Source organism: Vigna radiata, unplaced genomic scaffold (genome assembly GCF_000741045.1).
Source record: "Vigna radiata var. radiata cultivar VC1973A unplaced genomic scaffold, Vradiata_ver6 scaffold_149, whole genome shotgun sequence".
NCBI lineage: Eukaryota > Viridiplantae > Streptophyta > Magnoliopsida > Fabales > Fabaceae > Vigna > Vigna radiata.
In genome coordinates this window covers 246,420-318,508 of record NW_014542731.1, presented here as the reverse complement: position 1 = coordinate 318,508, position 72,089 = coordinate 246,420, and the positions used below count along the sequence as shown (strand labels likewise).

The 72,089-nt window shown below is 32.8% G+C and overlaps 7 protein-coding genes across 7 annotated transcripts in view; 2 read left to right on the top strand and 5 right to left on the bottom strand.

The window, feature by feature from the left end:
• Nucleotides 1–4,053, bottom strand: part of LOC106780645 — a 5,362-nt gene extending 1,309 nt beyond the window's left edge. Inside the window, exons 1-5 of the mRNA XM_014668942.2 lie at nucleotides 3,709–4,053; nucleotides 2,483–2,595; nucleotides 2,325–2,374; nucleotides 1,325–1,558; nucleotides 1,036–1,188 (exon numbers count right to left, since the gene is read on the bottom strand). Coding sequence (XP_014524428.1) covers nucleotides 1,036–1,188; nucleotides 1,325–1,558; nucleotides 2,325–2,374; nucleotides 2,483–2,595; nucleotides 3,709–3,998 — 840 coding nt within the window. The 5' untranslated portion in view covers nucleotides 3,999–4,053. The remainder of the gene's footprint in view (nucleotides 1–1,035; nucleotides 1,189–1,324; nucleotides 1,559–2,324; nucleotides 2,375–2,482; nucleotides 2,596–3,708) is intronic.
• Nucleotides 4,054–4,910: 857 nt separating this feature from the next.
• LOC106780621 (transcription factor bHLH30) lies at nucleotides 4,911–6,674 on the bottom strand. Its single transcript, XM_014668915.2, has 2 exons — nucleotides 5,997–6,674; nucleotides 4,911–5,554 (listed from the first exon to the last, which is right to left on the bottom strand). Exons 1-2 carry the CDS (start codon nucleotides 6,297–6,299, stop codon nucleotides 5,081–5,083), a joined length of 777 nt encoding a protein of 258 aa, XP_014524401.1. The 5' UTR covers nucleotides 6,300–6,674; the 3' UTR covers nucleotides 4,911–5,080.
• A 26,638-nt stretch (nucleotides 6,675–33,312) lies between these two features.
• Nucleotides 33,313–37,834, top strand: LOC106780638 (ketol-acid reductoisomerase, chloroplastic). The gene is made up of 10 exons (XM_014668934.2): nucleotides 33,313–33,728; nucleotides 33,855–33,947; nucleotides 34,724–34,789; nucleotides 34,873–35,013; nucleotides 35,217–35,444; nucleotides 35,555–35,672; nucleotides 35,749–35,888; nucleotides 36,190–36,357; nucleotides 36,429–36,584; nucleotides 37,287–37,834. Exons 1-10 carry the CDS (start codon nucleotides 33,474–33,476, stop codon nucleotides 37,653–37,655), a joined length of 1,734 nt encoding a protein of 577 aa, XP_014524420.1. The 5' UTR covers nucleotides 33,313–33,473; the 3' UTR covers nucleotides 37,656–37,834.
• Nucleotides 37,835–38,767: 933 nt separating this feature from the next.
• Nucleotides 38,768–40,053, bottom strand: LOC106780639 (senescence-specific cysteine protease SAG39). Its single transcript, XM_014668935.2, has 2 exons — nucleotides 39,511–40,053; nucleotides 38,768–39,427 (listed from the first exon to the last, which is right to left on the bottom strand). The coding sequence occupies exons 1-2, from the start codon at nucleotides 39,947–39,949 to the stop codon at nucleotides 38,838–38,840; spliced, it is 1,029 nt and encodes a 342-aa protein (XP_014524421.1). The 5' UTR covers nucleotides 39,950–40,053; the 3' UTR covers nucleotides 38,768–38,837.
• Nucleotides 40,054–41,547: 1,494 nt separating this feature from the next.
• LOC106780616 (senescence-specific cysteine protease SAG39-like) lies at nucleotides 41,548–43,020 on the top strand. Its single transcript, XM_014668911.2, has 2 exons — nucleotides 41,548–42,027; nucleotides 42,110–43,020. The coding sequence occupies exons 1-2, from the start codon at nucleotides 41,589–41,591 to the stop codon at nucleotides 42,700–42,702; spliced, it is 1,032 nt and encodes a 343-aa protein (XP_014524397.1). The 5' UTR covers nucleotides 41,548–41,588; the 3' UTR covers nucleotides 42,703–43,020.
• Nucleotides 43,021–44,039: 1,019 nt separating this feature from the next.
• On the bottom strand, nucleotides 44,040–44,963 carry LOC106780630 (auxin-induced protein 15A-like). Its single transcript, XM_014668925.2, has one exon. It carries the CDS (start codon nucleotides 44,895–44,897, stop codon nucleotides 44,619–44,621), a length of 279 nt encoding a protein of 92 aa, XP_014524411.1. The 5' UTR covers nucleotides 44,898–44,963; the 3' UTR covers nucleotides 44,040–44,618.
• A 6,741-nt stretch (nucleotides 44,964–51,704) lies between these two features.
• On the bottom strand, nucleotides 51,705–52,979 carry LOC106780625 (senescence-specific cysteine protease SAG39). Its single transcript, XM_014668918.2, has 2 exons — nucleotides 52,381–52,979; nucleotides 51,705–52,297 (listed from the first exon to the last, which is right to left on the bottom strand). Exons 1-2 carry the CDS (start codon nucleotides 52,817–52,819, stop codon nucleotides 51,705–51,707), a joined length of 1,032 nt encoding a protein of 343 aa, XP_014524404.1. The 5' UTR covers nucleotides 52,820–52,979.
• Between the last annotated feature and the right edge of the window lie 19,110 nt (nucleotides 52,980–72,089).

Genomic DNA, 72,089 nt, shown 5'->3' with positions numbered 1-72,089 from the left:
ATTCCAGATATTAAAATCCACTAGTAATTTTTCCAAATATTATTCGAGCAACCTATCTGTTCTTCTAGTAACTGTCATGGGATATGAAACTGGAAATTCACAACTGATTTAATGCAAGAATACTGAAAAATATTAGTCTCTTGGTAGAATTCAACGATTCAATTACGTCAGTCTGAAAAAATTTATATGCTTTTCAGGCCTTTGATTGAAAAAAAATCATATCACATTTCAAGAAATCTTGTTCAACTGACCAAAGGGATTTCTGTATTCTCATTTTATGTTGACTAGATTGATTGAGATGATATATATATATATATATATATATATAGAGAGAGAGAGAGAGAGAGAGAGAGAGAGAAATAGTAAATTTCTTAAACCCTTTTTGGGTTTTTTTTACATCAATTTCATTGAGTTAAAATGAAATCATTAGGTGTAATAACGACTTTCATTTGAACGGAAGTCATTTCCAATGATGTTGACCAATGCTATCAAACTTAAGATCAGGGAACGAAAACGCATCCATCCCCATAGGATCCTTGAGTTTGATAACATTAGTAATCATGGGGATGACTTCACTTCAATTGGAAGTTGTTATTACAATTATACTTAACGATTTCATTAAGAAAATTGGAAGTTGTTATCATATATAATGACTTCAATTGAAAATGTTTTGCAAATTGTTATCATACATGACGATTTTCCCTTTTTCTGATTTCGTGACAAAATCATCTTCATTCCATACGACTTCCCTTTAGAAGTCATCCTTCTCTGCCTCGTAAATTCCCAGTCAACTGTCCATTTTTGTAATTAGGGGTAAACCTACCCAATTGATGTAAAAAGTTACCCTTTTTTGGTAGGTTTCTGTCAACTATAAATCTTGTCCAACATATGATCAGACAATAAATGGTAGTGCTTCTCCCGGTAAGGATCTGAGCAGTAGTTCACTATTTTATGAGAACAAACTAGTTAATTTCTCTAGACCCAACCTTTTTTGGTCAAACTTTAAAGGACTGAAGAGGAAAAGAAAAATCATACCACAAAGGCAAGAGAAACAAGGTCGAATGATTTAGAAGGCAAGCCCGTGTCTTCCGCATTTGCATGTATCCATCTTAGAGGAGTTTTCCTGGGCATTGCAGTCTTTTCTTTATGCTGAGCCACAGCTAGAAAATACGGTGACAAATCTAGCCCCTGGAACAAAAATATTAATCACAAAGTACATCAATACCATGTATAACACTTTTATTCTCAGTAAATCCAAGTTGGAAAAGAATGATTTTATAGTATTAAGAAAGCAAATTCGGACATCCATTAAAAACTCACTCACTGTGACATTGGCTGTGGGGAACTTGTCTGCAAGATATTTTGTGCTTACACCGACAGAGCATCCAATATCTAGAATGTCATTGATCACAGATGATTCTGAATACTGTATATGGTGTTGTTCAATTGCAAGAAGCCAATTGCCGCGCAGTATCTGACTTGCTTCCTCCAATGAGGAAGCCTTTGGAACTACTCGTCTAACCATTGACATTGTAGCAGCCTCTGCTTCTGCTGCGGCCTATAATATTGGAATCCAGATTTTATAATAATTTTTTTTTTTTCGTTTGGAAATTACTATTACATTTCCATCCATATGATTGCCTGCTTAACAAATGAGCAAGTCCAAGATACCTTAGACTTAAACAATTTCTAAATAACATAAATACATGGGAAAATCACACGATTTTAGTCAATAGAGCGCAATAATAGATACTAATGTTCACAAGAGCCAACAAAATACAGGTTATTGAGGTTCAATAGGTCCGGCCAAAAGAAAATTTGCCAACAAAATGTTGTCAAATATGGTCTTGTTTGGATATCTTCGTTAATACTTGTAGGGAAAGAAAATAAGAATATGAAATGCATTAAGCTTCTTCAATAAGATAATATTAATTTATGTATCCTAACATTTAAGAAAAGTTACATGCATAGCTTGGATGGATATGTCAGGTCAGAAGGCACAGTGGTATATTTACAACAATAAAGTGGAACTTCTGATACAACTTATCTATAATTAGAATAAAATTTTTGAGGTGTTTCTGCCATATCTACATTTCATGAATGAAAAATATTAATCATGGCTTCAATAATAATAAATTTGAACTAATGAAATAAACAAAAGTCGCACACAATGTGTACGTCATAAAAAGAAGTGCTGGGAGAAACAAGCACAGCCAACCCACCGACCAAACAAGAACTTGTTAAGTGTTGTCTGATTATCAAGAAAGAAGTGACCAAATTAAGCCATCAATGGACAAATGGGAAAATTCAGAATTATCACATACCAGCCATGTAAGATTGCCCTCCTCGTATGCATGGAATGGATTCAAATAATCTGTAATGTGATTGAAGTCATTCCATCCTTTTCAATGATATGCAAGAGTAAAGACAACGATGAATAGAAGGGTAACATAATGTAAAAACTAGATAGTCACAAACTTACAATCAGGGTACACTAAAGACTGGTTTTGAATGATGTCCATCTCCCTATACACTTCTGACTCTAAAATCTCTTTCGCCATCTTCCTCCAAGGTATGTTGTTCTTCTCAGCTGTACTGTGCATTCACATTGAAAAACTACACTCACTTCCCAACAAAACGATGCTTATCACATCTTCATTTCGTCATGTAACCAATAGCAACTGGATTCTAAAACAGTAGAATAAGCAGGCACATGCACAAAGACAGTAATTTAACAAGTTCAACAATGTGGCTACGTGCTTGGGTGCAGAATGACTCTATTTCTATTAATATCAGAATTAGGATTACATTAAGTATATGTACATTACATTATTGCCGTTGCTCCATACTGCGGGAGATGAAGTTCACAAAATGAGTCATGCAGAACATAACAATATGGAAGAGATATACATTTATGGGACAAGCTAGAAGAACCCATAAACCTAATGTATAAAGGTTTTAAAATGAATGTGGTGTCAAGTTCATTTGGGTTGCTCATGGTCCATTGAAGAAAATCTCTCAATAACCCAGACACAATTGCACATCCCTTATTGTGTAGAGATATGGCCAAGTTAGACACATGAACACAATTCCACATCCCACTCACAATTGTCGAGTCCTACAAATGTCATCCTTATCCCCATTCTCAAAGTGAGAGGGTGATGAAAATCCTAGAGATATAGTAAATTATAATGTACAAGTGAGACAACTCTAATCTTATAAGTTGATTGATTTTGCGGGATTGTGTTAGAGTCAAACCTAAATTCTAAGAGACACACCACTCAAATATTAGTTCAATAATGTAACATAACAACCAAACTCTTTTTCCTGCAAGACGGAGTTGGTAACATGCATCAAACTAGTAGCCAGACCCTTTTAAACGTCAAAAGCTGACACAATACAACAATTATACGAATGCAGACAGATGAGTGTATTTGGAGGTGTATGTGAAAGAACATGTAGCAAGAACTCCTCTTTATTCTTATTCTCAAATGTTTTAATCATCTACAATTGGCACAATGTTGATTAATACTTCGATTAATAGAATTTACTCTGCAGAAAAAAGTTCCTAAACGAGTACAAATGTATATCCAAATCTTCAAACATGATCAACCCTCGCAATACACACGTTTCGAGCATAAAAAGGTTACCAACACACTTATGCAAAATTCGAAGTTGAAGTAAAGGGTAGAAGGCGCAATGAAGAACCTTATCAAAACCCTTCTAGCACCAAGCTTGAGAACAGAGTACAAAGGCTTGAAGGAGATGATAGCTTTAACCAGCCGAGAAAGAGGGGTCTCCCCAGTCCACTTGGGTCGCTCAAGCTTCCCTTCTTCGTACCCGCCGAACTGCACCGGGACGGCGGAGCTTGTATTGGACGCCACCGAGTGAACCTCCCAGCGCCGCCCCTTCGGAGGCCGAGATGCTGCCGTTGTGGCATTGCCGGTGGCGGAGATGGCTGCGGAGAGGTTCTGAAGTGGCAAAGAGAGAGCCATCATGTCGCTTCTAAGTTATGTGTGCAACTGTCACCAACAGAAAGACTTTGCTCTGCATTACCACACAATCTCATTCGCTTATACTATCTCGCCACGTGGAGTTTGGAAGAAACGTGATATCTTCTTGCTAACAACGTGGATTTTATAGTGTTAATCTACGCATTATTTTATTGTTTTCAAAAATTTGCATTATGGTTACTTTCTAAATTTAAAAACGACATTTTAATCTCTAAAAATGTTAAAATTGAAAAGCTAGGAAAAATAATCTTGTATTAGTCTTATTAAGTCCCTCTCATAAGAAATCAAAGCAGAAAATTCCTATTAGAAATTTTAATACCATGACTTTTGCTAATAAAATTATCCATTTTTGTTCATGAAAGGTGTGGTTAAAAGTTGCCTTAATACCTTATAAAGGCATTGGTTACCCTTTTTGCCTAAACTTAATGGTATATCTTAATTGTTTTACCTCAGTATTTATATAATATAAATTTAACCATACTTCATGGAAACTCTTTTAAATGTTCTTTATACTTTATTTATTTGCATGAAAAAGATAAAAATTGATTCGAAAAAATTGACAACCTTTCATAACCACAACTCATAATTTTGGGTTTTTCAGTCAGACAGACATCTCATTCTTTTTCAGCAGTCAAAATTCAGCTTACACAGCAGCATTTCTTGATTTTTCTTTTGAAGAAAAGGTATAGGACTTAGTAGAAACCATTGCCAAACCTTGACCAAATCAACAACTTTTTCCAAAATAACATTTTATAATTGTTTGCTGTATATTGCTCATGAAGATAATTCATACCAACTGATGTTATAGACTCCAGTTTATGTGGATCAAAGGATGAAAAGATGGTACTTTGATAAGTTAACCATCAACCAATCTGTCAAAGCAACTTTAAAATTTTGTACACCCCAAAAAAGATGCCCATTATATTTTCACATGATTTGTCTTCTAAAAGTACATGTCCATACCAGAAAGCATGGAAGGACAACATTTGAGTATGTATACATGAGTCTACATGGTACATGAAGAACTTACTACTATCACTCATCACATTAAGACTTGGAAAGAGAGGTTACAAGAAATCTTCCAAAGATGAAGAGCTGAATATAGAAATCCTTCTTCTTTTCCTGGTTCCTAAAATGTCCTGTGAAACAGAAAATCTATTGAGCACAGACCTAAGAGCTTGGTGAACAGAACCAGCCAGAAACTGACGGTATGAAGCATCTTCAAAGTTGTGTTCTTTGCAGCTAATGATCACAAAAACATTCTTCATTCTGCCTTCTAAGGTTGCAATATCTGCCCTTGTTATCATAAGATGAAGAGAATCTAGTGCTTGTCTTATATCAGACAACAAGCCTGGTTTATATTCACAACACAGTGATGCTCGAATTGAATAAGGAAAACCATTCAACCCACCCTCTTGTTCTTCAACACTTATTTCATCATTGTCCTTTGGTATCATCAAACCTTCACAAGCCTGTGCTGCATTCCTTTTCAGCTCTTTCAAATGTCTGATAACCTCACCAAGTAATGATGCTTTGTCCATCTACATGTCCAAAAGTGAAGCTCAAGTTTTCAAACAATGAATGAATAGTGAAACATGTTTATTTCTACTGACATCTGAGCTTCTCAAATCAAACTAAAGGCACAAAGTTAGATAGAAAACTCAAATCGAGTCATTGACAGTCAAAAGTAACAATTCAATTCAAGCTAACAACACTTTTCATCAGTACACTCTGAGATGATAATGGAAGCAGAAGAGAAGGTTAAAAGCTCAAATGAAGATGATGCAATACTACAAACATGATATGAACCAAATTCAGATTAAGTTAACCAGATCATTATTGCACATCCCTTGACTTTCATGACCCAATTCAATTAAAAGACTACCTTTCTGACAAACATTCAAATGGTTTACATGCTTTCTGAATCATCTATAGGAAAATGAAAAGAAAAAATATGCCAGAAAAAAAAAATGTTGAACAGACCTTCATAGCACCTGGAATGACACTGCGAAGAGTATCAAGATGTGCATTAATCCTTGCCCTCCTTCTCCTCTCTGCCTCGCTATGGTTCTTCAAAGCTTCAGTGCTTCTCTCAGTGGACATCCCTTTTCTTTCCAATTTCACAGGAGCCTCCACAAGCTCCCCTCTCTCCCTATCCAAAACCAGAGAGAAAGATGAACCACACCCACTTCCAATCATTCCACTGCTTCCTTCAAAACCATCACTGTTCCCCTTAGGAACATCCCCATCAATGTCACCACCCCATAAAAATTCCTCCATTTCCATGGCTCAGTAACAACAGCAGCAGCAGCAAGAAGAATAATAACAAAAACTACTTGGTCAAAAGGGTGTGCAGTTTCAGAAATAGCAAGTGAAACATAAAGTGGGGGCTGTTTTGTTCTTTCTCATTGTGGGTTTGGAGTGTATCTTTGGAGCCAAAGATAGAGAGTGCAAGTGGTGAGTGTCAGAAACTGTGTCAGTGGCAGCATATGAAGATGGCAAAGGACGTAATGGTAAAGATCTGAAGGGTACTTACTAAGTAAGATTACAGAAAACTTACCTGTGTTGCTAAGGAAGGAAGAACACACACAAACACCTTTTATATTATATTGGAGTAGTTCTTATCCCTACAAAAATTTGAGTGTGCCTCCTGCAACATTTTATATTCAGAATCTATATTTTGTTAGATTTCAATATCTTTCCCGTACCAGAATCATGTAGAATCAATTCATTTTTTCATTTTTAAGAACAAATTAAATTCATATCTGTACTTGCTCAGTCAAATCTTCCAATAGGGTGGTTTTCAAATCTAGAAAAATTGATTTTTGAAGTAGTCCACCATTCAGGAATATATATAATTGATCAATCTGTGATGGAAATTATGCAAAAAATAAAATAAAATTGTCAATACCTAACTTCACACTGTACTCTATTTGTTGGTAGAAGAAACTGGGTTCAAATATTTTAAACAAAGTCAAGTTGAAGTTTTAGGAATATAAATAAGAAAATTTTTAAAAATTATTAAATGGGTAATTTTTTTTTTTATACAGTTAATTAGCAGTAAAAGTTGACATTACTATATAGCAGTTTCTTTGTTTAAAACAAGAAGACGCACAATTTCACCAGAAGATAGAAAAGTGGATTTTGAGTTCTGGTAATTACTGTTTTGTGGGTAGAAAAAGAAAAGAAGGAAGAAAAAGAGATTGGATAGGTGGTTTGAATCGAAGAAAAAATAGTGAAAAATGAAAGGAAATGAATGGTAAATTTGTAGTTGGTTTAATTAATTAGTGTAGTGGAAAAATTTATGTATATTAAAAAAATATAAAATTAATTTCTAAAAATGATTTTATAATATAAATTAAAATTAAAATAAACAATTATTATTAAATTTTAATGAATAAAAAATTATAATTCAAAATAAATATATATTATAATGAATTTATTTATTATTGTGAAATTTTATTTTAATTATTTATTTTATTATGATAAAAATATAATTATAATTATATTAATAAAATAATTGATTATATTGAAATATAATTAATTATGTTAATTGATTATATATTTTCCAAGCAAATACTTCTTCAGCTGCGAAAAAGAGTTTCTTATGTATAGTGGATTTTGTTTAGCGATTTACATATTTTTATTATTTTATTTTTTTAAACTTTGTTTTGATACAATATTTCTGTGTGTTTCTTCTCTCCGAAACAATACCTTCTTATGGTCAATGTTATATTATAAAAACCAGAAAAGTATTATAATAAAAAAAAACTCTTATTTACATTTTTTTATAAAAGGAAAAATGTTCAGATTTTAGTCACTTACTTAAACTTGGAAGATTTTTCAACAAAAAATTAAAAATGAGAAAAGATTTTTATTTCTCTAGTTCTTAATGTTTTCGTTGATTATAAAAAAAAAATAACATCTTTCATTTAGAAGTTTTATTTGAAAAAATTACAGTATTTATTATGTTATTTGATTATACTTTTCGCTCAAATACTTCCTTAAGAGCAAAATGAAAAATGTTTTTTTTTTCTCTACAAACCAACACACTCTAATAATGAAATTACTAAAATGGTTAATATTAAGTTCATAAGAAAAAAACTACTCTTATTACAAACTTTTATTTTCTTAAAGTTTTCTTTAACAAAACTCCTCCTTCTTTTAATATTTTCTAAAAAAAATATTATAGTATTTATTTATGCAACATCCCAATTAAATATAATTATCCTACTAATTAAAGTGTTGTAAATTAAGTATTAATCATAATCAAACTTAAAATTATATAAAATATATTCATAATTCCATAAAAAATCAAAATTTTAAACTTTCAAAATATATAAAAAAATTGATAAAATAGGAAAAATTATATATTTAAACAACTACATTTGAAAAAAGTTAACTTGAATATCATTTTTTTACATTTCTCTCATTTGTACCATCTTCTACTTATATATAATATATATAATTATAGTAGGTGGACAAATCATAACATAATCGACAACATAGTAAGCTAATAGTATTCTCTAACAATCACCTAAATATATATAAATAGAATTCAAAATATAATACCAATCCAAGCATTTTGTGCAATACATTTTCATTCAATCATTTTTATACATTCTAAGACATAACCTAATCTAGACTCAATTCAAAAATATTTATACATTGACTTGAGTATCCATATAATCCTACACTTGTCATGTAAACTTATAACATAATATCACGACCAACCCATATTCATCACCTAAAAAATCTTCCATGATAGAGTTAGTTCACTATGGCTTCGCTAGATATGGACTCCCTTGCACCAAATCTCGCCTTAGGATATCTTTTAACTCTCATTCATAAACTTCATTCTTTATATGAGTTTGTGAGTTTAGTAGAGTTAGGATAATCACACCCTTTATATTTATACTCAATACATACACTATACTATAAGATAAGATACTCCTCCTTAAGAAAACAACATATACAAACAATACATTCAAATTAATAATATTTTCCAATCACAACCTTAAAAATCTTAGTAAATCATCACCATTATCATTAGTACTTCATTCTTCATTTCTCATTCATATCACAAAATCCACATATAAGTGAAATAAGAACTCAATAGTTTTATAAAAAAAAAAAAAACTAAATCTCGATGCAACCAAACATTTATCATTATCATAAAAATCAACATTTAATCATTAATCATTATATTTCAACATTTAAACCATGATATAATCAATCAACATAATAATCAAAACTATCATTCATTCATCACATATGTACTCAACGAATTTCTTTCTCGCTCAATGAACCTTATCTTAGGACAAGGTTTGCCCAATGGTAACTAAGGGCGCCTAGCGAAAGCAAAACATAAGGACCTATTTCAATTGGTGTCCAAGGCCACTTTAATGGAAACCAACATAAAGGTTGGTGCCTACGGCCAAAGCGTATCACCCAATGCCTAGGTCATTGGAGCTTTTTGGATTTAAATTTTCAAGTAGCACCCAACGATCCATGGGTGGTGCCCAACGATAAGACCTCTCAAGCTTGCTGGAAATTGATACTAGTTGGCCCCAATGTTCTCTGTTACAAAATTTACAAGTGTAACAAATCTTATAAATAATAAAGTGAATAAGTCCATATATTATTTCCCACATAGACTTGTGTTATTTAGAAAAATTATGTTTATTTACTAATTAAGGCTTAGAACTTTAAGAGAATTGAAATTATTGATGTGTATGAAATAAATCTAAAAATGAGAAAGCAATAAAATTTATGAAATTACTATATGGTAAAAACTTCAGAGAGGTTAGATTTCATGCATCAAATCAATATGAAAAGCAATAAACAATATACTTCCAATTCCTTCGCTAGCATTCACACCACTATTTAACAAGTCCTAATGTCTTAGAAAAAACTCTAAACTTCTAAATAAGAACCCTAATGTCTTAGACCTTTTCTTATTAAAAATTTGTATTAAACATTAAATTTGAATGTTAGGAATCACCAATGATGAACTCTATGTCTAGATACTTAATCAATTAATTATTCTATTCTAGTATAGGTTTCAACATCGTGTCCAATAACCAGATACTCACATATATGCAATCAATCAATTAATGCAGTTAAGATTGATAATAGAACACATAAATATTTAGAAATCACAAATATTGAAGATACATTATGTCCAACCCAATGAATGAGGGGGTTAGTTACTCCTATACATTTTGAATACTAAAAAAGAATAACGAACAATGCCTCTAGCCTCTAATGAGCCTTTGTCATATTTCTCTTAGAGTCAATTTCCTATGCTCCAAGGGTGTGTTCTTATAACTCTATGCAAGCTTGGGCGAGTTTGTTCAAATTGGACTGGGTTTGAAATTTGTACTCAATTTTTGTAATTGAAATAACCAAAACTGTTGACAACTAATGTTGTTGATATACTCTTCAATTTTTAGTGATTCCCATTTATTTTACTTTTCTAATTGGAGTAGCTCGCTATGTTGATAATTGATTTTGTTGAGATATTTTTCAATCTTTAATTGATTTTTACTTATCTACACAATATTTTCACAAATAAGAACCAAACATTTCTATTTTCCAATTTATTAAATGAAAACCTTAATTTTCTAAAAAGTAATAATAAAAATATCAATAAAAAACAAAATGGAAACAATGATAATTCCAATTAGCACTCTATGTCACATACCACTAGAGCTCTCTGACTTATAATTTCCGCGTTGCGCCTAATGTTACCTAATCATTGTCAGATGCTATATAAGAAAACAAAGAAGGAACAATCACATCAATTTTCTCAATTAGCTCTAATTGATGATTTATCCATTTAATAAGTCCTAATTGATATCAAATCGGTCCAAAATAACCATTTGAAGCTGATTGTTCAAACTAATATGTCAAGTCTCAATTATTTCACAAACCAAACATAAATTTAGCATATACACCATGTTTTATCATGTTTCCTAATACAAAAATTCACTCAATAAGATTCTTCACATATCAACTCCAATAAAGCAAAATCACACCAAATCATTATGCAAGCTTATTAGGGTAAAGTTTCAAATTGAAGGAAAACACAACAAGCAATAATTTTACCAGCTTCCCTTACCTGAAGGAAAAACCCCTGACTTAGAGGTTACTCCTAAAGTTTTAATTCTCATAGGATGCTCTAACTACATAAAGAAAATCTTATCAAAGATCATAGCACATCTTCATGATCTTAAATAAACAAAGATTCACCTTAGACTATTTTGATTCATATGCATGAACTAGAGAGACACCTAGAACTTACTTAAAAAATTGAAAAACATGCATAATCAAACATAGATTTTGCCTTTCCTGTAAGCCAAAAATACATCCTTATTAAACTGGGGAAACAACAAAAGGGGAAAAAAAGATTAAAATATCAATGAAGGACCAATGTCCACAATAATGCCTTTCCTCAATGGCCGATGACGTAGCAAAACAGACAAGACCACTAATGAAGGACACCAACGGAGCCCTCCAACGAATCCCACCAACAATGGCCTAGAACTACGCTTAAGGTTATGAAATTAACACATGAAGAATGTCAATTTCAGGAATTAATGGAGTTTAGGGAGAAACGAAATGTCAACACAAAGAACTCACAAGTCTAGCAAATTTATCTGTTCATCGTGCTCTTTGGTGGCTTGTCATGGTGGTCTCTAATGGCTAGTAACAAAGTTAACCAGTGGCGGTGCTCTCCACATGCAATGCTCTTTATGTCACTCCAATTGTGCTTCTCAAGGTAGCTCTCGTAGTGGTCTATGGTGGTTAATCGCGACATGGTGTTCTCTGGTAGATAGTCACAACAGTCTTTAGTGACTCATCACACTCTATTGCAATGTTTTCTGTTTTCCCACTTTATGGTTCTAGGTACCAACCTTCTTATTTTTCGAATAATAATCTAGTTCAATGATAAAAATTTATATGTCTATGGATTTATCGACATACCTACACAACATCCATTAATAACATATTTATCGACAAATGTGTTGATTGATGTGTCAATCACGATATATCCATCAATAACACATTGTTCAAATTACTGATAGAAATGTTCATTGATAAAATCTTATTTATCAAAAACACTTAATTTGTCTATATATATGTATAATTTTTTTTATATATACTTTTAGAAGAGCAAAATATATATAAAAAAAAAAATCTTTCATACATAAGTTAATTTATAAAAATTTCTTAATACAATGTTTGCTTTTATTTTTAATTTTTGCATGAATTAAATTTTAAAAACATTTTTTATTAAGGATTATGAAAATCTATTCTTATAATACTCACAATCTCTTTTGAATTCTATTACATGAATACCTTAGATTGAATTAGAACAAATATATTCATATATTGATTGAGTAAAGAATTTGTACAAATGCACTATCTAAGTGGTCTACTAGAAATAATATAAAAACTAAGCACTTGAAACTATGAAACATACATTATCGTGTAAGACATGTGATTTATTAATCATATTTGCACGAGAAAGCTTCCACTTATAGACATCTCAAACAAACGATTATGACTTGCATGCTTTAGCTTTGTCCTTATGTTAGAGTTTTTTTGATAATGAGTTTTACTTTACATTGATAACTTCTACTATCACACTAAATGTGAATGGTGATTGATGCTTTTTTTTTTTTCTTTTTGAAGCTAGCATGCTCTTCTAACAACACCAAAATGAGCATACAAACTAATATAATATAGTCCATGTGCTAAAATCTTTTTAAAGAAGTATGAGTGTTTGTTAGATTTGGAAAGTAGGCTAGTCTCAAGTGTAAATGTTCTAATGATCATTAAAGTATGAAAATGTTGAACATGCGTTTAAGAGATTTTACTTTCATTAAGTGTTGTTTCAGTTTTTCACATAATCAACACATGTCCATAAATGAATTGAAAAAAAGTTTAAAATATGGAAAAATATTTAAAAAGGATTTATGATGTTTTTAGTTTATTAAGTTTTATATGGTTGATTAAATAAGGGAGTTGGGAAATTAGGTTTTGAGATAATATAGTTGATTACACTATTTTATAACCGATTAAATTTGTTTTCCAAAACAAGTAATAAACGAAAAACTAATTTAATCTATTAAAATAAATATTGTTGTAATTGTTTTCCAAATTTTAGTTACAATATTTGATTAATAGCTTGAAATAATTGATTAAAAGTGTCAATATCTCATTCACTCTTTAACAAAAAGAATTGTGAATGAAAAAAGTAAGTTTTGAGTAAGCAATCAAAGATATTTTAAATACTCAAAAGAGTTTTCAAGTTCTAAAATCATAAATGTTATGTTATGTTAAATCTTTGTGATTATTTTTTTTTCTGGAAAATAATTTTTGTAAAAGAAATTCATTTAAGAGAAATGGTAGGTTTTTAATTGAGTCTAAATTTCATATTAAATAAAAAAAATCAATATAAACAAAAAAAGAAAATTCATGAACTCAAAGTATTAATATTTTGAATAAAAGATAACAACTCTTTAAAAGTAATAACTCTAACAATGTTAGTGAACTTGTAATAAAAATACACCACTCTTACTCCCGTTAGTTTGAATTGGAAGATTTATTATTATAGTTGTAATCTCTCATATAACTGTCGGAGGTTAAAAAGTCACTTATAAATAGATTCTTTATTTGGCTATTAAAACTTTTCTAGAATAAAATCAAAATAAGATCATTAAATTTTAATTTATATAATATTTTAGATATGATGAACCTAATTATGCCAACAAATTTGAAGTAGAATAGAATCTCTCATAAATTTTAAATTATTTAATATATAATATGTATACTAAAATTAAACTTGTCATTATAATTAATATAAACACACTTCTTAATCACTATTAGAAAAAAAAATGGAATTGAATTAACATATACTTAAATGGAATTTGACCTCTTGTATTGGAGTTTTATGAATAAAAAAAAGCTAAAACATAATGAGATATAATTTAAAATGATGAACTGATTATTAATTTTTATAGTCAAGTATCACTAACAAAAAAAAAGAAAACTTTTAATGTCTAGTATTTTAGTTTTTGAAGATTTCATTATATTGCAAATGACATATGTTGCACTTCAAGTGAGTTTTTTTTAATTTATTATTAATATTTTTTTCCATTGAATTTATATATATCAATATATAATACAAGACACATAAAAAAAAAATTAGAATTTTTTAAGGATTTTGGATATCTCAAATAAAGTTGTAGTATGGAAGAAATTAGTGAAAAATACTAAAAAAAATATCTTATACGATGGGTTTTTGAAAATTTCAAAATTTCAATTCCATTCGAGATTGTCGAATGTCTTTGTCACTCCATTTTAACCAACTTTAATTTTTAGAACATCTCTATCCGATATTTATAGCAAAATTTATGACATTTTTTCATACCTTTGAATTTGAGATCAAAATGTAATATGTGAACACTTACTCATTTTACAAAACCTAAAACATGGAAAAGAAGATGAAAAAACACCAACCTTTTTGCAAAATACAATTAGAGAGAATGAAAGTTGAGTCTAAACAATCATATTTGCTTTAACATGAAGTGAAATTGGTTTACGTGGGAAAAAGATGTAACCGACATCATAAATAACATTAGTTTTAGAGCACGTCAACATTAATTGACATGAAAAGAACTGATAATAAATTTGATTTAAACATATACTACAATAGAACCAATATCATTTTTATGATTTTAATTATAAAAATATCACTCATTATTTTTAAAGTTAATTTTTTTAATCGTGATGTCGAAATAGGTGATGTTATAAGTACACTAAAAAAGCTTCTAGAATTTTATTTTTTACATTAAAAAAAATAACTTAATTTAAAACGGTAGATTTTGTCTTAAAAACGTTATATAGTCAATAACGGAGCATTACACAATTACAACTATAAAACAAATATACAATAATGACACTTCTAGTTCAACTCACTTTTGGGTAGTGTGAGCACTCCATTTACGTTGAGATTTTAGTTTACATTTCAAAACTTTAAGCTCCAATTTTTAATTCAAAATATCTTCTCCTCTCTACCAAATCAAAATCAACATGAATGTGTCCAAAACGTATTCAAATCTACTGTGTATATCCACCAAATCTTGAAATATCGTGTCACGTATATTTTTAAATAATGGACAAAATTTGATTTAGCCAATAAAGATCATACACAAACATATAATTTTGAATCTTATTATTCATAAAAAGAATCTTCTTATTAAATATAATGTAAAGCATCTTTTACAAACTGATTAAAATGGATAATAGAAGTTTGCATAAAAAATCACTTTGAAACATATGCAACTCTTTGTTAGAAAATAAATGATATTTAGAGATCATTGAGAAAATATATTATTATTATTATTATAGTTGATTTGCAATAATAATGTTATATTATTATAGAATAATTACAGTAATAATGTTATATTATTATAAAATATTTATAGGGATAAAATAGCATAATTATAAATTCTCTCTTATATATATCTCTCATATTTTATTCAAAATTAATAAACACATTTTTTTCTATTTTCTTTCTTTACATGGTATAAGGAGCAAGAACGATCCCTTGCTCAATTTTTTTTTCTATCCTTATTCCCATTGCTAGAAATAAATCAAATTCCAATAGTTCTTATTCTTTCCATCATTCTGACCATCCTGGAATGGTTCTTGTTTCCAAACCTCTAGATGGAGACAATTATTTGACTTGGCGCAGAGCCATGGTCATCTCTTTGAATGCAAAATCAAAATTGGGTTTTGTTGATGGAACTCTCACGACACCTTCTTTTCAGGCCAAACCAGAAGAATATACAACATGGAAAAAATGCAATGACATGGTGTTATCTTGGATCTATAATTCTTTGGCACCTGATATTGTCGATAGTGTTATTTTCTATGACACTGCTCATGAAGATTGGATAGATCTTCAAAATCGTTTCTCTCAAAGCCATGCACCACGAATTTTTCAGATTGAGAGAGACATTGCTTGCTTGGCTCAAGATCAAATGACAGTTGCAGCCTATTACACAAAGTTAAAAAAATTATGGGATGAGTTAGGCTCCTATAGTAATGCAACCTGCACTTGTGGAGCTGACAGTAAAAGGTGCAAATTGATGCAGTTTCTTATAGGGTTGAATGACTCTTATAGTGTCATTCGTGGCCAGCTCCTTTTAATGAATCCATTGCCTGATGTTACACAAGCTTATTCTTCCATCATTCAAGAAGAAAAACAACGACATTTGAGCATCACATGTGACACAATAGAAGCTTCAACCATGGTTGTTCAAAAAAATGAACCAGTAGCCCTTGTTGTTCGACGCAAACAAGGCTCTTCTTCTCGTCTTAATCCATCTAATAGAAAGCCACTGCATTGTTCTCACTGTGATAGAGATCATCATACAAGAGACACATGCTGGAAGTTACATGGTTATCCTCCTAAACACCCAAAGCATGGAACAACCAAGAATGCTTACTCTAAGCACAATGGGAGTAGTCAGTCTTTAGCTAATATTGTCACAACGACTCTAATGATGCAATAGATTTAGTCTGCAATGCATGGATTAACTGAATTGTAACTCCAACAAATGTTGTCTATTATACAGGGTAATGAATCATCTCAATCAGCTAATCCTAAGGCTAACAACGCCAATGTTTCTTCAGGTTTGTCACCACCCAAACTTATGATTGATAGTGGGGCTACCGATCACATTATTTCTTCACCAACCTTTCTTGTTAACAGTAAAAAAAAAACACTTCTTTACCACCAGTTGTTATGCCAAATGGTGACCAAGCCTCAATTATCTCTACTGGCACTCTACCTTTGAGCCCAGTTGTTTATTTAAAAAATGTGCTTGGGGTGTCGTCTTGCAAAGTAGATTTGATGTCGATAAGTCGAGTCACATGAGATTTAAACTGTTCAGTAACCTTTTTTCCTTTTGGGTGTATTTCGCAGGATTTGATGACAAGGATGACAATTGGTTTGGGTAAACAACAAGGCAGACTCTATTACTTGGTTGCAACGACATCAAACAAGTCACAAACTCCCATTCAATCCATAGCAGCCCATGTCACCAAGTCATCTCCTCATTCAAACACTTCTACTACCTTATGGCATCGACGACTAGGACATCTATCTCCATCTAGAATAGACTTCATGGCTAAAACTTTGTTAAATCTCTCTTTAGAGTCAAATAAAACTTGTCATGTTTGTACTCTTGCAAAACAGACACGACTTCCTTTTCCCACTAGTTCTATTTCTTCAATTAAACCTTTTCAATTACTTCATTGTGATATTTGGGGACCATATTGTGACACCCGGGCACTGACGAGGGCGGGGAGTGATCGCCGGTGCAAGAGACATGGACAAGGAGCGGCTTCTGGCAGGCTTCTAGTGGAAGGGGCACGTGGACGAATCGAACATACACCAGAATGAGAGGGATCTAGAGACTGTATAGGTATGGGACTATACAATTGAAGGATAGCTTACAGGAATTGATTTGGCTACTCATATCAACAAATGCATTTGCTTTTCGGTAGCCTAACTCGTAAGAACTCCATGGTTAAGCGTGCTTAGCCTAGGGTAATTATGGGATGGGTGACCTTCCGGGAAGTTTTCTCGGAAAGTTTGTGAGTGAGGACAAAGCACATTGGAAAGTCTCGTGTTGATGTGTGGGGGCAGTCAGCAGTCCCTGTAAGTTGCCGGGGCGTTACAAATGGTATCAGAGCCTAGCCACCGGTGCAAGAGGCATGTAGAGACTGTATAGGTATGAGACTATACAGTTGAAGGATAGCTTAAAGGAATTAATTTGGCTACTCATATCAACAAATGCATTTGCTTTTCGGTAGCCTAACTCATAAGAACTCCATGGTTAAGCGTGCTTAGCCTAGAGTAATTATGGGATGGGTGACCTTCCGGGAAGTTTTCTCGAAAAGTGTGTGAGTGAGGACAAAGCACGCTGGAAAGTCTCGTGTTGATGTGTGGTTGCCTACACCTCTTCTTTCACGCAAGACACCTTTTGAGCACCTATATAGTAAAATCCCTTCTTATTCACACATTAGAGTTTTTAGGTGTCTTTCTTATGCTACTAATGTTCATGTTTCTCATAAGTTTGCTCGTCGTGCCCAAAGATGTGTTTTTCTTGGTTACCCTCTTGGCCAAAAAGCTTACAAGTTATATGATTTTGAAACTCACCAAGTCTTCACTAGTCATGATGTTGTCTTCCATGAGGCTATTTTTCCATATGAATTTATTGATACTCCTCCAACCACCCTAGACCCTGTCATACCTAATGTTATCCCAGATAATCCTCTGTCTGAGAGTCCTTCATACACTCAACCAACACCTAAAGAAAACAGAATCATGCCTCCCATTACTTTCCCACCTATGGTTCCCTTGCGTCGCTCTCAACGATCTCATGGTCCTCCTACAACTTTGTTAGATTATATTTGTAATCAGGTAGTGTCTCCCGACCCATTGTCATCCCCATCATCTTTTCCAAATAAAGGTACATGATATCCTCTCTGCAATTTTATCTCTTATGACCGTTACACACCTCAACNTCGTTCTTTTCTTGTCGTTATTACTAATGATATTGAACCTGCATGTTATGATCAAGCTGCTTCTCACACTCATTGGCAAGAGGCAATGAAATCTGAGTTGAGTGCTTTAGAGGCCAATAATACTTGGTCTATCACCACTCTTCTTCTTGGAAAGCAAGCTATTGGTTGTCGTTGGGTGTACAAAATCAAGCGCAAATTTGATGGTTCTCTTGAACGGTATAAGGCGCGTCTAGTGGCAAAGGGATATACACAACTAGAAGGTATCGACTATCATGACACTTTTTCGCCTATTGCTAAAATGGTTACAATACGTTGTTTATTAGCTTTGGCTGTTGCTCAACATTGGTCTCTTCATCAGCTTGATGTCCATAATGCTTTTCTTCATGGTGATCTTTTTGAAGAAATCTATATGTCCCTTCCTCCGATTTTCAGCGACACGGGGGGAATCTTGTGTGTCGCCTCAACAAGTCCTTATATGGATTAAAACAAGCATTTCGTCAATGGTTTTCCAAATTCTCTACAGCTATTCAAAGTGTTGATTTTATTCAATCAAAAGCAGATTACTCATTGTTTACATGTACAAAAGGCAAGTCTTTTACAACTTTGTTGATCTATGTTGATGATATTCTCATAATTGGTAATGATCGTATTGCAATATCCAATCTTAAACAATTTCTACGCAATCATTTTCGGATAAAAGATTTGGGTGATCTTAAATTTTTTCTGGGTATTGAGGTCTCTTGTTCTAAGAAAGGTATCTTCATATCACAAAGGAAATACGCTTTAGAAATTGTTAAAGATGGTGAGTATCTTGGAGCTAAGCCCGTGGATTTTCCCATGGAAAAAAAATATAAAGCTTTCTGATGAAGGGGAATTATTAAAGGACCCATCAATATACAGACGATTTGTTGGTCGCTTAATTTATTTGACAACTACTCGTCCATATATCACCTATGCAGTACACATACTGAGCATATTCATGCACGCTCCATGCAAGCCTCATATGAAAGCTGCAATGCATGTGCTACGATATTTAAAAAATAATCCAGGTCAAGGTTTGTTTTTCCCTTCACAAAATGATTTATCTTTGCGTGTTTTCTATGATTTAGATTGGGGAGGTTGCCCAGTATCTCGAAAATCAACTACAGGTTATTGTATTTTTTTGGGATCTTCATTTATCTCTTGGCAAACAAAGAGGCAGAAGACAGTTTCTTTATCCTCAGTAGAAGTTGAATATAGAGCATTGACTGGTAATTGTTGTGAGCTGACTTGGTTACGATCATTGTTGAAAGATTTACGGATATTGCATCCTAAACCGGCATTGTTATATTGTGACAATAAAGCAGCCTTACACATTGCAGCTAACCCGGTTTTCCATGAAAGAACTAGACATATAGAGATGGATTGTCACTTCATTCGTGATAAGATTCAAGATGGCTCAGTTGCAACTAATATGTACCTTTAGCTAAACAACTTGCCGATGTGTTCACCAAACCATTGGGAAAAGAAGTGTTCTCTATCATGAAGCGCAAGTTGGGAGTTCTTGATATTCACTCTCCAACTTGAGGGAAGTGTTAGAAAATAAATGATATTCCTAGATTATTGAGAGAATATATTGTTATTATTATAGCTGATTTGCAGTAATAATGTTACATTATTATAGAATATTTATAGGGACAAAATAGCATAATTATAGATTCTCTCTTGTATATATCTCTCATATTTTATTCAAAATTAATAAGACAGATTTTTCCCTATTTTCTTTCTTTACACTATTTGACATACTTTTATTATTATTTTTTATTTCTCTTTTTTAATTATATATATATATATAATAACTTTATTTCCCATTGTTAAATAAAATATAATTAACTATTATATAATTAATTATATATATTTTTTGTTTAGCTTGTTAGTACCTTTTGCTAACAAATTTAACTGAAGAAAAACATAATACACAAACACTAATGAAATATGAACAACTATATAAAGGATTGACACCACTCTTTACCAAATACTTTAAGGCAATGGGTCTTTCATCATTATACAGTGCTCTTTACCCGATGTAGGGTTTTGTTTGTACCCAACAAACTCCCCTCAAACAAAGGACCCCCTTCACCTCCCCTACAATCCATTCGAGATTGTCCGCTTTGGACTAAGCCCTCACAGATTTGCTTTTGGTTATTCTAAAAGGCCTCTTACTAATGGAGGTATCTTATGTGTATATAAACTCATGTTCATCTCTTATTTTATCTGATGTGGAGTTTTGTTTGTACCCAACATATATAACGTCTAATTATATTTTATTTTAATATTAATAAATATATTTTTTTATAAAATTCGTATAAAGTATTATTTCTCAACTAAACCAATATTTGAGAATTTTCCTAACCTCCATAATCACATCAACCATATTATAAAAAAAGTAAAAATACAAAAATATGAACTAAATCAAATCAATATTCAAAAGGTAAAAAAAAAAAAAAAATAGGCAACTGGAACATCTTTACAAAGGTGTTGATGAATATTTTGACTATATAAAAAATAATTTTTGAAAAAAAGATGACAAACATGACACTTTTTTATGTTTGGTGAAACTAAAGTTACCTAAAACTTTTAGAATGAAGAGAGAAAATGTTGAAATTAAATGGAATAAAGAGATGTTGTTGGTATTGAGTGGTGGTAAAGTTTGTTTGAATTGATATAACCCAAATTAGCATTTTTGGAAGTGATGAATGAATTTGTCGACACTCACATTCAAGACGGCAAAATAAAACCTAAAAGAAAGAGTTTGGATAATGACAAATGGTGATTTGAGCAACTTTTGAAGGGAATCTTGTTGAGTCATTGAAGAATATATATTATCCATTATTTGACATTAAACCAATAGTGTCATTGATGTCAAATTAGCAGTGCTTAAGATCTTATGCAATCTCTCACTTCCTTTTTCTTATTGCCACAATTTGCTTTTATGTCTCTTCCACACTTCAATTCATCACATTCACCTTCAATTTTCTTTTGGAGTTATGCATACTTGGAGAACGTGAAATTTTTTAGGGTTTTTTTCTTGGGAAAAGACAACTTTTTTATGCTACCCTCATGGCTAAAGTAAGATCCATGTAATCCCTTTTTAATTTTAATTAAACCCTTTTAATCACAAGCTTTGACATTAAAATTATAATATTGCTATGGTCCACATAATTCATCACACAAAACACCTCTTTAAGTGGACATATCCCATTAGATTCGCACCCTTTTGCTCTTAATCACTATCAGAGTTTCATTTTTCTTAAATATTTTAGTTATTTTTTATGATGCTGCTCACAAACCTAATTTTCATCAGGTCTAGTCAATATAATTTTAAGATTTTCTTATACGTAAGAATTGCATTTTTTTTTTCTGAAAATAAATTTTTATAGAACTATGGGTTTGATGCTACTAACTATGCTTGACTCAAGTTAGTTTTTTAATTGAAAAATATAATTGACTCAGGTTTGTACAAGGTTTTGACATTTTACTCAGATAAATGACAACTAACATCAATGATAAGAAAATATTACCAAGCTGTAAATATATAAAAATAAAAGTCTGGTTACCAAAATTAGTCCACACCATTATACATTCTTTGTTAACTTTATTTGGTATCACATTTCAATTTAACAATTTTAACCTTTAATAAATGAAACACAATTTATTCATTTAATAAATAAATAAATTTTACATAGCATCTCATGTGTGACAAAAATTTATATAGTTTTCGTTAATCTCAACAATCATTTTTATATAAAATGCAAATTTATAATCTCAACAAACATCTTTCCAGAAAATAATTCATTTAACTAAAATCCTAAATCAATCATATCTAAATATTATTATTCAAATTAAATTCATAAAACCATTCACATTCAATAAGTTTAAGAGACTGAACAAATAAAACGAAAGGAATTTTTTTTAGCTTCATCAAAAATATGCTTGTTTAAAGAGAAATTGGACAAAAACTAAGTTAAGTTATAGTGTTATTTTCGTTTGAGTAAAAATAGGACCAAGAGCAACATCTTGGATTTTTGTTCTATTTTTTTTTTTGAGAAAAATTCTTTTGCTTAAATAAAAATATAAGAAAAATCAATCTTACCAACAAAATTAATCAAAGAATGATACATCCTTAGGAAGTCTTTTTAATTTTCTTTGTAATTTTTATCTTTTAATTAAATATAGAAAATAATGGTTTGTATAATAGAAATTAAATACAAAATTAGTGGACATTAAATATTAATTATTGAGAACTAATGTGAAATTAGAGGATCTTGCCTAATTCATGTATAAAAAGATGTATTTTGTAATATATTAATGATATATGAATTCTATCATAAAATTGAGTTTTTCTCTTTATGATAACTTTTTTGAACTATGAGTTATAGGAACTACAATTTTAATTTTATCAAGGTAACTTGTAGTGATCATACTTCCATAACTAATCACTCACATTCTCATCTTTCTTGAGTGTAACGTTAATATCTTTCTCCAAAATGAATATTAGAACGGTCTTTCTTTAGTTTCTCATTAAAGATAATCTCAAAAATATTTTAAACCACCAAACTTCTACATAATTTAATTATGTAATCAAACCATGATTTATTCAATGTAATCTTTTACTCTTTTTCAATCAATCTCATCCCTTATGGAATGTGTATAGGAAAGATATAGAAATTTACTTAACTTATCTAAATTCTATTCAAAACATATTAAACGATCTTTTATCAAATAAAACTCAACAAAATTCAAGTTCATGCATTAAAAAAAAAATTATCCACCAACAACATTCAAGTTCATGCACCTCTATATACAATTTTTGCACCTCCATACACAACTTTGCATCTCCACTACACTTCCATTATTGGAAGGCTACAATGACTTGTATCTCAATTGATAGAAATCTCCATTGCAACGTTTTGCATGTCAATAACTTTAACACTCCAAAGCCATTGCTCAAAGGTTGTAGAGAAGAAGTGATTCGTCCTTGTTCTACGTCCCATAGAGTAAGAGGTAACTATGTTTGTTGCTCTGGCATGTACCGTTGCTGGTTGGGGGTGTATTCATTGAAAATAACCTTTATGTTCCTATTTTTTTAGATTAGGAATACATACTAGATTCTACAGTTTGACATGAGATTTCAAATCCGAAAATGTTTTGAATTGTACAATTTGACATCTACAAATACATATCAGATTGTACAATCCAAAAAGAAACTTTCGAATTTGAGTCTGATTGTAAAATTTGGTATGTTAAAAATTCCAAAACACATTTTATTGGTTGTCAATTACGTGTTCGATCTATTGCTCCCTTTTCCATCTCTAATATAATCCTGTCCATGATTGTCATAACCATGCCATCCCAATATGTCAGTAAAAGATCTATGAATTGAATAAGTTGGAGAAGCACGAAGGCCATGAGGTTCAAATTCTCCTCGTCACAACAATAATTTCTTTTGCGTTCTCTTGGTATAATGGAGATAAAGGTAACAATTGTTGGAATGTGGCAATAGAATAATGCAAAGATGGCATTTGGGATGGACGAGGGCATTGATGGATTGGGTGGAATGAAGGGTGCAATAGTTGGTGGAGGCACATGATTAAGGAAAAGGAAGAAGAAAAGGATGAAATTGACATTTTATCTAGCATTTTTACTTTTTAATAATTTTTAAATCAAGGATGTTTAGTTCATTTACTTTGATTTATGGGGTGAGGAAGAAAATATGGTAGTGCGGGAAGAAATAATTCTAAGAATCAAACAAAGTTTGAATTGGACTCACCAAAACCTTAAAATAATGAAAGCTTTTTTAAAATTGTTGAAAAACATGATTAAATTGGATCTTTATAACTTTTTTTTTTCAACTATGACTTGGGCCAAGATAAAAGAAAGGGTTTCTTTATGCACCCCATAAATTTCTTTCTACCTCCCAAGTTTTCTATAACCCTAAATTTCTTTTAGCAGCTTTTAGCATTGACTTTGACTAGGGCTTAAAACCCTAAAGGACTTGAAACCCTTTAGCGTGCCATAACATCCCATTCACGCCTTATTCTTCATCTGCACCTCCCTTGTCCCATTTGCACTTACAAAAATAGGATTTTGAAATCTGATAAATTAAAAGACTCAACACATAATCAGATTTCAAAACAACACATAACTAGATTTCAAAATATAGAAGAGAAAAAAAATTCATACTTAACTGGATTTTGAAATATAATTAAAGAAAAAATTCATAATCAAATTTCAAAATCTATTTTCCAAAAATCCAAAACTGAATTTTGAAATTTTGGAAAATTCAGAATCAGATTTTGAAATCCAATTTTAAAAATTTAGAATTAGATTTCAAAATCTTGAAAATTCCAGGACTGAATTTTAAAATTCAAAAAAATCAAAAACCAAATTTTTGAAATATGATTTCTGAAAATCCAAAATCGAATTTAGAAATAGAAAATCTAGGAAAATGCAGAATTAAATTTCGAAATGTGAAAAAATCCATACCTAATTTCAAAATGTGGAAAAAGCCATAACCGGGTTTCAAAATTTTAGAAATTTAGAATCGGATTTTGAAATCTGGATCAAAACCATTTTCAAAATCTTAGAAAATCCAATATTAGATTTTGAAATCTAGAAGAATCAATTTCGAAATCTAATTTTTAAAAATCCTAAACCAATTTTTAGAACCCTACAAAACTCAAAACTATATTTCGAAATCCAAAAAATATATAATCAGATTTTGGAGTTTTGGATAATCCAGAACTAAATTTTAAAATTCAGAAAACTTCAAAATCAGATATGAAATCGATGAAAGGATTATAGAGAAATCACAGTGAAATTTGGGGTCCAGAATAAAACGTGGGGTGCAAGAAGATCTTTCATAATGTTCATTCTGATATTACTTCCTACACTCTTGTAATTAATAACTGTACGCCAATAATAATAGCAAAAGAGAAGCATGTTGAAAATGTTGGAAACAACTCAATCTAAAAAGATAATTTTTGTGTAGATTTCATCATGTGCTCTGAAATGCTCTTCATCTCATGTATTCATTCCGAAAAATTCATTCTAAAAGATATAATGTATTGACGTTAGTGGCATATTATTTTGTAAGTAATACGATGTATATAAATATAATATTTGTATACCAAACTAATCTTTTTGTCGTCGGACACAGATATAATATATAATGCTTATTTGTTATTTAACATGTAACAAAAAAAAAAACATACATCTTACTTATCGTGTAATTTGTCGGATATTCATTTTGAAAAATACGTTCGAGTATTTTAAAATCCAAATATACATAATACTTATAGATATTTAAAAAAAAAATTATAAAATTTTAAACTAAAATTATAAAAAGATATAAAATATAATATAAATTAAATTAAATATAAATCAAAATTTAATTTTAATTAAATTAAATTAAATATAATATATAATTTTAATTAATTTAATTTAATAAAATATAAATTAAAATTTATTTTTAAGTTTTTGTAGGTAATGGATACCCACGAATAATATGATATTGTATCTGATCCGTTTATAAATAAATATTAAAACATTTGTTACCTACTACCTGCTACGGATAATAAATATCCATGAGTAATAACTATTTGTCACGATATCCATAGACACGAATATTTTTGCCATTTCTAATTAAACTTAGGAAGTTGAACCTATAACCTCTCTTACTCTCATTTCCAATTTTTATTGCTAAGTTAACCTTATACCTTCCTACCAGTATGAATCTTATTGTATTGTGTGTGTGCATGTCGCGGGGGGGGGGGGGGGAGAGAGGGTTGAATAGTGTTAATGGAAAACTTTTCGCAACCCTTCTGATTTATCAAGTTCTTGAAACTTTCTTTTAAATGATTGTAAGCTCGACTAAACAGATTTGTATGATGACAACTTTTAACGTGCTATTCAGAGTGTAAATACTATAAAGCTTTGTTAAGAACTTCCTTTATAAAATAGATCGTTTAGCTTGGAAGATTCTTATGTTTAGAAATAAAGTGCAACCTGCAGGTTTTCACAAGAAGATTATTTAGGTAAGAGAAGAGATAATTGCACAAGAGGTTTCATACTGGTTCGCTCTAAGTAAGCTACGTCCAGTCTCCTCCTGACCTAAGTGTATTCCTAAGTTTATTTTTTGTGTTTGGGGATTTTGGTTTTAGGTTGTGTATGTTTGGGGTTCAGGCTCTAAGTCTTATGTTTCCACCTTAAGTTATTTTCTGATTATTATCCCATTTTAATGTTATTTGATTAAACTTCAAAACATAAGAGTTTTTGGGTGTGTATGTGATTTTGTCCTTAACATAAAGTAACTATTAAAGTTAAATATTGTAACATTTCATTTAATAGTATAAAAACTATTAAATAAAATATTATAAATTTTGATAATGCACAAAAAGTAATAGAAAATATATAAAATATTAATACAATTATGTCATAGCAATACAACAGAATGGTTAGTGTGTTTAGACTATCAAGATGACAGGGTGAATCGATTTCTTGTGCTTTGAAAATAATTTTTCTTCTCTCTTTATAAAATTTACTTAACAAATAATATCAACAACAATAAAGAGTATAGGAAAAGAGATATTTGCACAAGTAGTTTTATACTGGTTCAAATCCTAAGGATTCTACGTCGAGTTGCTAATCCGAAACAGAGATTAACTTCCATTATGACAAAACCAATAAACTATTACAATCACATAGAAAGATAAGTTTAAGGGTTTAGAACACTTCTCTTGTTACTCCAATAGATGATACTCATTTCCCTTGCAAACCACAAGGGATGAACACCTCTTCCGAATGTTTCATGAACAATAAACACTTCATTTGAATCTTCACAAAGGATGACATGTTTCACTCAGCAACAACAACAACACTCGATCACACTCCCAGTGAAAGTTCTCGCTCCATGCCAACATCAAGTTCTTAAAGCCACAACATAAGGGTTACAAAAACCCTAGATCACGCTTCACTTAGTTTAACAAGTGTAGTTGTATGTGTTAGGATGGGAGTCTAAAACATCTTTATAAAGACCTCACTTAAGGACACCTCCAAAAATCTATTGTCAACTATTTGACGCGTGATAATTGATTATCCACTTATGGTAATCGATTATGCATTTAATGAATGCACAACAGTTAAAAACATGCCTAAAAACTCCAATGGTTAGTCGTGATAATCAATTATGGTAAGTCATAATAGATTATGAATAATCGATTATCATTAGTTGGTAATGATTATTCCTGACCAAAAATGTGTTTTTAGAGTTTTTTGATTCCAAAAACGAAGTTCAAAGCACACAATACATGGAATCAAGGATAAACAACACCCTATACATAATTATACTAAATTACAAAGGCTTTAACATAAAAACAAGTCTTCATGAAGATCTTCTTACAACTTAAGCACTTGAGACTTGACTTTGAGACATCACCAAAACTTTTAAGCTTCATCTTTATGCTAACGAATTATCCATTGTAATAACTATCTAGTATAGTATATGTACAAGAACATAGAAAAACAATATAAGTTTTCCAAAAGACAAGATAAAAATTATTAAAAAGTCAGCTAGCTAAAACTTTAATCGTCACTCTATAACATCTCATTCTCCATTTAAGACATGTCAACACCTAGCTCATCCTCTACTCACATTGAAAGGTGATCATTGCAACAAAGAAGCAACACACAAAAGAAAAAAAACACACAAGGTAAGCAAGTGTTCAAAAGTAAGCATTAAATACAATGGAATTATATCAAATACTTGTACAACATTTATAAGATAATAGAATTCATAAAAACATACATACAATTGACTCTAGACTCAATTATCCGGATATAAGCTTTGACAGAGCTTCATTTAAGTCTACAAAACCAACTTTTAAAGTGATGTTTGCATCTACTTATATACTTTAAATTGACATTTTTCTATGGTCAATGTGAGATTTCCAACAAAAAAAAATGAGGTTAGGGATTTAAGAACCCTATGTTTACAAATAATAAAAAAAATAAACTACTTTCTATAGATTATAATTAGAATTGATATAAAAGTTTTTCTTATTTATTACAAAAATGACACTGTGTCCACTTTCTATACCGATTATAATTAGAATCAATGTAATTCTTATTTATTACAAAGATATTAAGTCCACTTTCTATATTGATTATAATTAGAATTAATATTTTCTTATTTATTACAAAAATGTCACCGTGCTACTTTTCATACCAATTATAACTAGAAGATAAAAATATTCTTTTTTATTACAAAAATATTACCACGTCCATTTTTATATCCGTTATAAATACAACTGGCATAAAAAAAGTTATCTTATTTACTATTGTGCCACCATATAATTTTTTATATCATAATTTATAACTTACATAAATAATCGTTATTAAAATATATGTTTTTTTTTTTTACTTTTGTATTCTAATTTAAGATACACAGTGAGTGTCATGATAGTAACCTTACCACTTTCTTTCCATATTCACTTAAATAGTATAACCAAACCCAAACAAAATCTATTACAGATTGCCCTTTCTTTCTATGCCTATAGTGAATTAGTTTATATAAACAAAAACTTAGTAAATTGACTTCAAAACTTATCATATTATATATGAAGTCGCTCAAGGTAAGAAGAAAAAAAAAATTGAAAAAATAGTTCTAAATTGTAGTAGTTATCGTTTTTATTAAGAAATCAATCATAATTCCAAATTCTTAAAATAAAATATTGTAACTATTTATATTAAATCAATTTATTTTATGAAGATTGTAGTATATTTTGTAATTTTTTTATTCAATTACAATTATAATATAAAAAATTGAGTTAAATATGTTTTTTGTCTTTACTTTTTAGTGAAAATTGGAATTAGTCCATCTTCAAAACTTTGGACTAATTTAGTCCTTTATCTTTAGAACTTCATGAATTTAGTTCCTTTAGCCAAATTTTGTTAAGTTTATTTGAGGTTTCAAATACATTTCTCAATTAATATTGAAGAAAAAATGTGTCAAACAATGTAAACAACTCAAATGTTATCATGAAATACGTTTGAAATGTTAAATAAATTTAGCAAAATTTGGTTAAAAGGACTAAATCCACATATTTCTAAAGTTGAGAGACTAAATTGGACCAAAGTTTCGAAGAAGGACTAATTCCAATTTTCATTGAAAATTAAGGGACCAAAAACATATTTAACCTTAAAAATTTTCATTTTTTTTTTCTCATCTGAACACCGCTTTGCATTATAAATACGCTTCATATCCCTAAATCACTAATCTGCTTCATATCCCTAAATCACTAATCTGCTTCATCTGGGTTGACCTTGCCATTAAATTTGGCGGGACGGTGCCGCAAGAAACTCTCAAGGCTTCACTCTTGAGGCGGAGTGGAAGAAGATAAAAAAGTTCCAGATGTGGCCTTGCCACTACTCAAAAGATCCACATACCATCTTTGAGTGGCCTCTATTAACACCCTAACAACCTTCAGTTGCTGCAAAGCTACAATATTTTGTTGAACTAAGGCCACATTTTGTTATTGCATCGTAGTGATTATGGACTCCATCATTCGCATCAAGTTTGGTGCATCAAGATTAGTGGGTGGGGGAGGAGGAGACCTAGGTTCCATCTTCTGCTTACACAGAGAGAAAGGTCATTAGTCCAACTAAAAGAAACAAGGATAACCATTAGGCATATCTAAGAGTACACACGCACAAGCAAGGCACACTCAAAACCTATAGGGTTCCTAAGAAAAGAACCGCTCTGATACCATTAATGTAACATCCCAAAATATAGCTATAAAACATATCATAGTCGTTACATAATTAATAAGATAGAACAATTGTAGACTATTATATAAAGTATTAACGTTACAGTCATCCAAAATAACCACATAATTTAAAACTTTATATACATCCATCTACTACAAAACTATACACAATACTATTCTAACTAAACTAAGCTATCGCATCACTGTCATCCAAAGCTTGTTCTAGGGACACCTCATCTCTGTCTGCTCACACCCTCAGAATGATCATTGCAAACAAAAGAACACAAACACATACAAAACACAAGCACAAATAACAAGGTAAGCTAGTTTAGATAAAAGAACAAACATTATATTTACTAACTACATTTCATATAATTATACATAGTCATTCTCAACACAAGCCCCTTATGCATGACACAACACTGACTTTGACCATTCGAACTTAGAATGATTGTCGAGCTATGGCGGGTTATGCACTCGTGGTGACTTCTACTGCTTTGCAAAGTCATTGCCAATGGGTTTCACCCTACTACACTCACGAGGTTAGTGTTTTCCGAGCCTTGGAACATACTGGAAGCCTCCAAGACTAAGACCTCTTGCTACTCCTCATGACATGGTTCAATCTTCTCTATATGAGAATGAAAGACCATTGGAGTTTTAGGATAACCCCCAAGGCTGAGCTCCTGCATTCATTTTAAACTTACTTGAACCTCACCAAGAGGATTCACTTTGGAACTTACTTTCACCACTTTGAAATCATACTTTCACTTTGAAACACAACTCATGATTTTGATGTTCATGCAACTTATACATAATCATACATTATCCATAATGAATTCAACTCATAAACAAAGAAGAAAAGAGCACATTTCAACTAAACCAGTCGCTTAGTGCATACACTTGCTGAGCGACCCTAGACTCTTCTCGCACAACGACCCAGCTCGCTATGCGAATCCACTGACAGTGCCCCCAACCTTCAAACCACTCGCTCAGCGACCCAACTTGCTGAGTGAATTAAACTACTGTACCAGACCTCAACCTCTCGCTTAGCACCCCCAACTCGCTATGCGAAAGTTCAGGCAATGGTCCAAACCCCCTAAACACTCGCTGAGCTCACCCATTCGTTATTCGAATAAAATTGATAGTGCTTCCAAACCTCAACCAGTCGCTCAGCGCACTTTCTTGCTATGCGAATCCTCAAACAGAGGATCAACCTCCACAGCCACTCGCCGAGCGAGTCTTCATAATCTGCAGCACAAAATCTGCAGAATTATGCAACCTACACCCAATTTACCAATTCCAACTATTTGTCCCAAATTCTAACCCTCCTAGATTGTGTTATACACCTAATTATACTTAACCAAGGTTGTCTAAACACTTCTAACCTCAATTTAAATATATGGATTCAAAATCTCACCAAAAAACTCACACAAACTCAACTTAGGGACTCAAAATGAATTCTACTATTTGTGGCATAATTTCAAGTAACTTAGGGACTCTAACAACTCCCAAACGACTTACCAAGACTCTTCAAACTAACCATTTACACACATAACTCCAAACTCAAGTTTTCACTACCTCACTTTCCCGAAATTGAGTTCTAAACCATGTAAAACTCTACCTCATTCTCCTTACACTCTCCTAACTAAATTTTCTAACATCACCAAGTATTATACAACCCCTAAACCAATTCATAAACAACCCCAATTCCATCAAATTAGTTCAACAACCCTTTCTCACCCTTTTACTATCTTAAACCTTCATTTTTGACCAAAACCACTAATAACCAAGATTACTCTTCCATTATAACAATCTAATTTATACAATTCAATTCATCCACATCAACTGCAACATAACAAACATACATACAACAAATTTGATACATGAATAACATCCATCAACCAACCAAGCATGCATATCACTCAATTACTACTCACACAAAGTCACACTTTCCAACTCCAACTGTTTAATTATAATAATTGTCAAACTCACACCACATATTTCTATTAAAAGTAGTTATTTAGCTTCCCTTGCCTCAATCAAACTTGAACAACTCAAGAATATATCCTGACTATGACTTGAACTACAAGGAACTTCTAAAAATACCTACAAATCACCGAATGATGATAGAAGATAAACTTTATAACCTAAATTGAGTCAAAAATTTAATAAGAGGGACTCTTGATCTATGTAAACAAATTTCTCTTACAGAATTAAGAACCCTAAATGCTAAAGAAAGGGGTTAACCGCTTACCCGCTCAATTCGACCAATTGATCGGTTAGATTTGTAGCCCTTGACGTAATGACTAAGTACCTCCTGATCATCAAACAAAGGCTCCAATCGTGAGAAAAGTTAGAGAGATATGAAAGAAAGGAAAGAGAACAGAGCTTTAGAGAGATATAAGATATTTAGATAATTAGACGAACTTTAGAAAATTCTATTACATTATAAGATTATTTTAAAATAAAATACTCAATTTCATTATTTTAATACATCGATTTACTTTAATACTCTATTTTCTAAATTTTTACAAAAAATAAATAAAAAAATAAATTATTACAATAGACATAAAAATGAAAAATACCATTAATTCTAAACTATAAATAATACATAAATTGTGAATGCTCTAATAAATCATGAAATATGCTTTAATAAAGTAAAAAGGATATCCATTCTTATTGTTTTAATGTCAAAAGCAATAATGATCACAAACAGTATACCCACTAGTTTAATTGGTCTATGTAGAATCCACTAATAAAAATATGCATCACAGATAAGAATAGTTACTTATTACGTTACCATATTTATTATTTATAAAATATATATATAAAAAATTCATATAACACGTGTGGTTGCAAACCACGAAAACAAATAAAAATATCTAGGTAGCAGATAAGAAAAGAAAACAACGCAGCACAACATCGTGTCGTGTCGACGCGGCGCAGGTTAGCCGAGTGTGGCGCTAATCCCTGCGCATAAAACACACCGTTTTGCTGCGCCGATTGTTAGCGTCTCCGCTGTTACTTATTTTTTCTGGCCTATAAAATGTCGACAACCGCTTCTTTTACTTCACTCTGCGCCACTTCCAGAACCTTCTACGCTAAGCCCGTCCTCACCAAAACCTTCGTCACGCTTCCCAAACGCGCGTTCTCCAATATTGTCTTCCAATTCAGGCCCCTCTCCATGGCCGCGCTCGGTGCTCGCAATGTGGCCGCGCCCGCCGTGGCCCCGCCACCCTCGCTGGACTTCGAAACCTCCGTTTTCCTGAAGGAGAAGATTAACCTCGCCGGACACGACGAGGTTCTGCCCCGCTGTGCTCAGAATTTCTCGCTAATTAAATAATTAATTGTTAATTATTGTGAATATTTTATTCGGTTAGTTTAGTGAAAAACTGAAATGACCTCGGAGTTGGTTTTTTGCATGCAGTATATTGTGAAAGGAGGGAGGGACTTGTTCCCTCTACTGCCGGCTGCTTTCAAGGGGATTAAGCAGATTGGTGTCATCGGATGGGGTTCGCAGGTAGAAAACGGTTTAGGACATGTTTGGATGAAGATTTTTTCTAAGCAGTTGTCAGAAAAAAAAAAATGAAACAAGGTTTACTATAAGTTAAATTTAACTAATTTTTAGTTTATATAAATTAATTTTTAAACATATATAAATTTTAAGTTTAGTTTAAGGTGGTTGTAGCTTACAGTGAAGTTTATCTATTTTGTTTTTTCTAAAGATGTTTACATAAAAGCTTATCCTAACATTCTAACATGCCCTTAATAATTAATAAGTGATAAGTTTGTTCGTTTATGGAAATATATGCGGAAAATTTTGGTTTTGATTTTTCTGGATTTGTTTATTTTGGTTTTGGACTTTGGAAATTTAATAAATAATGTGTTTAATGATAATATATAGTGGTTTTTCCTGTATTAGTTTTATACAGTGACATTGATGAGTTTTATAGCGAGTACTGCATAGTGATATGTTAAATATGACATCCGATCGATTTACAGTGAAAATATATTATTAAACTCAAATAAAATATAAAGTTCTTAAAATGCTGATACAAAATTAAAATAAAATATTGTTTTTTCCACATTGGAATTCTCTCCTGTAGTCAATCTTTTTGGAAGCACTGCCAGACGGCTTTCTCAAGTAGACCATGGTTCGAATAATTGTAGGACTAGTAGTCCCAAAAATAGTTTTTTGAAAGACTAAAATTATTGTTTGATTATATTATTCTTTTTACTTGTTCAGTACTGTGTATAACTTTTGTTTAACGGGATTGTTTTAACTGCTTTCACCAGGGACCTGCACAGGCACAGAATTTGCGTGACTCTCTTGCTGATGCAAAGTCTGATATTGTGGTTAAGGTGATCCTAGGTTGATTTAATTGATTGGTCACTCTTGAATGTTGAAACTGCGTTTAATTTAACATGATGTTTTGGCAATGCAGGTCGGCCTCAGGAAAGGTTCTCGTTCCTTTAATGAGGCTCGTGCAGCTGGTTTTAGTGAGGAGAATGGAACTCTGGGTGACATATGGGAAACCATCTCAGGCAGTGATCTTGTGTTGCTGTTGATTTCTGATTCTGCACAGGTTAGTTAATTGAAGAGAGGCTCATTTAATTATTTGTAAATAATTTTGGTGACGTATTAAAGTTATTGTGGTGATATCTTAATTTTTCAAATTATGCTATTTTGGCAATAGTAGTGAACTAGTTGCTCAATTAATGCTGCAGTGATTTTGAAGTTTCCTGATATTTGGTGTCTTTCTAATTCTTTTTTATTCACGTAATGCAGGCAGACAATTATGAAAAAATATTTTCCTACATGAAGCCAAATAGCATACTTGGGCTGTCACATGGTTTTCTTCTTGGGCATTTACAGTCAATGGGACTTGATTTTCCAAAGCACTTCAGTGTAATTGCTGTATGCCCGAAAGGTATGGGTCCTTCTGTAAGGAGACTGTATGTCCAAGGCAAAGAGATAAATGGGGCTGGAATTAATTCAAGTTTTGCAGTCCACCAGGTGTGGTGTATTTTTATTTCGTTTTATTTCCCTCCGTTTGTTGTCCCTTCTGGGAATCATTATATTTGTATTAATTATTTTCTGGGTCTGAGCTCCATCATTACTTGTAGGACGTGGATGGCAGAGCTACTGATGTTGCTCTGGCATGGTCCGTTGCCCTTGGTTCCCCTTTTACATTTGCCACGACATTAGAGATGGAATACAGGAGTGACATCTTTGGAGAGAGAGGCAAGAGTCTTTCTCTTACTTCCTTGATGTTGTCTTTCAAGTCTTATTGCCTAATTTCTGCTTTTATGGTTTATAGGCATTTTGCTTGGGGCTGTTCATGGTGTTGTGGAATCCTTGTTTAGGAGGTACACTGAACATGGAATGAATGAAGATTTGGCATATAACAACACTGTTGAGAGCATTACTGGAACTATATCTAGAATCATCTCGACTAAGGTTGTGATCTCATACTCATATTTTAGTGATTTTGTCTCTTTGGATCTTTTCCCCTAATTATGTTTTATTTTAAAGAAGCAAAGATATTATTAATACTGAATGGGTGTGGTATAGTACAAGATATGCCTCACCATTTCAAGTTTCAGCCAAAAAATCACCTGGAAATAGAACCCCAGGCTTAGATACTTACATTCCACATTTCCAATGTTACTGTTATGCACCTCTGAAACATAATAACAAAGCATTTCCCAGAGCATGTGAATTTGTGCTTCTGAATTAACTTCTTTTTTTGTCTGTATAGGGCATGTTAGCTGTATACAATGCTTTATCTGAAGATGGAAAAAGGGAATTTGAGAAAGCATATAGTGCTTCATATTATCCCTGCATGGACATTTTGTACGAGTGCTATGAGGATATTGCTGCTGGGAGTGAGATTCGCAGCGTTGTCTTGGCTGGACGTCGCTTTTATGTAAGTGCACATTCACTTTCCATTTAAAGCTGGGCATTGTGCAATATCTAAACTGTACCTGTATTTTACAGGAGAAAGAGGGTCTGCCTGCCTTTCCCATGGGAAAAATTGATCAAACCAGGATGTGGAAGGTTGGTGAGCGTGTCCGATCTACAAGGCCACCGGGTGATCTAGGCCCATTATATCCGTTTACGGCCGGTGTCTATGTGGCATTAATGATGGCGCAGGTATGTGTACTTATTCTGTTAGCAAATTTTCAAGCTGTTTTTGTTAGGAGTTGGTATTATGTATTCCCTGCGGCAAGTTGGCCTTATTTACTGATAAATTTGGGAAAATGTTGGAGCATGAATATCTCCGAAGTAGCAATATTCACTCTTAAGTTTTATTGGGGTGACACTCATAATGAATATCACGAGTACATGGCACAACAAAAACTGTAAAGTCTTAGTTAGGTGAAACTCATGTTAAATGATCAAATAAAATTAATTTGTTATTTTAACCACAAATCACAAAAGTTGGATTTTACCTCACTTTAGCATAAATTTATGGAAAGCATAACAATAAAAATTCATAAAAATATTATTTCTAACAATATATTCTTTTAAAAAAAACCAAACGATGAAATCAATCGTTCTCTATCTAAGATTCCTGAGAAACTAAATTTTTTATTCATCAAATGCAGCCATTCTTGCATACTAAGAATTGTACAAGGGAAAAAAAAAACACCCGACTTGCATCTTTAGATGAACTTTATCTTCAAATTAGGGAATTGGGACTGACAGTCATCTACTATTAACAAAGGATGGAATGTTTTCCTATGAATTTCGATATTCATTCTATTTTTTCTTGTTTATCTTTGCTCGGGTAGCATTAAAACATATAGTTGACATTTTGTTTTGCTTTTTAAATTTTTGATTACGAAATTCCAGATTGAGATCTTGAGGAAGAAGGGACATTCTTACTCTGAAATCATTAACGAGAGTGTGATTGAGTCTGTGGATTCTTTGAATCCTTTCATGCATGCTCGCGGTGTTTCTTTCATGGTTGATAACTGTTCAACCACAGCAAGGTTGGGTTCAAGGAAATGGGCTCCCCGATTTGATTACATCCTAACCCAGCAGGCCTTGGTGGCTGTGGACAATGGAGCTCCTATCAACAAAGACCTAATTAGCAACTTCCTGTCAGACCAAGTCCATGGAGCCATTGAACTTTGTGCTCAATTGAGACCTACAGTGGACATTTCAGTGCCACCAGATGCAGACTTTGTCCGTCCTGAGTTGCGTCAGTCTACCAGTTAGAACATGACCCAATTTCTTGAGCCTATTCCTTTCTACGGAGTGCTTAAACTATAATGTTGATTTGAGTTTTGTTATTATGGTTGAGTGCTTAAACTAATGTAATACTGTACTCAGACTTTAATAATGAGGAATGTTTCTTAATGCCGAGTAGACGAATGCAGTTCATTTAGAGGTTTTCATTAAGTATTACAGTACCGGTAACTTGATCTATCCACTATGTGTCGTCTAAAATCATTAGGATCTTAGGACTAACTGCAATAAACAGCCCTCAACTTTGGACGAAAAGTCTAAAATTTAGTAAGTTTAATTAAGATTGATTAAATTTTTATGGTCAATTTTATAATTTGAGGTTGACCACATCCATATAACATGTTCAATCATTTAGTAGTAGGTCAGACAGATAAGTACGTAGTATGTTGCACATATTATGGAAACGATTGTCACCGTCTTTTAACAATGGTAAATTAAAAAAATATCAAAGTGTCTCATGCATGTTTGTCATACTTCTTTCTCATTGTCACATGAATTTCATTGTCGTCAATTCGACAAAGTGTAAATCTTTGGTTTTATGTTTTAGTTCAATCAAAACTGAAGTGCCCCCATTATCCAAAACTTCATTCTTTAAGTTTTACAATAAGTTCGTGTTAAATATCTCATGATTAAGCCATTATGTCAACTTCAAGAGAATCAAGTTCAAATTAAAAAAGGAGTATTCCAACCTTTATTTGGCTTGCCTTGGCCACTGCTATAGCAACAGTAGAGGAACAGTATTTGTCGCTCCGGTCCATGTCGTATAACAAACCCAAAAACTTTCTATCTTAATAGAGCCTTCCTCAATAATGAATACATATTTTAATAACAAAAAGAAAAATGCAAAACAAAACATTTGGCACATTTGCTGGTGGCTCAGCGTTATGGTTCCAAGAAGTCAAAGGCATGTTAGTGGTAACTGGAGTTCCAAGAACAGATGAAGGTTGTAGTGGACCCATAACTTGGGATACAGTAGGAGCTGATCAATTGCAAAGTATAAACTATGAACCATCATAACATGTTTAGTCACAAGACAAATTTTTCATTTCACCATTAATGATATGTCCCAATACAATGATTCATGAGAAATACACTGTTACACACAACATAACACAGTTTAGAAATAGAAATACTAGTGTACAAATTTTACAATTATGCAGTAGGATAAGATGCCATCATAGCTATGCCACATAGTCCTTCTTGAGCAGCCACACCTCTTTGCATCCTAATGTAACCTTCTTCACCCCACTCTGTTCCCCATGAGTTCTTAACTAACCAATACTTGCTCCCATCATCACTAACACCATATCCCACAGCAGTCACACCGTGATCCAATTCAGTTCCACAAGAACCAGTGAAGACACCGCTCTTGTAAAATTGAAAGTCAGAGCCACTGGCATCAATGGCTACAGAAACTGGTTGATTGGCCACAGCCTTTTGCAGTGCCTTCTCATTGTTTGCTGGGACATCCTCGTACCCAGTAATGGTAGCAGCATGGTTGGCTGCATTCGCATTGCATTTTCCATCAACACCCTTATAGGGGTAATTGGCTTCGGTGTTGAGTCCATGATTTTGAATGATGAATGTGAAAGCATCATCCATAAGACCACCCGCACAACCTTGGTCCTCCCCCTTTATGTCACAATCAACAAGTTCTTGTTCCGACAAAGAGATCAATTTTCCAGTACTTAGTTTGTGAATTCCTTCAGTTGCTGCAACAGCAGAAAAAGCCCAGCAGCATCCTACACAAGGTAAATTATTAATAGTTAGATCATCAAGCAATTTAATTTTACACAGGAATGTGAATGAGTAATGAAGCACGTACCACACTGGTCTTGGTCCTTGACGGGTGTCACTGCACCCTTTTGCCTCCAGTCTACAGTGGATGGTACTGCAGTCACATTTTCATACTTAAAAGTGGTTGACCTTATGATTGAGGAACACATGTGCCCCTTGAATCTATTTCTTGGAGCTATGAACTCCTCGTTGGTGAGGTCTGCAAATTGATTGATGGCTAACTTATAAGGTTTATTGGCAGCACTGTTGAAGGCTTCAATGTAATTCACATTTTCCTTAAAGATCCTGAAACGCTTTTCCTTTTCTTGAGGGTCCTTATACCATTTGCCATAACGAGCCATCCATTCCTCATGCCTCTCATACATGGTGGCATCTTGGAGAGTGCGACATGAGACTTGAAAAGCCAAGAATCCCATGCAGAAAAGCAATGCCAGTGAAATATGATAGAACTGAGTTTTTGCAACCATGGTGGCTCCTGTAGTGTGACAGACAATTGGAATAACAGTGAAATGTTTGAAAGATGTGTTGTGGTGTGGTATTCAGGATTGTTTTTGCTGTTTATATAGGCAAGTTAGCGTTGAATTCTAAATTAGTTTGTTTTAGTTTCCAACTTAAATCTATGTAGCTGAGATTTTTCTGAATGAGACCCTTGCTAGTGTGGACAAATTACTTGTCAAGCGTAACGTATAAATGGTGCCAAAGTGCTTGTCAAAGATAATGTGCGTATTGGGAAAGTTTAGAATTATAAAATTGGAAGTATGAAAACTTTATTAACTTCCATAACCATATAAAAGTTGCACTTTTCCAAATCAAATAAATATAGAATGATATAATAATATATTTAGTCGATAATAAATAGAACACAAATAACTACGTGATGATCATGAGCATAACATGAAAACAAACCAAACAAGTAATAGGTTTAATTCAGAGAGTTTTCATACCATCTAGGTTTTCCCGACTAAAAAAAGATTTTCTTAATAAAGTAAACACTAATAATCGGACCTAAGTTAATTTTGACTCATTAACCCATTAGTTATATTACTGTCCACTTTTTTATTACATTTTAATAATTTTTTTTAATAATTTTTTTGAATCACATTATGTATTACTGTTTTATTAGTTTTAATATTTGAAACGAACTAATCACAAACTGCTATATAAACAGTTATAAAAAAATTATCAAAAAAATTATTAAAGATACATTTTCCTTTTAACAATGTTTTAAATTCTCCTTTCAATTGCGATCATCAAAGAGACTCACAATTGTAATATTCTCGTGTTAGTCTCTCTAAGTATATTGATTTTAGTACAGTCTTCAATTTCTTTTCTCATTTTAGTTTCTTAAAAATATAAACTGTGTTGTTTTTGGTTTTAACGTTTAACTATGTTAAACTTAGTATAAATTAAGAAACAAATGAATTATATAAATTTTATTTTAGATCATAATGAATTGATTTTAAAAATGTCCACTGATCCACTTTAATTTAGAAAAAAATTAGTTAGCAAATATAATTAACCTCATTTCATAAAAATCTAACCAAATCCATTGTTTTCCTAAATGGATATCCAATCCATCCATACAAAAGATAACTTTAAAAAAATTAAAATAAACATATATGGTAGTTGATGGTTTATCAGTATTAAAATTCTGTATCATTATAAAACTGCTATAAGAAAATTTCTAACAGTAAGAAACGGCTCCAAAAGGCATATGCACAGACTAAACTTATTGATATTTGTTTTCATACGTGGAAGAACTAAAACTAAGAAACAACAACAATTTTCTATACTATATTATATTATATTGAATTTGGAAGGATGGAAGGAAGCATACTGCTATAGCAATACATATGCATGCACATAAAACAAAACAATTTTCAAACCTTCGTTTTTATAGTTCTAAACTTTTACAATACCCACAAAGAAGGCATCTTTGCAAAACTATTTCATTGGTATATTATGGAAATGTGCTTTCCCATTTGAATTGAAAACACAGAAGGTTAATTTAGGATTCAAAGATAATTTAGTATAAATATAGCATCTTTTACATATTTCACTCACCAACATCAAACATCAAACACTTGTAACAATACACAAGCTACCATGGCTACCAAAACACAATGCTATCACATCTCTTTGACATTGCTTTTCTGCATGGCATTCTGGGCTTTTCAAGTCACATCACGCACTCTCCAAGATGCCTCCATGCATGAGAGGCATGAGGAATGGATGATTCGTTACGGCAAAGTTTATAAGAATCCTCAGGAGAGAGAGAAACGTTTGAAAATATTCCAAGAAAATGTAAACTACGTTGAAGCCTTCAACAATGCTGGCAATAAACCTTACAAGCTTGGTGTTAATCAATTTGCAGACCTCACCAATGAGGAGTTCATAGCAACAAGAAATAGGTTCAAGGGTCACATGTGTTCCTCTATCACAAGGACAACCTCGTTTAAGTACGAAAATATGACTGCAGTGCCATCCTCAGTCGATTGGAGGCAAAAAGGTGCAGTTACACCAGTCAAGGACCAAGGCCAATGTGGTAAGTGCTTCATTATTTATTTACCACATGAAATTCAAAACATGTGTAGTATCTAACTAATAATTTACCTTGCATTATGTAGGATGTTGTTGGGCCTTTTCTGCTGTCGCCGCAACCGAAGGAATTCATGCACTCACTGCTGGAAAATTGATCTCTTTGTCGGAACAAGAACTTGTTGATTGTGACATAAAGGGTGTGGACCAGGGTTGTGAAGGTGGCCTTATGGATGATGCTTTCAAATTCGTCATCCAAAATCACGGGCTCAACACCGAAGCCAATTACCCTTATCAGGGTGTTGACGGACAATGCAATGCGAATGCAGCAGTGAAACATGCTGCTACCATTACTGGGTACGAGGATGTCCCTGCCAACAATGAGAAGGCACTGCAGAAGGCTGTGGCCAATCAACCTGTGTCTGTAGCCATCGATGCAAGCGGCTATGACTTTCAACTTTACGAGAGTGGTGTGTTCACTGGGTCATGTGGAACTGAATTAGATCACGGTGTCACAGCTGTTGGATATGGCGTTAGTGATGATGGAACTGAGTATTGGCTTGTAAAGAACTCATGGGGAACAGAGTGGGGTGAAGAAGGCTACATTAGGATGCAAAGAGGTGTGGCTGCTCAAGAAGGACTATGTGGCATAGCTATGCAAGCTTCTTACCCTACTGCATAATCAAAATAGTTGGACCCTGTTATAATATGTACAATTCTATGTATCCTTTTAAGAACTCATTCCTGTTATAGGTCGTGCATATCGTTGTATCCTTTCCACCAACATTGTAACCAAAATGTTATCAGTCAATTACTAATGAAAAGTATATCACAGTTATATATATAGTACAAACAAAAGGCATCCTTGGAGAGAAAACTAATTTTCCTAATAAAGAATGTATAACTCTTTACAGAACGTTGTACAAAATGAATTAATCACGTTGGACTCAGTCTATAAAATATGAATTCGACGGCTAATGCACAAAGTATATCACGTTGTGCGATTTATTTTGAATTCAAGCCAGAAGTTATGCGTTGGAAGACATCTTCGTTGCAAGGAATTGTGAGACCACCCATTGAATGGTAATATCCAAATTCTTCCTCAGCTTGACTCAATAAGTCCTGGAATAGAGGTTGGTTCAAGTATGATACCGGGATCACAAATCGCTTCATTTTCTCCCCGACATAGACTGCGAGATAGCCCTTTGGGGCATCCATCGCTTTTGAAGATGCTTGATTTGCTGCATATAGTGCCTTTCTGATGCCAGGTAGACGAAAACCCATTGTTGTGTTGGTTTGAGAGAAGTCTTGAGAGTAAGCTTTTTGAGTTTTGAAGGGTTTACAGGATGTGAATGGCTTGTGTTGATTCTAAGTTCTTGAATGCCTGAATATTTATAGACAAAAGATATGTAGCAAAGCCATTGCCTTGAAGAATTATTGGTGAAGGTGGCAACAGAGTAATGGGACCAACTGAGAGACAAGGGAATATGGTATTGTCTCATGAATCAGCGTACCATGTGATAGTAGTTAAGATAACAGTGTCCCTCTTTCTCTAGTGAAGGCCAAAATGTCTCCTCATTTAAAAAGAAGGATATGTGAAAAAATATTGAAAGTTGATCATGTTGAAGATTATGAAGTGGGGTAGTGTGAGTTAGAATTTCCGTACATAAACAATGTGGACCAAAGTTTATCATGAACATTGGTTCTCTTCTTACCTCCAAACATTTATTCAGAGCTGTCAATCTGGTCTGCTTAAGATTTACTCATCAACACTATCTGTCACTGATATTATTGGTACATTTTATATCTATACAACTGTCATCATAATTATTTGGAGAAGCGTGTGTCCACCACTGGATAAGTTATATCGATCACAATGCATGAAAAAACAACAAATTCTCAGGTGCGTAATTTGTTGGCCAGAAACTCAAAAGGTGAATATGAACTAGCAGTGAACTTCCTAATCCTTGAGAGAGACCTGTGAGACAACACCATGTGATCCTTAGTCCCTCAGTAGATTATTGAAAAGAACCTCGTTCTTTGACATATTCCGACATTGTTATAGATAATGATCCATACCATTCCTGGTGGTATGAACTAAAGCTACTGTTTCATACTAGGCCAAGTTTGAAGCAAAAAATAAACCTTGAGGATAAGTCTAATTTTATGTTGCAACCACACCCATTTGAGCAGATAACCAACCTCTTTTGTTAAGGCCCTAGCTTCTTAAAATTTTGCTTTGCAACGTATATTTTCTTAATAATCTAAACTTCCCAATTAAATTTGTTTCCTCTTTGGTCCCAGTGAAAACCTTTCCATTCTACCGTTCTAGAAATCATGTGATCTATTCCTGCTTTCAAATTTCACAGAACAAAGTTTAGTTTTAGAGCTGGACTTAACCTTGTTCATGCAGAAAGAAGTGAACACCGAAATTGGTAAACTAAAAATACTGAGTAGCTACTTGAATAGTTGAGTTCACTTTCTTTGCACAAAAATATCATTCTTTCTCACAAAAGGGAGATCTTTACAAGTTAAGAAGACGCCTATTGTACAAAAATGTCTCTACTAATCTACGTTAGACCCCTAAAGTAATGACATTTATTGTCCATTGAAGCAAGAAGTTATATGTTGGAAGACATCTTCACTGCAAGGAATTGTGAGGCCACCCATTGGATGATCATATCCAAACTCTTCCTCAGCTTTACTTAACAAGTCTTGGAAGGAAGGTTTGTTCAAGTATGATACAGGGATCACAAATCGCTTCATTTTCTCTCCCACGTACACAGCAAGATAGCCCTTTTGTGCATCAACTGCTTTTGAAGATGCTTGATTTCCTACAGATATTGTCTTTCTGATTCCAGGTAAACGAAAAACCATTGTTGTATTGATATGAGAACAGAACGGTTTGAGAATAAGCTCTTGAATTTACAATGCTTTGGGATGTGAATGATTTGTGTTAGTCCAAAATGTTTAGGCCATCAGTATATATATAGATAAAAGGATATTCATTAATTGGTTACTAAAATTATTGGTGAAGGATGGATATGAGATAGCTGTCACAGGAGCAAAGGAGAGACATAGCATGTGTTGTAATACATAAACAAGTCCTATATTGTGGATCTATGAAAAAGAAAGACTAATTTGTTCGTAGTGCGTCATAATGTGATCATGTGTTCAATGTTGATTCTCTTCTTATCTCTTAGCAATAGTGCATGGCAGTTGCATAAATGATGTCTCCGATGCTTACAATCTTGAATGAGTTTCAACATCAGAACTTCTTTATCATAGAAACAGAGGGTGGATTCGTATAACGTGTTACAGTTATTCCCACCATATGCCCTGTCTCTCATTGGTGAATGGCTCCTATCACATTAGCTGTTTAAGTACTTTTAGTTACGATTTTTAACTTTTTCTTAACAGAACTTGAAGTAAGTTTTGTGAATGCATTTATGTTGTCTTTCTCAACTAAAAGGTTGTGAGAGATTTTTGAGATCCTGGAGAAATGTTCTGATAAATCTCCAGCTGTATAACAATTTTTGGTTCTTTGGCAGCTCTCTACATTCCTTTTTGTGAGAAAAAAAGTATTGTATAAACGTCAATGTTGATTTTGGTTTTAGTCCCTCTTTTAAACTAAGGTACAATTTAGTTCTTCAACTTTAGAAAACTCTAGCTTTAGTCTTTTTTACCAAATTTTTTTAACTTTATTTGCTGTTTTAAGTACGTTTCATTATAGCATTTGGATTGTTTACACTGTTTGACATATCTTTGTTTTAATGTTAACTGAGAAACGCGTTTGAAACAACAAATAAAGTTAAAAGAATTTAGTAAAAAGAACTAAAACCAGAGTTTTCTAAAGTTGAATGACTAAATTGTACCTTAATTTGAACGAAGAACTAAAACCAAAATCGCTCTAAAATATAGCGACTAAAAATATATTTAACCTTTAATAATGTATTTGGGACAGTAACACTGATTCAAAGGTATCAAAATGGTACACCCGTCAAAAGGTGTGGTATGCCTCCATGGTAACCCACGACAAATCCTAACTTGTATTTGTTGGTTCTAAATGTAGGATTTTCGGGTAAAAATTCCATTAATTCTCCAATGAAATAAGAGGAAAATCGTTCCCTTAGAAATGGTATTGTTAGAAATCCCTTAAGCCCTTCATAAGAATTTAGAGATAATTTTAACACCTTATGTATTTGATATGGATTTAGAGATAACTTTGAAATAGGATATTAAGTAATATCCTATAAATGTTAGTAGAAAAAAAAAATAATAAATGGGAGTAAATGTGAAATGTTAAGTGATAATTTTAGTTTGTTGGTTAATCAGATGACTCAAATAAGACATTAATTAGTTATAGATTTATCAAAAAAAATTCATCAGTAATTAAGATTCTAGGTTATTGATATATCTAAACAAATGATTTTAAAATATCCTGTTATGGATGAATTTACTTATAGATTTCACCACAAAATGATTTAATCTCAGGCGAAAAATATCATTAATAATAATAATTTTAGATTACCAAAATAATTTATCAATGAATTTTAATGATAAATATGTGTTGATGAATATTTCTTTTAGTAATTCAAATTTTTTTTTATTGACAAATTTTAGCGATGACTTTTTTTTTTCAATAAAATTTGTTAATAAATTTGGTTTTATCCATTAATTTATTATCATAGATAAAATTTTGTCACCGATTAAAGAATTTGTAGCTAAATTTTCTAATTAATATAAAAAACATAAATCAGAATACTAAAACATGAAATACCTATTGCTATTGTGGGTAAGGTACTTCTCTCTTTTGTGGAGGAGGACGAATATTTTCACTTGTTTCATTTTTCTGTCCAATAAAACAATTCAAGATTCAATACCACTATAAAAAAATAGTGATAAATGATGACCATAATTCTTTAGTACAGACATAAATCCATCTATAAGGAGGTACTACTAAAGGATTAGCAACGAAAAAAATTTGTCGTAAGTTCATTGTTGGCAAATGCATTGAGATTGTGGTACTTATCAATGAATATTTTTGTCAAAAAACTGTCAGTACTGAAAATTGTTCTTTTAAGATTCTAACATATGTCAGAGATGACAAAAAAACTTCATAACCAATTCAACACAATACAATTCCAAATACAAACCACATTATCAATAAAAAGCACACCACTTATCAAATATATTTAAGAGAATAATATCTATTAAATAATCTATATAATAGAACAAGCCACCATATGAATACATAAACATTATACCAATTATATGTAGCATAAACACAAGTATGTTAAGAGCTTTGTTTAAGTTTTACATATAAGATACTCTAATGATCTTCATAATCATGAGAAGATTGTGTGCTTCATTTAAATTTTCATCCTTAGATATTTTGTTGTTGAGAGTGTGATTCAAGTTGAGAGATTTGGGAGTTTTGTTGGTTAGTGTTTGGTTGTGGTTGTTGAAGACGAGTATGAGCATCAACAAGGAGATATTACATAACTAGTGATTGGAAGGATTGAAACTTGATGCTCAATTGCTCATTTTCCTCCAAACTTCGTGAAAGTTGTTGCCTAAGCTAGTTGAGGTCCTCAATAGGAAGAGTAGGAAATTGGTAATTGGCTGAGGCTATCATTTTTTGGACCTATATATTTTGCAACAAGTTGGCTAACACCATAAGGTCTTTCTTTTTCCCTCCAACAATCTTAACCTAACATTTAGTACTGATAATATTGTCCTATCTAAGATCAAGAGAGTTATGCTCTTGTGTTCCATCAACACCACATAAGAAACTTCATATCTGACTTGGGAAAGCCTAGTCTCAAATTCTTCATGTTAGTAAAAAATGAATAAATATTATCATGTGGTATATATATAAGTTTAAAGGTAAATAATATCAACACTAAAAACGACTTACATGTGTCTTCCTAGATTTGTTATCCACAAACTAGCCAGTATCCTTGCATATATGTCTTCGTTGAAATGCATCATCAAGAAACACAAATTGTGCCAACTCACGTGTCTGCAACAAAATATGTTGTGATAAATTTGATTTGATGCAACACTTTAAAAATGTAGATTAAATGTGAATAATAGAAACAATTAATGTGTATACCATACGAAGGGCATGTTCAAGATGTTAGGTACAAACAAAGTCCCACATTAGAAAAAAATAAGAGATGGACATGGGTTTATATACACATAAGATACCTCCATTGATAAGAAGCCTTTTGGAGTGATACCAAAAGCAAATCCGTGAGGGCTTGGCCCAAAGCGGACAATATCTTATCAGTGTGGAGACTTATGTGTATGTGTGAGTGTTGAACCCCTCCTAACAAATGGTATCAGAGCGCATGGTTCAGGTTTGGTGATCGGGCTCAGACGGGTATGTCCCTCCATGATCGGGTGAAGCCCTGGAAGATGGGCTAGTGGCCGATAGCCTGGAAGTGAATCATGAGAGGTGGAAGAGCAAGAGATACTCAGTGTTTGACAATGGATTGTGAGAGAGAAGTGTTGACCATGGTGTACTCGAGGATAAAAAAGAAGACTTTCGTTGTAGGGGAGGTGGTCCTTTGTTTGAGGAGAGGATGTTGGGTACAAACAAAGTCCCACATCAGAAAAAATAAGAGATGGACATGAGTTTATATACAGATAAGATACCTCCATTGATAAGAGGCCTTTTAGAGTGGTACCAAAAGCAAATCCGTGAGGGCTTGACCCAAAGCGGACAATATCTTATCAGTGTGGAGACTTATGTGTATGTGTAAGTGTTGAACCCATCCCTACACATGATTGGTAATGGAGCCAGCTATGTGTAGGACCATTTGAGAAGCCCTATTTTATTTTGTTGTAACACATTTGTTACGATGGTTTAGAGAATTCTAATGTTCTAACAAATTTTTCCACACTTGGTGTTGAAATTTTTTCTTAATTTGATCTTCATGCTCTGGTCTCCATTAAACTATTATCTATAACAGTAAGACAATTAAAGCATTATCAACACATATTGTAAGAAATAATAGTTAACATCTTAATTGAAATGCATAATAAGTTAGAACACGTTACCTTAAAACATTGCTAAAAAGGATCCTTGTCTTTTTCAGGTATTGCTTCCTATGACGGTCAAAGATGAACAAATTGTTTCTTGATTGTCTTTGTTATAGCCTATGAAACAACTCTAGATGGAAGAAACCTAACTTTCAATAAATGAAAGAACTTATATAATATAAACAATTATTTTAAGTAAATTAAAATATTGCTCTCGACCGAAAGGTTTATTCATAAGTCAGTCCTAGAGAGGAAGATCATGTTCAACATTTAAATCAAAATCAAATATAGATTGTTGTGGAATTATATCTGATAAGGACCAAAAGACTTAGCTCTTAAAGAACCTAAGCTCTGATACCAAATGATAGAAACCTCCTTGGTACGGTTGAGCCAAAGATAAAAATGTAATGGAAGTGGGTGAATGGATGGTGGGTGCAGAAGCTTTGATGGACAAGGGAGCTAAGCTCATGGTTTTGTGATGATTTATGGTGGTGGTGTGGTGTTTGGTGACTCTAAGAGAGGTTAGGCCAACTCTAAGAGGAAGGTGACTAGATGGGCCTCATAGGTTGCTCTAGTCTTGATATAAGATGAGAAGTATGGCAAAAAATGGACAACATAACATTACTCAACCTCAAAGATGATTACAAGAGAGGAAACACCTCTATATATAGGCAAAGGTGTCTCCTAAAACTCCTAAAAGCATGATCTCCTACATTTGCACTCATTGGCCAAAAATAAGACCTTCTAAGGAGTGGACAAGTGTTCATAAATCCTCTCCAATGAGGGGAAGACATGTGGCACTCATAAAGAACAATCCTCTCCGTTCCTAGAGTGTCATGTGGCCACCACTAAAGCTAAATCCTTTCTAGTGGAAGCATGACACATACTTTCCACATGATTTAGATGTCTAGTTTAAGAAAAAACCCTATACTAATTAGACCTTAATACAAGTCTTAAACAAACCTACCTACTTGGCCGAAATACATGGCCTAAAGAAACCTACACTACTTGGCCAAAATACATGGCCTAAAGAAACTTATACTACTCAAAGCTAAGCTCCATGATGGCTCCAAAGATGATCCAAAAGGTTGAGTTTATACCATCTTAATGGATGCCTTCAACTCTTCTTATATATGCTTGACCATGGCTAAGGCGTATGCTATCATAAGAATATATATAAAAGACATCCTCAGAGGCCACCCTTCCTATGGAAAACCTGCTCATCCCTTTTACAAACAGTGAGTTTGAAGAACATAATGTTTTCCACAAACTCCACCAATGCAGTTTACTCAACGAGCCATTGGAGGTCGCGTTCTGTTTTGAAGCAAGATACATACTCCCCAAATTCATGAGTTGTCCAATCATAACTTGGAACGACTGACAAAGGCTGAACCGAACCATTCCACTCCTTCGTTGCATCAACTTCTATTGCCACAATGACCTCCTCACCACCGCGAGACACAATCTTATTCCTATTTTTAGTGGTTGCCTCGTCACCTTACTCTGCATCTCACTCAGTTGATCCTAGGATAGAGGATCCAACTGAAGATGACACCGATGATGAAGAAGAAGTGTCATTTGCATACCCTTAACCTTTCCTTCCCTCAAACTCATTAGATGAAGACACATATACGGTTAACATTATAACCTGAAAGCAAAGAGATATGGACGTTTGGTTATTGGAGAAAGATTGAGAGCAATGATGAAAATGACGTTGAGGCCCACCACTGTTTATAGCCAAAAAGGATATACTAACGGGCCACCTCAGCTATTGGATTAGGCCAGACCTGACGATCCACTACGTGCGACTCTTCAGTTTTTGGAGCGCATGAAGATCAATGTGCCATATGTCTCTATCTCAACGGCTATAACTTTTCTTATAGCAGTCATATCCACATGAACCATAACGAGTAGTTACTGGTCAAACGAGGTACACAAATTTCATAGAACCCCGAACACAGCTAAGACGACCTTCCATCAGAAACCCCTTCACATATCACGATAGACTCAGACTTAGAGGAATTGTATCGTATGATTTTTCGGTCAATTGTGGACTGAACGGTCCAGACGGTCAACCATGCAACAAACATGACCATAAACTACTCTCACGAGTGTGCAGTTAAACAGTTACAATCAACAGGCCAAACAATTAGCCTACGGAGATACATTTCCTCTAACATTGATCAATTTAAGACAAAGTATGATTATTATTAGTTGAGCCGTAATTAGACAGTCACTAATTAAAAGTCAATTCCGAAATCTATAAAGATAGGTTTGAGATAAAGAGGTAAGTAATTGTATTTAATACACACTTAATACTTTGAGCTGTCAAATCTTTATTGACTTTGACATCAAAGTATCTTTTGTAGGTAACCTCCAAGCATAACATACGAATGACAAGAACAATTGGTAACGTAAAGACAAGCATTCAGACTACTATCAACACATATGATACACATATGATACTGTACCATTGACCTTAATCTCGGATCATTGACCTTAATCTCACACCCGGAACATTTAATCATAAGACAAAATTTTCATTTCATCGTTTGGTGATATGTCCTAATAGTAAGAGAATACACTGTTATACACAAAAGAACACAGTTTAGAAATAATGTACAAATTTTATAATTATGCAGTAGGATAAGATGCCGTCATAGCTATGCCACATAGTCCTTCTTGAGTAGCCACATCTCTTTGCATCCTAATGTAACCTTCTTCACCCCACTCTGTTCCCCATGAGTTCTTAACTAACCAATACTTGCTCCCATCATCACTAACACCATATCCCACAGCAGTCACACCGTGATCCAATTCAGTTCCACAAGAACCAGTGAAGACACCACTCATGTAAAATTGAATGTCAAAGCCACTGGAATCAATGGCTACAGAAACTGGTTGATTGGCAACCGCTTTCTGAAGGGCTTTCTCATTGTTAACAGGGACATCTTCGTAGCCAGTAATAGTTGCAGCATCGATGGCTTCTGCCTTTGCATTGCAGTTTCCATCAACACCCTCGTAGGGGTAATTGGCTTCGGTGTTGAGTCCATGATTTTTAATGATGAATTTGAAGGCATCATCCATATAACCACCTTCACAACCCTGGTCCACACCTTTTGTGTCACAATCAACAAGTTCTTGTTCAGATAAAGAGATCAGTTTCCCAGTAGTGATTGCTTGAATTCCTTCAGTTGCTGCAACCGCGGAAAACGCCCAACAACAACCTACAAGGTAAATAATAGTTAGATAACGATTGAGTTTATAATTTGACTTGGACATGTGAATGAGGAATGAAGCATTTGCTTACCACATTGACCTTGGTTCTTCACGGGTGTAACTGCACCCTTTTGCCTCCAGTCCACTGCAGAAGGAATTGCAGTCACATTTTCATACTTGAAAGTGGTTGACCTTATGATTGAGGAAAACATGTGCCTCTTGAACCTATTTCTGCGTGCTATGAACTCCTCGTTGGTGAGGTCTGCAAATTGGTTAATGCCTAGAAGATAAGGTTTATTTGCAGCATTGTTGGAGGCTTCGATGTAATTCACATTTTTCTTGAATATTCTGAAACGCTTTTCCCTTTCCTGAGGGTCCTTGTACACTATGCCATGACCAGTCATCCACTGTTCATGCCTGTCATAGACGGAGACATCTTGGAGGGTGCGACATGTGACTTGGAAACCACAGAATCCCATGCAGAAAAGCAATGTCAGTGAAATATGATAGAATTGATTTTTTGCAATCATTCTTGTTTGTTGATGAAGGAAGTGTGCTGTGGAGTGGTATTGAGGATTGTTTGTGGTGTTTATATAGGCATGTTAACGTTGACTTAAAAATTAGTTTTTCAGTTTCCAACTGAAATCTCGTTACACCTCTTTCTTGTAGGTAATAAGAAATTATAGCCTTGTTGTGCTGTTATGGACAAATTGTTTGAGTAATTTGGCATAATGGAAAAGCTGACCAATACAAAATGGAACATTGAAATCTTTATCAAGCGTGCAGGCAAATCTCTAATGCATTAGCAAACCAAAACATAGAATCTTCCAAAACAAAGGCACATAAATATACATAGTAAGACAATTAATATGTTTTAATTGCTCAAGCCGAAGAATAACAAGAGAAAAACCAAGTAGTAGGTTTAATTACTCAAAGTTAACTTTTTCTTCTAACTAGTTAATTAACTTGCAAAAAGTGACGCAAGTGAAGTATTAAAGTTTCTTAATTAATTTCAGACTTTTTTGCGTGCATCTTTAAATGTAAGTTACTTTAATCTCCTCCAGATCCTATTGGGTTTGGTTAATGAAAATAGGTATATGCATTTCTTCGAATAAACTCTAAGTACTTTATTTTTTTTTGTTTGTGTATATACCAGTCCAACAAATATATAAAGTGATGCTCTGGAATAAGATCTACTTAGTTTTATTAACCTAAAGTGGTTAAAAGATATTTAAAAATATATTTTTTGAACAAATATTTCTATATTAACAATATATGTGATCAAATATTGATAGTTTGAATGTATCATAAAATTCTTAATAACACATAATATATAAGTAAAGTATCATAATATTAATATTATTATTATTATTATTATTATTATTATGGTTATTATTTTATATGCAACACGTTATTTTATTAATATTATTTGATATTATCTGGATATTTGTTTTTATATATAAATCATAAGGTTCAGAAATTCTATAAAGTCCAAAAACACTATTTCATATTCACTTTTTCTTATTCAAAAGATTAAAACTCTCTTGTTGACTGACTATTATATAATATTTTATACGTGACTCTTTTTATGTTTTAGTCTTCATAAACATGCTTAGGAATTCTCTCATCTACTTATATATTGCCACCTATCATAAAATCAACCATCGAGATCCTAATAAAAACGTATTAAAATAAAATGATTTATTTTATAAGAAAATACGAAAAATAAATTAATCATAAATTTAATTATTAATGCCTACTCTTTAAATCGTCAATGATCATATATTACACTTTTTAAAAAATAGATATGTTTTAAAATAGATCATGTAATAGTTTTAAGTGATCATATTTTGGTTTAACATTTTTTAATATGAATAACAAAGTAAAGAGAGTTAGTGGTATTTAATTAGAATAGTTATTAAATAATAATAATATTCAGACTATATTTATATTGGACTGAAATTTAGTATCATAAATAAAAATAGAAGACATCTAAAATAAAATCCTAATTAATATTAGAACATTTAAGAGATAATATTAGAGAAAATATTAAAAAAATTATCCAAATTTTATTTATGATCATATTTTGGTTTAAATTTTTTTAATATGAAAACAGAGTAAGAGAGTTAGTAATATTTAATTACTATAGTTATTTAATAATAATAATTTTAAGACCATATTTATATTGGATTGAAACTTAATAAATAAAAATAAAAATAAAAGACATCTAAAATAAAATCCTAATTAATGTGAGAAAATTTAAGAAAAAAGTTGTCCAAATTTGGTTACGTATAAAACCAATACTAAATACATATTTTACATATATTTTAATGGAGGCTAAACTTGTTATTGGAGCCTCACATTTCTTTAAAATATTCAATTTGGTCTCTAATTTTTGTTTTTTATTTGCTTCAAAAAGTTCTTGTATTAGTAAAAGTATCTAAGTCATTTTATTAAATTGACATTAACGATATCTATACATGACAAGTTTTAGTTAGTAATATTTTTATTTTATTTTTTTTTGCATTTTTTTTTATCACTTGCAAGGTCATTATTGTGTTACGTGTAAAAATGCCACATAAATATCATATGTCGATTCAGTATTAATGTAACATGACACACATCTTTGTTTCATTTAATCTTTATTTAAAATTTTTATCAATTGAGTCATAATTTTTTCAATTTAATTTTTTTTATTATTTTAAAATAAGATCAAATTAGTAATTAAGCTTAATTAAAACTAAGATATACATATTATTTTTTTTAAAATTTATTAATCAAATAACTATTACTAAATGTTGAAGTTAATTTGAAAATATATCTATTTTAAACTTATAACTTTGTTAAAATATTAAGAATGTAAACTTGCAATTTTAAAATTTTAATATTTAAAATAAATTAAAAATTATATTTTTCTTTGCTAGCTTATTAAATTTATAAATTTAATGTGATAAATAAATTTTTAACATAATATATATTACATCTTTGTTAGCTATTTATAAATTTAATGTGACAAATATAAAAATTTAAAATTTACAAGTGTCATTCTACATTTAGACTTTTCATATTTTTAAAGAATTATATGTCTAACTTAGGGGTTTTTTTTTTATTGAAATTAAAAATGTAAAAACTAAAATTAATTTAAATATTTGGTTTGAGTAATTTGATATATAAATTCTAAAAAAATCATTTAGCAACTATATATAAGTTGTAATTAAGTTTAATTATTAATTTTATTTCATTTTGAAGAAAAAAAATATTATTTTATTTAAAAATAAAATAAAATAAAATAAAGTTAAATGCAAAAAACTGTTATGTGATACTATGTGACATCAACACTGCTGCTCTCTTGTGCTTGTGCATGTTGGAAAAGCTGACCAATAAAAAAAATGGAACTTTAAAGCTTTATCAACTGTGCAGGCAAATTGCTAACGCATTGACAAACGAAAATTTAGAATCTTCCAAATCAAATAAATTACAACATATATTTTCGACACAAATATATTGTGAAAGAACATGTTTATTGAGAATGATCTTTAATTCAATATAGTAATTAATAAAGTCTAATAGTGCACGCCATCTCCAAGCAAGACAAAAACCAAGTAGTATGTTTAATTACTCAAGTTAACTTGTTCTTCTAACTAGTTAATTAATTAACTTGTGAAAAGTATTAAAGTTTCTTAATTAATTTCAGACTTTTCTGCGTGCATCTTTAAATGTAAGTTACTTTAATCTTCTCAGTGGATGCATTTCTTTTCAAGGGTTTTCAAGTGCACCACTTGTACATTTGTGGATTTTAATTTTGTTGCTATCTCTGGAGGTAGTGTACATATATTTTTGTGCATTTTGTGCTAACTAAACCTTATCTCGATGGGTAATATATTAGTTATTGTGTTACATTGGTGGATTGTGCTATTTCAGTGAGTAATACATTAATTATTTTGCTACATTGGTTCATAGTGCACTAATTATTGTGCTATCGTGATAAGTAATGCACTATGCTACCTTGTTGATATTAGAAATGAGTTTTAGGCCTAATTCAATCCTACAAAACTGGCTTGTAAGGTGAGGTTTGCACCCCACTTATATATTATAAATTGATCTTATCTCTAGTCGATGTGGAATTTCCAAGAGTTGGATAGTACACCAGTTATACATTTCTAGATTGTAATTTGTGCTATCTTGGCGAGTAATTCCCATGTACCTCCGTAGTTAGTAATTTTGTGTTACCTTAATGCATATATAATTATGTGATTGTGCTACCTTGATGGGTAGTGCCTTTGTATCCCCATAGGTTATAGTTTTATCCTCCCTCAATAGGTAATGCACATGTAACGCTTTAAGTTGTAATTTTGTGTTACCTCGATAGATAGTGCACATGTATCTCCGTATAGACCTTTCAAATAAATTCATATAATAGGACTTAGCTCTAACTATCTCCGTGTAAACCTTTCAAATAAATCCATATAATAGGACTTAGTCTTAGTTCACATGTGTTGGAGCCAAAAAAACCTATAGAACTAGTTATAAAACCCACTAGAGTTGCCTTTGAAAGAAAATCAATCACAAAGCCCAACCTAAGGATCATCAAAGGCTTTTATTAGTCATAAAATATTGCTAGCCAAATATTATTCATCATATAAGCCATATATTCTTCAAGTTTCTATATTTAAATTTAAGTGAAAAAATCCACAATAAAAAAACTAAACCATGTTTTAATACCTTAAATTAATTTCCTTAATATACTCAAAGAAGATTAAAACAAACCGGTGAAACAAGTGGTTTGTACTAAACCAATTATTAAAAACTCACTCGAATGGTTGTAATGGTAAATATGCTAAATTCACTTTCGTAAAGAATAAGAAAGTAACCAGATTATGTGGTTTGTAAAACCACAAGTGATGAATTCTCTCATTTTAATTTGACAAATTGACAGATAAAACTTTTTTAACCAATGTGAGAATTGAAGTAGTACCTAGCCATATGCATAGAATTGAAGTGTTGTAACCCTCTAAAGCATTTTTAACCAATGGAACACCCATTGACTGAAAAATATCTTTCTAAGCAAATAAAAGTAAATATAAATCACACTTATATGCTCTCTTATGAGTACGAAGCAACAACATGAGAGCAAAAAAATGAATTCCTAACTATTTCCACTACAAGAAAAATACAATTTATTTATCGATATTTATATACAGATTTTGATCCGTATGTTATATAGATATTACATATGGATTTTTAGAAATGAGTTATACATATGAATTTTACATAGGGATTTTTATCTATCGATTTTTTCGTATGTAAAATCTATAGGTAAGTAAAAACAAAATTTACCAACCGATTTTACATACGAATTTTAAAATAATTTATTATCAAAAATTAAAATTAAATTTTAGTTGTCTCTTACTCCAAATTTTTCCCTCTCGTGCCTCTTCTAGAAAAGTTCAAAACCTTAATGTTGTGCTTCACTCGCACCATTATAGTTGTACTTTCGAAAACCCTAATGACTTTCACCCTCTTTCTTGATGGAAATCCTCGTCAAGCGACCTCGAGTCCATCTCCAAACCAAAAGCTCTGAGGTAATCTTCACATAATGAAACCCCAACTCAAAGGTATCATTGATTCTCTCTTTGTTTCTTTGGGTAGTACTAACAATTTTGGTGTCATAAAATTTCTCTAGAGTTATGCTGCATACATGGTGGAAGTGAAATTATTTAAGTTCCCTATTTTAAAATTTAATTAAACACCCATGTTGAAAGTGAAATTTGGGAGTGAAATTTGTTTAGATTTGAATATAGAAGGTTAAATATATCTTTTGGTCCTCATATTTGTACTCAATTCTCAACTGGGTCCTCATATTTTTTTTTGTCCCAATTGAGTCCAAATACTTGTTAAATTGAAGCAATTAAACCCTCTCCGTTAATTTTGAACTAACGCCGTTTGTAAATGTTGAGTTGTGATTTATTTAAGTTGACGTGTATTAAATTTAATTCCACGTAAATTTCTTTTTTTTCTGGAGTCTTCACCAGTCAGCTTTTCATTTCTCAAAAATCTCTCCCGTGATCTTTCTTCCCTCCACCACCAGGGTTCTCCTACGCTTCCCAAAGAAGGCCAACAACACCGCCACTGTACTTGAAGATTGTACCAAGAAAGCGTGGATTGGAGGAAATTCCATGAAGATGGCATAAGGGCTTAGGCCCAAGACTCTACAACAGAAAATTAGGGGTCCTCAAGCTCTCCCTCTCATTTCAACATTTCTGCGTTCAGCATCTAAGAGACATAGGTCTCTTCCTCTGAGCAAAACCCTAGGGGAAATCACCTCCGCCACTTCACGCACTCACTCTGCCTCAGCCTCAAACCGAACGGCCACCGCGAGACGCCATCCACTGCGTCGCCAGTGCCTACGCCGGAAGAGCCACCGTTGGTGGCGCCTGACCACCATCGTTCATCTTCTTCTCCGCGCGCGAGGGAGGAACTCCCCCTGTTCGAGAATGCACCAGTCGCCGCAGGCTATGGCGCCGTCAGCGACTCCAAGCGTCACCGGAGCTGCAGCCCAAGCCGTCGCCAACTCCACCGTTCGCCGCTGTCCTTGCCGAAGACGCTTCCCCACCGGCGCCACCAACGTCGTTCTCTTCCCTCTCTGTTCTTTCTTTTCACTCAAACTCCAGGCGCCTCCAGCAGCACCGTCGCCGGTGTTGGGGAACTAAATCCATTTTCCCCTCTTCTCATTTTTGAATGCCACTTATTGATCAGTTTCTTCTATTGTTTGATGTTTTGTGTATTGAGATTGGGAATGATAAGTGTGTGTTGGGTGCTGGAAATTGGTCTTTGTTCTTTGTGATTGGATTTTGTTTCTGTGGCTTTGGGCAGTGCAGGTTGAAGATGATGATGGTGTGATGCGTGAGTTAGGGTGGAGGTTCTAATGGGGTGGTTCTGGTGTTTTCCTTTTTCTGTTGTGTTTCTCTGGTGAGGAGCTTGAAAGCAGAGGGAATGGTTTTTGGAGTGGATTAAAAGCAGAAATAGTTTTCATGGTTTCATTGTACTCAAGGCCTTAACGGATTAACGAAGGAAAGGAAGAAGAACGTTTAATTGCCACATAATTGAATGAATATAAATGACTTATTAATGTTTATATCCACGTAATCACATTTACAAATGACATTAGTTCAAAATTAACGGAGATGGTTTAATTGCTTCAATTTAACAAGTATTTGGACTCAATAAGGACAAAAAAAAAATATGAGGACTCAGTTGAGAATTGGGTACAAATATGAGGACCAAAAGACATATTTAACCAATATAGAAAATTTGTAATTTTTTTATTTAAAAAAATTGTAATTAAGTGAGCCAGTGAGCCAACCCGTTTACCCACCAACTCATGGTGGGTCGGGCTGGGTTCAAATTTTTCTGGCTCGCTAATAAATTAGTCGGGTTGGGTTGGCTTACTAAGTGACCAACCCGTAGTAGGTCGGGTCGGATTGGGTGGCCCGTTTTGACAACTCTAGTTTTAAGCACAATTATATATTATACATTCTTTAAATTTTTATTATTGTATTATTTAAAATTTTATAAGAAATTTTAATGTTCAAGATTTTAATCATACAACTACAAAAACAAAATCAATTTAATCAAATCTGCAAAGCAAGTTACATACGAAACAATCCGAACGTAATTACATACACATTTTTTCGTATATAATTACATACATATATTACATACGAATAAATCCATATGTAATATCCATTTGTAATTACATATAAAAAAATCTGTATGTAACATTACCTATGACCATTTTACATAAGGATTTTTGTCTATATATAATCTGTATGTAACATTACTTTACATACGGATTTTTAAAGTTAAATACATATTTTGACTGTAGGTAACTCAAATAGAACGACGTCATTATAGATAGTAACTAAGTGCCTTAAACTCTTACGAAAAAAAATACTAAAATATAAAATATATTGGTTTAGGTGTTCATTTATAAAAGCAAACAAAAATGTAAAAAATTTGCATTTATCTATTGGTGGATGTGTTTTTTAGAAGTTGAGGTCTTTTAGAGTGATTGCTTGATTGTAAAAGGCAATGATTGGTCATGGTTGTTCAAGAGGTTGAGATCGGTGGGGGGAGTGTTCTCTGCATCTGAATTTGGGATTTTAGATATTCAAGTAGGTTTTTGCTTGGAAGAAAATGATTTGGGAAGAAAGTTTCTGAGAGATGTGGAGGAAATGGTACAAAAAAAAAAACGAGTTTGTGAGAATGCTGTAGTGCGAAAAATTTATTATATAGGGTCAAGGGGCTGGCCCGACCCTAACCTAATATTGTTAACCCCTTTCATAGGGTTTTTGGGCCTAAGGGCTTTGGAAACCCCCCTGAAATGTGGGCCAAGAAAATGTGGTCTATCTTAAAGAGGGTCCAGGACTGGCCTTGGGGTTCTAAATTAAAATGACAACTCTACCTCCATGGGTCATAATTTTGTGCTACATCAGCTGGTAGTACAATGTACCCCTTTTGGGTTATGGTTTTACTACCTTAGTGAGTAACGAACGTGTACCTTTGTGGGTTGAAATTCTATTTTACTTCGACGGGTAGTGAACATGTACCCTAATGGGTTATAATTTTGTGCTACGCCATAACGAGTAATGAACATTTAATTTTGTGGGTTGTAATTTTGTGCTATCTGATAATGGTAATTCTTAACATTATCTATGGTGCATTTTTATACCAAATAAACTCTCTTGAAGCTTGAAACCTGCTTAATCCTCTCTTTTATCTAACTTTGTGAATAAGTTTAGTTTAGGTTACACTTAGAGGTTTTCATCACTAATTCCCTCAATTTTTGTAGGCAAATTGTGTGCATTGAAAGAGCATAAAAACCATCAAGAGTTGGAACCCAGGAAAAGCTGCAAAAGCAATTGATTAGAAGGCGCACAAAGACATTTCCATGCCTGCTCGCCCCACTAGGGGCACTGAGCTTCTTTGGCCTCATAGTTCTCACGCCTACAAGCCCCAAAAAGGGGGCTGAGCCCTATTTGGTTCACAAATCTCGTGCCTGGGTGCCCTAGGAAGGGGGATGAACATCAATCTTCATGCAATTCTTTGCACAACTCTCGCGCCTGGGCACCTTAGAAGCGGCCGGGGGGGTGGGCGCGACACTTGCTGATGTGTACCCTAGACCTATTTAAAGCTACAATGCAACGAAGGTGCCATCTTCTTGGTGGCTTGATGAGTGTCGCACCCCATGCAAAATTTAATGTGCATAAAAGAATGCAGTATAGACTAGGAAGTGACTCCTAGGTCGTCTCTCAAGGACCAACTGCGGTTCAGAATCAGGTCTAACACGAAGTGGGGGGGGGGTTGTGAAAGGTTTTGTGACTATAGATGAATCAAATCAAAACACTGACGCAAACAAAAAAGCAAACACAGATGTAAAAACGGTCTCACAATCAGAATGGGAACGATTGGTCATTAACTTGATTACAATGCTTCCAATCACAGATCAACAAAATAAAGCAACGACTCGAACCTCTAATCTAACACAATTAACCAACTAAGTGAAGGCTAATCATGTTTTCATAAAAGCGAACTAAGTGAACGCAATCTTAACATCAAATCTAATTTATACCATGCAGTTTCATCAACTAAGAGAAGACTCAACACCAACTGGGCAACTAAGTGTATACCCAATTGCAAGTGCAAATACAAATTTCATATTAACCAAGCCCGAGTGACAAACACAATTACAGTCCAGAAATCACAAGGGAACATTATAATATCGCTCATGACCAACTCAATTAATTTAGGCTAACATGACAATTAAATTAACACAATCAAATAGAACATACAACAATAAAGTAAACAAAAATAATAAACCGAACATTGCAACAAATAAATATCAAAATAAAATTATAGCTACTAAAATGGAAGAACTGATAAGTGAAATGCATATTGCGAGAATTAAACGAAATTCTGGAAACTAAGAAGAACAAATTCACTTTTCCGAAAATGATTAACCGTGCTCATCCAAAATTAAAATATGAATCTCCATTTTAAATCATCTTGTTTTAAGCCGTGACCATACCCTTGAATCAAAATCATTCAAAGTAAAAAAAAAAATGCTGGAATATATTTTAAATGAAACATGCTTTCCTTAGGACATGACACCTCCTGCTCATGACCCATGACCGTGAGCTACTTCCCAAATGTGCTTTTTCTCTAATTCATCACCATGTGCCTCATTATCAAGCAAATGAAAATTTCCGCTGCACCACTTCTTCAATGTATTAGCATCCACTTTCTAAAAGTAATTGAAATCAACATGATGCTGCACCATCCAATCAAGCCGTGACACTTTCGTGTGTTGTGTGCAATGATGATTCAACTGCTTCTCATTCCATATCACGTTCAAGCAATATTTTAAAAGCAAAAGAATGAGCTAGGAGTTGGTGGCAGTGACCGTCCAACACCTTTCTCTGAAATCAGAAAATGTTCCAGCAAAGCAGAATAAAAACCAAGTGGCGGCTCCTAGGAAAAAGAAATTGAATGCAGCTGTGTGCATCATCAAAGACAATAACCATGCTCCTCAAAATCCATCACCAGGACGTTACTTTTCCGGGATAAAAAAACATTAAATGCAAAAAATCTGGAATGTATTTAAATGCAACAAGCTTTTGGAAGATATATATATATATATATATATATATATATATATATATATATATATATATATATATATATATATATATAAATGCAAAAGTTCTAAAATCAACCACCATTCTTCATCTAAATTGAAAATCACCGACAACTTCTCTCAGCATCCATTCCTTTAAAAAATGTTGCAGCCCCCTTGTACAAAATAAAAATGGAAAATTTAACTTTCATTCATCATGAAACCAACGTGAATATCCAAACTCATCCTCCAAGAACATTTTTTCAGAAAAGCCAAGAATCGTTCCAGCAAAAAATTCTCTCTGGTGAGAATGACGGCTGCCCTCTCAAATGACCGTGTGGTCTTCTAAATGAGGTGGGGTCCACCTTCTTTGAAAAACCCTAGGTGCCATGTCATGTTTCCTATTTGGGCTCAACATGTTTTTGCCAAAATTTGGCCCAATGTGCACAAGCTTGTCCAAAAGAAAACTAAACTTCTAAATTAAAATACAACTAATTCTAAAACATTTATGGGAAAGTCTTGAATTATTTTGTCTCCTTCCCAATTCTCCAAATTGTATCTCCAAAATTTTCCCTGCAATTAAAAATGCAATTAATTAGCTCAGAATATTCAAATTAATTAAAATTAGAATTTCCGGTCAAATTAAGCATTATTAGCGAAAAAGGGAAAATACCGGACATTTAAGCACAATTCCCTGTTTAATTCTAGCACAATGGAGAGTTAAGTTCCATTGTAAGCTTAAGCTCTCCATTGTAAGATCAAGCTCTCCATGGCAATGGAGAGTTAAGTTCAGTTTGTTGGGAAATGATGTAACTATGAAACTCTTTTGTAAATGCACTTGTTTTGAATGAATTTAATTAAGCTTCTTTTATTGATTGTTAATGTTTATTTCCTTTGCTTAAAGCTTGTTGTGACTTGATCAACCATAACATGATTCTTTTATTTGCTTAATTTTGGGAAATATAGTGTGAACCTTGAACTAGACTAAACACCTAAAGGAAATTGTATCTAGGGATAAAACTTGGACCTTTAGTTTTCTTAAACCTCATTTCTGAATGCAGATGAACTTGTTAGGTTTCCAAGGGATTGAAGTTTAATGAGTAAGTCTAGGCTCTCTCTACCAAGGGATTGAGTTTGAGTAACTTAGTAGGTTGACATGAGCAATTAAATGAAGAAGTAGCAATGTGCATTTGCATGAGAGTGTAGTAGGTAAAATCATTCTCCAACATTTCCATTCCATATCATCTTTAATCATTCCATTTCCAAGTGTTTTAACCCCAAAAAGTTCAATTTTCAACTTGTGAACTATGTTTATTTTTATTGCACCCAAATCACATTAAATGGAATTATTCTTTAGTCTAAATTAGTTAAGTAATTATACAAGTGTTTAGCGTCACAAGAGTCTCTTGGGATATGATATTCGGTCTTACCAATTTATTACTTGATACGATTTGGTACGCTTGCCGATATCTAAACGCTACCTCGAGGTGTAAGGCACTTTTATACAACCTATGGGTTAAAATTTTATCCTACCTTGGCGGTTAGTGAACATGTACAATTGTGGGTTGTAATTATGTGCTACCTCGATGAGTATTACACATGCACTTCTGTTGGGTCAATAAAGGAGGGTGTTCACTAGGGAGATACAACATTAATGAGACTTGAGCCTAACCGTATAAGGGTTGACACCATTCTCTACCAAAAACCTTAAGCCAATGGGTTAAGGGGTCTTCACCTTTATATGCTACTCCACTCTACCTAATGTAGGACTTGGAGTCACACTTGGATTCTCAACAATTCTCTCTTTCAAGGGTAAGTCCCTTCCACATTGATACACTCCCTATCCAACGAAAGCATTTGAGTACCCCTTTTCGTATCATTATTCATCTTAACGGGACACACTTACTTGGAACCCTTTGCTAGGAAGGCTTTCGATACAAGGACTATTGTACTCATCTGAATATAACCTACCTATAATACCACTTGTTAGGTCTATAAATGAGGAGGTTTACTAGGGAGATACAACATTAATGAGATCTGAGCCCAACCACATAAGGGATTGACACCACTCTCTATCCAAAACCTTAAGGAAATGGATCAATGGGTCTACACCTTTATATGCTACTCCACTTGCTCCTTTCTACCAAATGTGGGACTTGGACTCACACTTGGTTTCTCAACAACTTCTATGGGTTGTAATTTTTTTCTACCTTAGCTGGTAGTGTTGGAACAATTTTCCAATGACTTAGGGAAACAAGATGAACAACAATGTAGACTTGATATATTCTTCTAGGCATGAGTACACACTTTCATAAAAGCAATATTTCATCCCTTATAAGAGTGAAGGGAATCACGAAATCCGCTTTTGAGGTACAAAGAAGAAACACAACGATGATACTCACTCTTAGTATTAACGTTAAACAAGAATGTGATTCTCAGGAATTGATTTGTGTGTTAAGTGAATGACTGAATATAGAGAAAAAGTCTTTAAAGTCTCTCATTTCAATAAAGCACAGGATCCCTTTATATAGATGTTGATCAGGCATCTTTCAAATCCAAGAGATACCAGATTCTGATTAGTTACATTTATTCATAAATGATTGTAACTCTTCATAAATAATTGTAACTCTTTATAAATAATCGTAACTCTTCATGAATATGAAAGTTGTCTCTAATACTCTTAAATTCCAATAATTCTCCACCATTTGAGAGTATTGTATAATTACTTAACACAAACATCAATTTAATAATTGCAATCTTACACATAAATGAAAGTGTACATAGACTTGAACTTTCACTTAGTAGAATACACATTTCAGGAATTCGTATTTTATTGATGTCGAAACGATTGAACCAACATAATACATAATGAAGTCTTGAAGATATTCTACATATAAGATAAATTACATATTCTTGTTATACTTGACACAATAGGGTCATGCATCCATATCTATTCATAAGTGCAACAAAGTCATACCCCTTGACTTCTTGAAGTGGCTAAAATTTGCACTTACAAAAGTTGATTTCTTAGGTAAACATGTTTCTGTGACAAAACATAAATTCAAGAAATCAATTAAGAATTTGTCAACCTCCTAAGCATCACAGATCTAAAGCACTCTTGAAATAATTATTTGTGCTTTCAATCATCAAATAAGATATTTAATTTATTGAACTTAAGACTCAATGTCATATTAAGCGTTAAGTTAAGATTCCCTTACTTGTGATTAATTGCAGGCTCCATTCCTATTCCAATTTTCATTTTGGAAATGGAATCTTTAGCCAATGCCTTAGTAAATCCATCAGCTAAATTAAACTTTGTTCGTATGAAATCTACTGTAATAATTCCATCTTTGATGAGTCCTTGGACATAACTATGTCTCACACCAATATGTCTTGATTTGCCATCACTACAAGAAAAAATTGAATTACATACAGCCAAAATCCGTATATAAGGCCCAAAATCCATATATAACATCTGGTTACATATGGCTTATATACGGACAAAAATCCATATATAAAACTATCGTAGATAAGTTATATATGGATATATCCGTATATAATTTATATACGGATTTTTTGTATGTAATTATATACGGAAAAATTTGTATATAAAATTTGTATGTAATTACATACGGAAAAATCCGTATGTAAAATTCGTATATAATTGAAAATGAAATTACATACGGAAAAATCTGTATGTAAAATCATATGTAATTAAAAATGCAATTACATGCAGAAAAATCTGTATGTAACTTTATGGTTTTATAAAAAAAAAATAGATTATCCTAATTTTCTCTTTTGCTGCCCATAAACTAACATGAACCAATAACTTGCACATGTCAGATTCAACGTTCCTTTTATTACATAATAAATCCAAAAACAATGACTATAATAACTTTTATCTTTTCTAAGGAAACATATAATATAAAAAGAATCCTTATACAATAGGAGATATTCAAATAAATTTAATGTGTCTAGAAATCTTAAAAAGACCATAAGGTTTCTCAACCTTCATATATGTGTGCACTCGCAACAACAAAGAAGACTATTGTCATCTAGTACCTCTTCCTTACTGTTGTAGTATTCTCATTTGTTGCAGTCAGAGCTTTATTCACTAATTCCACAGGAGACAAGTAATAATGTGATGGAATCTGATCTGGCACAAGGAGAAATGGGAGGTGTCAAATATACTATTAGTGTGCCAACACATCTTTTGGGAAAGGAAAAACAATAACAAATGAAAAGAAGCGTAAACTTTTTGTATACGTTAAATAATAAAACTTCCTAACAAAAGAATAACTCAATTGTAGTTGTAGACATATGCAAGTTATGCAATCAAATGAAAAAGACTTAACTATGAATTAATCTATCTATAGTAAATAAATGATGAGTTGTGGGATTCCATGACTTAAGTGGTCATGGGTTAACACCATAACAGGGAATGGTGAAAACATACACCACAATAAATATACATGCATACAATAAAATAAATCAAACTATACATGTTAGTTTTAGTTTTTTTATTTTCTGGGGCAAAATTATATAATATTATAACTAATGAAAACCTAGTAAGTTATGAAATATTATAATCTAAATGAAAGGAGATATGGAGAATTGAGCTAAGTTACAGCAAAGTCATACCTCTGGTTGAGACTTTTTCAGTTTTATTTGCAATTCTCAAACTTTCTTGCATCATCTACCTTCTCATTCAATGCAAAACAAGTCAACATCCACCAAAGAAAAGAAAAAAAACAAGAACAAATATCAAATGAAATACAAAGAGCTAAATCAATGAACTTTTGAACGAAGAACAAATCATGGATTATTAAGCAATTTTTTTATATTCGTTATTGTAAGTTAAAATATAAATATTTATTATATTGAAAATAAATATAACTAATTATTTTTTAATAACATAAATATTAAATAGCAACATATTAAATATTACAAAAGGAAAAACACTTGAGAACCCTTTAATAAAAGTTGTTATCACTAGTAAAAAACTGACTATTTACAGCACACATTATGCCACGGTTCACCAGGAACCGCAGCATAATACTGCGCGATCACATTTTCAAAATTAAAACCAACTTATAGGCCGCGGTTCTTGGGTCAACCGCGGCCTATTCCGCGGTCAGACATCTACCCTTGAAGCCACGTCACAAAAACAATAAATTATTGGGAACCGCGGCATATTCCCCTGCTGACGTTCTGACTTTTCCCAATATTTATCATTGCAATAAATTTGCAGGAGGACAGGCCACGGTTGCTAGCAGAACCGCGACATATTCCCCAGGTAAGGTTCTGAGTTTTCCTAATATTTATCATTGCAATACATTTGCAGGAGAATAGGCCGTGGTTGCTAGCAGAACCGCGGCATATTCCCCTGGTAACGTTCTGACTTTTCCCAATATTTATCATTGCAATAAATTTGCAGGAGAATAGGTCGCGGTTGCTAGTAGAACCGCGGCATATTCCCATGGTAGCGGTCTGCATATTTCAAAATTGCCATTACATTTGAATTTTTATTTTTATTTTTAATAGGAATAGGCCGCGGTTCGCGATACAACCGCAACCTATTGGGAACTATGTCCGCGGTTTTAATGTGAACCGCGGTAGTATCCCTTACTTAGGTTAAAAAAACTTTGAACAATTTTCTTCTTCCACACTATTTTCAGAAAACCAGAAAGCGAAACCCAAACCCTAGTTGACGCCGCGCTGCAACCTCCACATTGACGTCGGACTCCTGCTTCTCCGTCCGCCTCCACATTGACGCCGACCATTCCGGAATCGTCATCGTCTTTGTCGGACCTGTGCTTCTCTGTCGCCGCCACATTGACGTCAGCCATTCCCAAATCGTCTCCAGCGCCAGACCCTGTTCTCTGCCGTGCCAAATTTATTCTCGAAGAGAACCAAAACAGGTATGGAAACTCTCCTGATTTGTATTCAATATCTGCTTGATGTCTGATTGCTTGTGATGAAATGTTGTTTGAATTGATTTCAATTGTTTTTATGCGATTCCTTGAATTCAATTTGATTATCCCTACCTTCACCGTCGACTGTTGAAAAGAAGAGGGCACCGTCGTGCTATAAAGCTCGTGCTATAAAGAATGCCATATTTCTTGTTTTTAATTTTTTTTTCAATGAATGGATTGAATATATATAATAGATCCACACAAAAGCATCCTGTGTCGTTTTGTGACATTAAGAAGATTGAATTTTGTAATTAAAAATTGAAGGAGTTAAATTGTAAAAGTGTAATACGTGAAGCAGAGGAGTGTGACCACAAATTCCACACTGGCAGGAAAGTAGTTTTGAGTTTTTCATGGATGGTCCAAGTTGCACCAAACATTTTTACAAATTAAAAATACAAATTTACACTAAACTATACAGAATTTAATTTTTTTTACTGGTTGATCTCCATCCCTACCATTTCTTACATTCCAAATTATTTGATAATGTTAGTCATAAAATCTTTTAAGTAATTTTGTGTTATTGATTTTTGTAGGACTTTTTATTATATAAAATAATAGCACTATCATCAAGTTAAGAACATATATCTAATCACAATTATTTTTTTGGGCACATGATGTATAAATTATATTCATTCAAACAACTTATGCGTATAGATTCTTAAATTAAAAGAATTATCAAATGATTTGTTTTTAAATAATTATTAAATTAAACATAAAGAGCTAAAAAAATATATTCAAATCCTAATTTAAATTATATTATTTTCCTTTTTTTTTCACTTTATATTTTTTTTAAACGGATATTATTGGTTTTTAGTATTTGAACCTTGTAGTACTCCCACGTTTTCACCCAACTTGTAATATTTTTTAAGTGAAACTCCAAGCCCAAATGTTATAGACAAATTATAAGGTATCTTCCAAATTACTAGGTATGCGTCACATTATATAATAAATTACTTCAAAAAAATGTATACTTTTTATTTTCTTTCCATTTTTCATTGTTTTTTCTCCCAATTATTTTTACAACATCCATGATTATACAGATTTTATTTAATTGAGAAATCCGAGAGATGAAAGTGTGAATGGTTAACTCTAATCCACTAAGTTTAACTAATAATTTTGTTTTATTGTTAGATTATTGAAACTTTTTAAAAGTTAGTAATATAAAATTTTGTTGATTGAATTTATCATTTGATTATTTATTAATTGTATGATTGTATGACTGAATTTATTGTATGATTGAATTGATTTAATATGTAAAATTATATAGTTGTAATTTTAAAATATTTAGGAATGAATCGAAATTGGATTAATTTACCACGCATTAGTGCTGAGTACGAGAGAGGTGTAGAGGAATTCATACAATTTGGCAACGTAATGAGGGGAGAAGTGATGATGAAGTGAAGTTTAGATGTCCTTGTGTGAACTGTTTGAATGGGAGAAAGTTGAACGCAACCCAAATTAGAGAACATCTTATCTGTGATGGTTTCCTAAGAAGCCATACATCATGGATATGGCACGACGAAGAAATGCATTTTCCCACTGACTCCGAAACTGAAAATGTTATTGATTCCACCATGGAAGAAGATCGACCGGATGAAGACAAATTAGAGGACATGATCCGCGATGTTGGAGCAGAAAATTTTGCCAATGCTCATGTGTATAAGACGATGTCGACTGATGCGAAAACACCTTTGTATGTCGGTTCAACTAAGTTCACACGTTTGTCAGTAGTGTTAAGGCTCATGAATTTGAAGGCGATCAATAGATGGACTGATAAGAGTTTTACAGAATTGTTGACGTTATTGGATGAAATGCTGCCAGATGGAAATACCCTGCCCACTCGTAATTATGATGCGAAGAAAATTCTTTGTCCAATAGGTATGGAGTATAAAAGGATACATGCTTGTCCCAATGACTGCATTTTATATAGGAAAAAAGTTTGAATTTTTGACAAAGTGTCCAAAATGTGGCTTATCACGATACAAGTTAAGAAACAATAGTGAAGATAATGGTCAGATAGAAAAAAATGGATCTGCTTTGAAAGTAGTATGGTACCTTCTAATAGTGCCCAGACTTAAGCGTTTGTTTGCAAATCCCAAAGATGCTAAAAACCTTAGATGGCATGCAGATGAGAGAAAAATTGATGGGCTGCTTCGTTATCCAGCTGATTTAAAGCAATGGAAAAATATTGATCAACAATTCCCCGAATTTGGTAAAGAGTGTAAAAATCTTAGGCTTGGTTTAGCCACTNATGGAATGAACCCATTTGGTAATCTGAGTACCAATCACAGTTGTTGGCCAGTTATATTGATAATTTACAACTTATCTCCTGCATTGTGCATGAAGAGGAAGTACATGATGTTGTCTATGATGATATCTGGTCCAAAGCAACCTGGAAATGACATAGATGTTTATATAAGCCCACTAGTTGAAGACTTGAAGTTTTTATGGGTTGATGGGGTTGAAATATTTGATGCATTCGCTTATGAGACTTTTGTGATGCATGCAATGTTATTTTGCACCATTAATGACTTTCCAGCTTATGGTAATTTGTCAGGATACAGTGTCAAGGGTCATAAAGCATGTCCTATCTGTGAAGAAAACACTGCAGCTCATCAATTGAAACGCGGAAGAAAGACAGTGTATCTGCGTCATCGGAGATTTCTAAAACGTAATCATCCATATCGAAGGTTAAAAAAATCATTCAATGGAGATCAAGAGAGGGACGGAGCACCAAATCCACTTACTGACCTTCAAGTTCTTGAAAAAGATAACAAAATACATCATGTATTTGGGAAAACATCCAAGAAGTCATCTGTAACGACCCCTTGGAAGAAGAAATCAATATTCTTTGATCTTCCATATTGGTCAAAGTTAGATGTTCGACATTGCATAAATGTGATGCATGTAGAGAAGAATGTGTGTGATAGCTTGATTGGTACACTACTGAACATTAAGGGAAAGACAAAAGATGGAGTGAATGCTCGTTTGGATTTGGTTGACATGAATATTCGAGAAGAGTTGGCACCCAAGGAGATTGCTAAACGTACTTATTTGCCCCCTACATATTACACAATGTCTAGACAAGAGAAGATAAGTTTTTGCCTTTGTTTAAAGAGTATCAAAGTACCACAAGGATACTCTTCAAAT

What these genes read in the sequence shown, in the direction of transcription:
- LOC106780630 (XM_014668925.2), bottom strand. Translation starts at nt 44,897, where the DNA reads ATGGTTTTTCGTTTACCTGGAATCAGAAAGACAATATCTGTAGGAAAT.
- LOC106780638 (XM_014668934.2), top strand. Translation starts at nt 33,474, where the DNA reads ATGTCGACAACCGCTTCTTTTACTTCACTCTGCGCCACTTCCAGAACC. An exon ending in TGACATCTTTGGAGAGAGAG is followed by an intron (nt 35,673 to 35,748) that starts GCAAGAGTCTTT and finishes TATGGTTTATAG; the next exon opens with GCATTTTGCTTGGGGCTGTT. An exon ending in TGGCTGGACGTCGCTTTTAT is followed by an intron (nt 36,358 to 36,428) that starts GTAAGTGCACAT and finishes TGTATTTTACAG; the next exon opens with GAGAAAGAGGGTCTGCCTGC.
- LOC106780639 (XM_014668935.2), bottom strand. Translation starts at nt 39,949, where the DNA reads ATGGTTGCAAAAACTCAGTTCTATCATATTTCACTGGCATTGCTTTTC. An exon ending in CAAGGACCAAGACCAGTGTG is followed by an intron (nt 39,428 to 39,510) that starts GTACGTGCTTCA and finishes TACCTTGTGTAG; the next exon opens with GATGCTGCTGGGCTTTTTCT.
- LOC106780616 (XM_014668911.2), top strand. Translation starts at nt 41,589, where the DNA reads ATGGCTACCAAAACACAATGCTATCACATCTCTTTGACATTGCTTTTC. An exon ending in CAAGGACCAAGGCCAATGTG is followed by an intron (nt 42,028 to 42,109) that starts GTAAGTGCTTCA and finishes TGCATTATGTAG; the next exon opens with GATGTTGTTGGGCCTTTTCT.
- LOC106780621 (XM_014668915.2), bottom strand. Translation starts at nt 6,299, where the DNA reads ATGGAAATGGAGGAATTTTTATGGGGTGGTGACATTGATGGGGATGTT. An exon ending in TCATTCCAGGTGCTATGAAG is followed by an intron (nt 5,555 to 5,996) that starts GTCTGTTCAACA and finishes TTGGACATGTAG; the next exon opens with ATGGACAAAGCATCATTACT.
- LOC106780625 (XM_014668918.2), bottom strand. Translation starts at nt 52,819, where the DNA reads ATGATTGCAAAAAATCAATTCTATCATATTTCACTGACATTGCTTTTC. An exon ending in GAAGAACCAAGGTCAATGTG is followed by an intron (nt 52,298 to 52,380) that starts GTAAGCAAATGC and finishes TTTACCTTGTAG; the next exon opens with GTTGTTGTTGGGCGTTTTCC.